Source organism: Salmo trutta, chromosome 20 (genome assembly GCF_901001165.1).
Source record: "Salmo trutta chromosome 20, fSalTru1.1, whole genome shotgun sequence".
NCBI classification, from domain to species: Eukaryota; Metazoa; Chordata; class Actinopteri; order Salmoniformes; family Salmonidae; genus Salmo; species Salmo trutta.
The window spans coordinates 22,284,042-22,356,130 of record NC_042976.1 but is presented as its reverse complement, the minus strand read 5'-3'; the positions used below and the strand labels follow the sequence as shown (position 1 = coordinate 22,356,130).

The 72,089-nt window shown below is 43.1% G+C and overlaps 3 protein-coding genes across 4 annotated transcripts; all 3 read right to left on the bottom strand.

The window, feature by feature from the left end:
- Nucleotides 1-1,813: 1,813 nt before the first annotated feature.
- LOC115155708 (neuroligin-4, X-linked) lies at nt 1,814-21,451 on the bottom strand. 2 transcript variants are annotated; one of them, XM_029702604.1, is made up of 9 exons: nt 20,977-21,451; nt 17,559-18,204; nt 17,266-17,418; nt 15,263-15,448; nt 14,845-15,125; nt 6,204-6,365; nt 5,681-6,042; nt 5,406-5,552; nt 1,814-4,450 (listed from the first exon to the last, which is right to left on the bottom strand). In XM_029702604.1, the coding sequence occupies exons 2-9, from the start codon at nt 18,043-18,045 to the stop codon at nt 3,631-3,633; spliced, it is 2,598 nt and encodes an 865-aa protein (XP_029558464.1). In that variant the 5' UTR covers nt 18,046-18,204; nt 20,977-21,451; the 3' UTR covers nt 1,814-3,630. The 2 variants fall into 2 exon arrangements, with proteins under 2 accessions (XP_029558464.1, XP_029558465.1); XM_029702605.1 differs by having other exon boundaries at nt 14,845-15,110.
- A 14,720-nt stretch (nt 21,452-36,171) lies between these two features.
- mab21l3 (mab-21-like 3) lies at nt 36,172-39,757 on the bottom strand. Its single transcript, XM_029702603.1, has 8 exons — nt 39,579-39,757; nt 39,333-39,473; nt 39,152-39,223; nt 38,854-39,045; nt 37,595-37,694; nt 37,143-37,324; nt 36,865-37,059; nt 36,172-36,704 (listed from the first exon to the last, which is right to left on the bottom strand). Exons 1-8 carry the CDS (start codon nt 39,624-39,626, stop codon nt 36,471-36,473), a joined length of 1,164 nt encoding a protein of 387 aa, XP_029558463.1. The 5' UTR covers nt 39,627-39,757; the 3' UTR covers nt 36,172-36,470.
- A 411-nt stretch (nt 39,758-40,168) lies between these two features.
- LOC115155705 (serine/arginine repetitive matrix protein 2) lies at nt 40,169-57,454 on the bottom strand. The gene is made up of 8 exons (XM_029702602.1): nt 57,319-57,454; nt 56,551-56,658; nt 55,721-55,928; nt 55,087-55,163; nt 51,650-55,003; nt 41,568-42,280; nt 41,200-41,307; nt 40,169-41,089 (listed from the first exon to the last, which is right to left on the bottom strand). Exons 2-8 carry the CDS (start codon nt 56,576-56,578, stop codon nt 41,087-41,089), a joined length of 4,491 nt encoding a protein of 1,496 aa, XP_029558462.1. The 5' UTR covers nt 56,579-56,658; nt 57,319-57,454; the 3' UTR covers nt 40,169-41,086.
- Nucleotides 57,455-72,089: the final 14,635 nt, after the last annotated feature.

The window sequence follows — 72,089 nt, the reverse complement described above, 5'->3', positions numbered from 1 at the left end:
GCAGCAGAAAGATCTCATACAGCAAAGACTCTTCCATCCGTTTACGCAGAAACTGAAAATAATTATAAAAAAGACATCTTCTAATCTAGCCTATAGTAGCATTTCAAATAAGATTCATCGTTTCAGATCCACTGTTGCAGCTTTCTTTAAATACAATACAGGATATGATATTATTAGGTTTACTTTTGTGGTTCAAAAAGCTCACAAATGCAGAATATGTGTCGGGACAGAATTCAATCGTAACGTTTTAGACTTCAGCATGATTGAATTCGGGTCTCAGGTCAACTGATCAGTTAAGTCTCTGGGTTAGAAGTCAGCGTTTCGGGTAAGGGGTCTAGGGTACGGGACTGAAATAAGGGTTCATAGACAGGTTGAGGTTAGGATGAGGGTCGAGGTTAGGATGTGGATCAGGGTTAGAGATCAGGGCCAGAGGTTACAGGTCAGGGATTAAGGCGCCCGCATGCTTCCAGAACAGTTCGGAACAGTTTGTACATATATTATGATGACATTTTGCGATGTTTTTGTTTGTTTTGGACTTCTGAAAGGGTTTTTCAACTGCTCAGGAACACTTCATTTTTTCACGAGGCAAGCCGGAGTTGGTAGCCGGAGTCTGGTATTCGGAGTCTGGTATTCGGAGTCTGGTAGCCGAAGTCTGGTAGCCAGAGTCGGTAGCCGGAGTCGGTAGCCGAAGTCTGGTAGCCGGAGTCGGTAGCCGAAGTCTGGTAGCCAGAGTCGGTAGCCGGAGTCGGTAGCCAAAGTCTACACCCCCTCGTCGGAATTGTTCAATGAAGTGCCTGTTGTCATTCAACTCGAGACGACTTGTTCTGGTGCAGATCTTTTCACTTGAGAAATACTGCACCAAACATCTTAGATGTAAAATTGCGCGACTTAGATCTCCTACAAACAGTACTATTGACGCTTTTTTTTTTAAACAAAGGTATTTTAAGGGATTATGCGAGCACCCTCATTCGAACTAAGCTGCATCAAAAATGATGTATGGACCATATTGGCAGCCATTTTGGATGTTCTCATTCATAATGTTTCATTTCCTGATGCACATTACTTCGTCTCCCAGAGTTCATCACTTCCACTCCCTCCGTGTCCTACACATGCAACACGGCAGACTGGATCGTTGTCTTAGTTGGGATGCACCCCCACAACAAATCCAGGTGTCATGGGGGTCATGGGGGTGGCGGGGTGAGAGCCAGGGGTCATGGGCAGAGACCTGGGAGTCATCAGGGGCACATCGTCAGGGGAGCGCCTCAGGGTTAGGGTGTAGTCTGGTGGACAGGTCAGTCGCAGGGTGTCCAGAGTGTTGTAGATGTCCTGTGTGTCCAGCATGTCAAGAGCCTCCAGCGTGTGGTGTATGTTGTGTGTGTCGTGTATCTCCAGGGTGTTGTGTTGATGCAGGGCCTCAGCCTCCAGCTGCTTCAGAAGCCCCTGTATGTGTGGGGTACAGCGATGAGGTAGTCATTCAAAAATCATGTTAAACACTATTATTGCACACAGAGTGAGTCCATGCAACATGTTATGTGACTTGTTCAGCAAATCTTCAGTCTTGAACTTCTTTTGGCTTGCCATAACAAAGGGGTTAAATAGTTATTGACTCAAGACATTTCAGCTTTTCATTTTTAATTATTTTGTAAACATTTCTAAAAACATAATTCCACTTTGACATGATGGGGTATTGTGTGTAGGCCAGTAACACAACATCTCAATTTAATCTATTTTAAATTCTGTCTGTAACACCAAAAAAATGGAAACAGTCAAGGGGTGTGAATTCTTTCTGAAGGCACTGTATATGAGAAGCATATAAATGGTAAAATACAGATATATTTTATTTAACAAAATGCAGCAGAAAGTTCTCATACAGCAAAGACTCTTCCATCCGTTTACGCAGAAACTGAAAATAATTATAAAAAAGACATCTTCTAATCTAGCCTATACTAGCATTTCAAATAAGATTCATTGTTTCAGATCCACTGTTTCAGCTTTATACAATACAGTATATGATATTATTTAGTTTACTTTTGTGGTTCAAAAAGCTCAAAAATGCAGAATATGTGTCGGGACAGAATTCAATCGTGACGTTTTAGACTTCAGCATGATTGAATTCGGGTCTCAGGTCAACTGATCAGTTAAGTCTCTGGGTTAGAAGTCAGCGTTTCGGGTAAGGGGTCTAAGGTATGGGACTGAAAGAAGGGTTCATAGACAGGTTGAGGTTAAGATGAGGGTCGAGGTTAGGATGTGGATCAGGGTTAGAGGTCAGGGTCAGGGGTTAAGGCGTCCACATGCTTCTGAAACAGTTCAGAACAGTTTGTGCATATATTATGACAACATTTTGCGAAGTTTTTGTTTGTTTTGGACTTTGGCAAGGGTTTTTTCAATTGTTCAGACACACAAAAAAAATTCGCGAGGCAAGCCGAAGTCTACGCCCCCTCGTCGGAGTTCTTCAAGGAAGTGCCTGTTGTCATTCAACTCGAAACAACTCGTTCTGATGCAGATTTTTTCACTTGAGAAATACTGCACCAAACATCTTAGTTAGATGTAAAATTGCGCGACTTAGGTCTCCTTGGAAAAAAAACCTTCAAAATTAATGAAAGATTTCTTGACTATTTTGGGGAAGTGGCTACGGCATCTCAAAATGGACAAACAGTACTATTGCCACTTATTTTTCATTTTTCAAACAAAGGTCTTTTAAGGGATTATGCGAGCACCCTCATTCGAACTAAAGCATGCTGACGCCTTTAGCTTAAGGACAAAGGTAAGGGACCATGACAGAGAGAGGGTCAAGAACAGACCCAGTTCCATGTCCAAGTACAAGCCTCGGCTCAGAGAAGAGGGTGGGCATAGATATAATCAGGGTTAGGATTAGGGTCAGGGTTAAGATGTCAGAAGTAAGCGTCAAATGACATCTTGTTCTGAGGACCTATACATTTATAATCAACTCAAATTAAAGCCTTAAATAACATATTTTGATGCGATAAAACAGTAAAATCTTTAAATCTTACAATCTTTTCTCCATAATGTTTACAAGTTATTTACATATTTGAACAGACTGCTGGTTGGTAGATGTGACCTTTGGACTGTTGAACTTGTTATTGTTGAACCCTTCAGAGGCCTTTGACCTAAAGGCCAGGAATAGAGTCTGAATCTTTCCCCGTCTGCCTGTTGTTCACTCTGTCTGTCGGTTCCTATCATTCAGACCACATCTATGGCCAGGCTGAGCACAGAGCTGCAGGGAACATTGATCCTCTGAAGGATTTCATTGCAATTGAAAAATTCTACATTCAAATTTCACTGGTTTTTCAAGTTTTTCCCAGAGTGGTTCAGTCAGTAGTCTGATCTGATCTGCACATCACAGAAGCCCCACTCCAGGGCAAGTCACATGGCAACACAGACCATTTTTGATGCAGCTTATAGACAAGCAATGTTTCCATGATGTATGGACCATATTGGCAGCCATTTTGGATGTTCCCATTTATAATGTTCCATTTACTGATGCACATTACTTCCCCTCCCAGAGTTCATCACTTCCACTCCCTCAGTGTTCTACACATGCAACACGGCAGACTGGATTGTCATCTTAGTTGGACTGGAGAAACTGTCCTGCTCCATCTCTGTCTGTGGTTATACGCGTGTGGTGGAGTGTGTGTGTGTGTTGGGGTGTGTGTGCGTGTGCGTATGGGGCAAGTGTGTGTTACTGTAAGGACTAAAGCCCTGCATGGGCTGCATCCCCACAACAGATCCAGGTGTCATGGGGGTCATTGGGGTGGTGGGGTGAGAGCCAGGGGTCATGGGCAGAGACCTGGGAGTCATCAGGGGCACATCGTCAGGGGAGCGTCTCAGGGTTAGGGTGTAGTCTGGTGGACAGGTCAGTCGCAGGGTGTCCAGAGTGTTGTAGATGTCCTGTGTGTCCAGCGTGTCAAGAGTCTCCAGCGTGTGGTGTATGTTGTGTGTGTCGTGTATCTCCAGGGTGTTGTGTTGATGCAGGGCCTCAGCCTCCAGCTGCTTCAGAAGCCCCTCCCCCTGCAGCTGGTGTGTGATATCAGCATTGATGATTTCATGGCGTGGAGGTGGGCGTGGCGGCCTGCGATGTTCCATCTTGCGCTTGTCTTTCTTGTAAAGCAGAGCAGCGAAGGCCAGGATGTTGAGGAAGAGGAGTGAGGCTCCCACTGCGATGGTAACGCTCAGCTCAGTGGAGTAGTCCTCCAAGACGGGGTGGGGGACCTGCAGCTCCTCCCCCTGCAGTGCCGGAGCCTGGGGCGTGGACGGGGGGTTGGGGTGGCGTGTGCTGCCCAAGCCCAGGCCTTTAGACAACCGCTTGGTGTAGGAGTGAGGAGTTGTGTCCTGGGGAGGGCTGTGGGTTGCAGAGGACACGTACTGCAGCAACTCGTTGATGTTGTGGAGGTGGGGAACCAGCTGCAGCCAGAACGCTGTCTTGGTGGCTCTGGAGGTGGAGAAAAGTTTTTGGGTTTGGTTTTGCAGCAGAATCATCATCCATAAAAAGAAAAACTATATTTCACAAGGAATCTGACAAAATATACACAATAACATAAGATAACATCATACATTATAAATTATAGTTATTATACATTAAACAGATAGAAGGGGAAAGTGGCAAGTGCTGCTAGCATGAAGTGCTAACATTGCAAAGTGGTTCATTATACATTATTTAACAAGATATGGCAGCAGCAAGAAAGGCAGGCAGGGGAACATCTACCTGTAGTGGTCTGTGATGATCTGATCTACCTGTAGTGGTCTGTAATGGTCTGTGATGATCTGATCTACCTGTAGTGGTCTGTGATTATCTGATGTACCTGTAGTGGTCTATAATGGTCTGTGATGATCTGATCTACCTGTAGTGGTCTGTAATGGTCTGTGATAATCTGATCTACCTGTAGTGGTCTATAATGGTCTGTGATGATCTGATCTACCTGTAGTGGTCTGTAATGGTCTGTGATAATCTGATCTACCTGTAGTGGTCTGTAATGGTCTGTGATAATTTGATCTACCTGTAGTGGTCTGTAATGGTCTGTGATAATCTGATCTACCTGTAGTGGTCTGTAATGGTCTGTGATAATCTGATCTACCTGTAGTGGTCTGTAATGGTCTGTGATAATTTGATCTACCTGTAGTGGTCTATAATGGTCTGTGATGATCTGATCTACCTGTAGTGGTCTGTAATGGTCTGTGATAATCTGATCTACCTGTAGTGGTCTGTAATGGTCTGTGATAATCTGATCTACCTGTAGTGGTCTGTAATGGTCTGTGATAATTTCATCTACCTGTAGTGGTCTGTAATGGTCTGTGATAATTGTATCTACCTGTAGCGGTCTATAATGGTCTGTGATTATTGTATCTACCTGTAGTGGTCTGTAATGGTCTGTGATTGTTGTATCTACCTGTAGTGGTCTCTGACACGTGGCTTCAGGCCGATGTGCAGGTAAAGCTGTTCTTTGGGGGTATACTTGGCCCAGGCCACCTCCTCAAAGCGGTTGGGTTTGGTGTGGATGAACTTGGTGTCCTGGGGCACTGGCTGGTTAGGATCTCTGAGACAGAGAAGAAAAAAACAGTCAGGAAAAGTTATCTTAAAGGTTAATCATGGTTACTTTACCATTCATTAGGGGAAAGTAAGAGATGTTTCTTAGCGAAAGAGTTATACAAGACAATATCTCACCCTGTCTTGGCGAAGTTGGTCCAGTATGTCATGACCACGGCGCTGAGCATCACGTCATTTTTAGAGAAGTTACAGTTGAAGAGGTCTGTGGGTCCAATCAGCGGCAGACCGAACACATACGGCACCTCATCTCCGTGGGCGGAGTCAGCCCAGGTGGGCGACACGTCACTCTGACAGTGGTGGTAGAAGGAGTAGAAGTATGTTGGCGATCCATACTGGGCGTGGAGGTCTGCTGTGGCCACCGCCGGCGCCACCCACTGGTGATCAGTGAACAGAGCGACTAGCGTCTTCCGCCGGGTTTCAGAGTTCTCCCGGTCGGCCCAGTCTGTGTACATGAACTTAATGCTCTCTCTCAATGTGTCCTACCGCAAGGATAAAAAAATACCTTGTCAATAAAGCACATGGGAGCATAGATGGATTGCAGTATGCAGAGTCTATTTTTACTTTTTGCTGAACATATTCTTTGCCCTCCAGCAACTGAATAGAAGCACTGGATGTGGATAGACATTTTCCTGCAGCCTACCTTCCCCTCTGGGTAGCCGTAGAGACTGTCCACGAAGTCTGACACAGCAAAGTCAAAATCGTCGCCGGAGACGCCATCCTCACCATTGACCATCCCGTCAACGAACTTAAGCCCCTCCCCCTGGTTCACACCCAGCATGATGTCATAGTTGAGGAACTCCCCCTGTGTGTGAAGAACAGGGTTGTCAATAACAATATTATGCAATATTATGCGCAACAGAACATTGTACTGTCTACACTCGGTTTGTTGTTTATATTAAAACATTTTCATTAAATCGATTTTAATCCGAACTAAGTTTTGTTGCTAAGGATTCGACGACGTGGTTAGCCTTTACGGCTGGGACTGCAAGTTTCTGTTCCTTTTTTTGCGTGGATTCCGCAAGTGCTAGCTGGCTGTACTACAGACACCTGTCGTCGTCATGGGAAAGACTCATTGTTATCTTTTCGTAAAACAACTGGTTGCAGTAAAGAGCCAATCTGGATACTAAGGAGATCCTGAGGGAAATTGACGAGTACCAACAGCTTTACGCTATGGAGGAACAACATACTCCTTCATGGAAAGATCCGACCACCTCACAAAATAACTTTAACCAGAAAAAAAGAAAAAGAAATTCATCTACAGACACGGACGATTTACTTACCATTGAGGTAGAGTCTAGTGCTCTGGCTGGAATCCATGCAACACTGGAAAAGTTGTGTGAGGAGGGAGCAGGGCTGAGGGGGAGTTTGGAGTTCAGCCAGATGAAATTCTCACACTCCAAAGAGAAAACAAGACACTCACAGCCAAGGTAAAAATCCACGATTCCAACATGGATTGTCTACTTAGGGAAAACCGGGTGATGAAGGAGTCGCAAGTAGACATACAAAGTCGTAGCATGCATGAGAATCAATTTTTTTCTGGGATTCCTGAGGACGCATCCAATAATCCAGAGGGCGTGATCAGAAAATGTATGCAATCCGCCTTGAAACTTCCTACAGAGACTGTAAACAAGATGGCTTTCCACCGAGTACACAGACTTGGAGCTCGGAGAGACAAGACCAAGAGTCCCCGACCGATCGTCGCAAAATTTGAACACTACCAACAAAAGGAGCTGATCAAAAGCAGGGGAAGGGAGCTTAAAGGGACCAAATTCAATCTCAATGACCAATTTCCAAGGGAGATAAACGAACGTCGTAAGAGACTGTACCCGGTACGAAGACAACAAAGGGAGGATGGTAGGCGTGCCTTTATCATTGTGGACAAAGTCTTTATAGATGGACAGCTATTCCGAGACAGCTCCATAACACCGTGGCTGTACTAAATTCTACAGGGTCTTCAGGTTACGAAAAAAAAGAAGGTAAGGAAACTGTAAAAATATCAGAACATTATGAAGTGGATATGAACACACACATACTCAATTACATGCTTGCTTACACATACGGACTTATACATACACACACACACCTGATCTCGCTCTCTTCTCACTCTCTTTCTCTCTTTTCTCTTCTCTTCTCTCCCTCTATTGTCGAGAACTGTTTTATAATTTAATGTATTTATTGTTTGTCTATCTTTTTATGTATTTGTCTGCATGTTTATATATGTTTATAACAAGCAAGGGGAAGATATCAGAATAGGGGCATTGGGGAATAATAACATATTGTATGGAATACATTTGTACTGTAGTGAAGCCATCTCTAGAGTAACGCAAGGTCTCTTTCATGATCATGTGAAACGTCAATTGCTATGGAAATGCTGGGATGTGTTTTTCAATGATGTTAAAGGTAGTTATGATGCAAATATGATGGTGATATGATATGGATTACAATTATCATCATGAATATTAAGGCTATACGCACTACATGTTACACCCATAGACAACCATGAAATTGGCAGTTATTATTTATTTGGGCATCACACATTATAGTCTTACTCTTATACAGACATCGTACACACTCTCACTATATCACATCCAATATCATACACATCAACCTACTCAGATTTTCTACACACATAATATCTTGTCACAATTTTCTAACATCTGTGGCATTGGCTCACAGGCAAACAGGCAAGGGAATAAAACAAATATTGCTAGAACCTATTTCTTGAATTCTAAATATCAGACATTTGAAAGCTCTAGTTTTGACCTTTATAATACCTCTGATGGCAGTAACTTTACAAGCACTAATTATGGTCAATTTCGACTGAGAATAGTATCTAGATATGGTAAGGGGTGAAATAAGTATAGCCAGTTATAACTGTAATGGTTTAGCAGATTATAAAAAAAGAAGATCAGTCTTTACATGGCTAAAAGAAAAGGAATATACAGTGGGGCAAAAAAGTATTTAGTCAGCCACCAATTGTGCAAGTTCTCCCACTTAAAAAGATGAGAGAGGCCTGTAATTTTCATCATAGGTACACTTCAACTATGACAGACAAAATGAAAAATCACATTGTAGGATTTTTAATGAATTTATTTGCAAATTATGGTGGAAAATAAGTATTTGGTCAATAACAAAAGTTTATCTCAATACTTTGTTTTATACCCTTTGTTGGCAATGACACAGGTCAAACGTTTTCTGTAAGTCTTCACAAGGTTTTCACACACTGTTGCTGGTATTTTGGCCCATTCCTCCATGCAGATCTCCTCTAGAGCAGTGATGTTTTGGGGCTGTCGCTGGGCAACACGGACTTTCAACTCCCTCCAAAGATTTTCTATGGGGTTGAGATCTGGAGACTGGCTAGGTCACTCCAGGACCTTGAAATGCTTCTTACGAAGCCACTCCTTCGTTGCCCGGGCGGTGTGTTTGGGATCATTGTCATGCTGAAAGACCCAGCCACGTTTCATCTTCAATGCCCTTGCTGATGGAAGGAGGTTTTCACTCAAAATCTCACGATACATGGCCCCATTCATTCTTTCCTTTACATGGATCAGTCGTCCTGGTCCCTTTGCAGAAAAACAGCCCCAAAGCATGATGTTTCCACCCCCATGCTTCACAGTAGGTATGGTGTTCTTTGGATGCAACTCAGCATTCTTTGTCCTCCAAACACGACGAGTTGAGTTTTTACCAAAAAGTTATATTTTGGTTTCATCTGACCATATGACATTCTCCCAATCCTCTTCTGGATCATCCAAATGCTCTCTAGCAAACTTCAGACGGGCCTGGACATGTACTGGCTTAAGCAGGGGGACACGTCTGGCACTGCAGGATTTGAGTCCCTGGCGGCGTAGTGTGTTACTGATGGTAGGCTTTGTTACTTTGGTCCCAGCTCTCTGCAGGTCATTCACTAGGTCCCCCCGTGTGCTTCTGGGATTTTTGCTCACCGTTCTTGTGATCATTTTGACCCCACGGGGTGAGATCTTGCGTGGAGCCCCAGATCGAGGGAGATTATCAGTGGTCTTGTATGTCTTCCATTTCCTAATAATTGCTCCCACAGTTGATTTCTTCAAACCAAGCTGCTTACCTTTTGCAGATTCAGTCTTCCCAGTCTGGTGCAGGTCTACAATTTTGTTTCTGGTGTCCTTTGACAGCTCTTTGGTCTTGGCCATAGTGAAGTTTGGAGTGTGACTGTTTGAGGTTGTGGACAGGTGTCTTTTATACTGATAACAAGTTCAAACAGGTGCCATTAATACAGGTAACGAGTGGAGGACAGAGGAGCCTCTTAAAGAAGAAGTTACAGGTCTGTGAGAGCCAGAAATCTTGCTTGTTTGTAGGTGACCAAATACTTATTTTCCACCATAATTTGCAAATAAGTTCATTAAAAATCCTGCAATGTGATTTTCTGGATTTTTTTTCTCATTTTGTCTGTCATAGTTGACGTGTACCTATGATGAAAATTACAGGCCTCTCTCATCTTTTTAAGTGGGAGAACTTGCACAATTGGTGGCTGACTAAATACTTTTTTGCCCCACTGTAACATATACTGTTTACAGGAAACTCACTCTACATCCTTAGATGAAGTTGCATGGAAAAAGGAATGGGGTGGTGAAATAATTTTCTGTCATGGACAAAGGAACTCAAAAGGTGTGATGATATTAATTAACAAAAATTTCGATCTGAATGTGCAAATAGTCAGGAATGATTCGCAAGTGGACGAAAGTGGACAAAAAAAGAGATTTGGCTCATTAATCTATATGGTCCAAATCAGGATGATCCACACTTCTTCGAAAACATTTATACCAATTTATTGAACATACAGGTAACAAATGATCTAATCATTATGATAGGAGACTATAACACAGTGTTAAGTACCTCAATGGACCGTAAAGGTAATCACTCTACAAACTATCATCACCGTGCCTTTAAGGAAATCACAAATATTATGGACACATTAGAAATAGTGGATATTTGGAGACTAAAAATCCCAGACCTAGTGAGCTATACATGGAGGAGACTTAATCAAGCTAGTCGTCTTGACTACTTTCTTGTCTCTTTCTCTCTTGCATCAAAGGTTAAAAAAAATGTAATAGGAGACAGAATGCAATCGGATCATCATCTAATTGGCATTCACATAACTTTTATAGGTTTTCCACGTGGATGGGGATATTGGAAATGTAATCAAAGTTTACTGGAGAACAACTTATTTTTAACAAAGACAAAATCATTTATAACCAAATTTTTCCAGTATAATATAGGTTCAGCAAATCCCCTTATTGTTTGGGATACCTTTAAATGTACCTTCAGGGGTCATTCAATTTAATATTCATCAATAATAAAAAAGCAGTTTCTGGCTAAAGAGACAAGACTAACAAGGGAAATCCATGAACTAATAGTACAGGTAGATAGCAATAAAAACGATACTACAGAGATAGAAAATAAGTTAGAGGAAAAACTAAAATAACTTGAGGAACTTATTCAAGAACGATCTAATGTAATCTATTACAAAAATAAAGCAAACTGGATGGAATATGGAGAAAATTGGACAAAATTCTTCCTGAATCTCCAATAGAGGAACACTAACAAAAATAATTTGCAGAAACTCTTTACTGAAGACTTAGGCATCTATGATTCTCCGAATTATATTTTAAAAGAGGAAGCTAATTATTTTAGGCAGATGTTCTCTTTTCAGTCTCATCTTTTCCCACTGAATGAAGATTATGGTAAGGAATTCTTTCCAAATAATATAAGAAATGGAAAATTAACAAATGTACAGAAAGATCAGTGTGAAGGCCAAATTACAGAGAAATAACTTTTTGAGGCTATTAATTCCTTTTAGTCTGGAAAATCCCCAGGGCTTGATGACATACCGGTAGAGGTATATCAAGTATTTTTTGATATACTAAAAGCTCCATTGTTTGATTGTTTTAACTACTCCTATAGAAATGGTAGTCTGTCAGGTACTCAGCAGAAAGGTCTGATTTTTCTATTATTAAAACAAGACCCAGATGGCAGATATAAAGACCCAGTCTATCTAAAAAACTGGAGGCCCCTTACACTTCAATGTTGTAATGCAAAAATACTAGCAAAATGCATAGCACTCAGAATTAAAAACAGTTTTACCAGGTATTGTTCATCCTGATCAGACAGGTTTTTTACATGGACGATACATTGGAGATAATATATGACAACTACTAGAAATAATAGAACATCATGAAACATATAAGAAGCCAGGAATAGTATTTATAGTGGATTTTGAAAAAGCATTTGATAAAGTAGGACTGTATTTTATTTATAAATGCCTAGATTTTTTCAATTTCAGTAATTCTCTTATAAAATGGGTTAAAATAATGTATAGCAACCCCAGGTGTAAAATAGTAAATAACGGCTACTTCTCAGAGAGTTTTGAATTGTCAAGAGGAGTTAAACAAGGGTGTCCGCTGTCACCATGTCTATTCGTTATGGCCATCGAAATGCTAGCTATTAAAAGCAGATCCAATAACAACATTAGAGGATTAGAAATCCAAGACTTAAAAACAAAGGTGTCCATGTAAGCTGATGACTCAAGTTTTATATTAAGTCCGCAAGCTAGATCCCTGCAATGTCTCATTGAAGATCAAGATCACTTTTCTGTACTCTCTGGACTAAAACCTAATTATGACAAGTGTATAATATTACGTAGTGGACCCTTAAAAAATACAACTTTTACATTACCCTGCAGTTTACCTTTAAAATGGCCTGATGGTGAAGTAGACATACTCGGTATTCATATCACAAAATATATAAATAAACTCTCCAAAATGAATTTCAATAGAAAACTTGTAAAAATAGACAAGCTCCTGCAACCATGGAGAGGTAAATACCTGTCTATTTATGGAAGAATTTCCCTGATGAACTCCTTAGTCATATCTCAGTTTACTCACTTACTTATGGCGCTGCCTACTCCTGATGATTCATTTTTCAAATCAAAGATTTTGCTTTATCTGGGATGCTAAACCAGATAAAATAAAACGTGCCTATCTATATAATGAATATGAATTGGGTGGGTTGAGATTATAAAATATAAAAGCACTAAACCTCTCTCTAAAAGCTTCACTCAAAAGTTCATTAATTCAAAAGTTTTATTTGAACCCTAAATGGTTCTCAAGTAGATTACTAAGAAAAGCTCATCCATTGTTTAAAAATTGCCTTTTTGCCTTTGTGCAGATTGCCATGTCTTATTTTCGATTAATTGAAAATTATACTTTTTTCAAAGTATCTCTCTTTTTCAAACAAGCATTGCAGAGCTGGCTACAATTTCAATTTCACCCCCCTGAAAAGATAGAACAAATATTACAACAAATATTATGGCTGAACTCAAATGTGCTGGTTGATAAAATAACTGTATTTATGAGAAAGATGTTTGAAAAGGGTATTTGTTCTTAAATGAAATTGTAAATTGGAATTGTACAGTTATGTCCTTCATGGAGTTATCAGAATTGTACGGAAAGGTCTGCTCAATCCAAGAGTACAGCCAATTGATTACAGCATTGCCCCAAAAATGGAGGAGGCGGGTGGCTGCGGGAGGAGGTAGGGAACTGGTCTGTCTGCCCAATATAAAGGATCAAAACTGGCAAAAGAATAAAAATAGCAAAAATAGGAAAGTATACCAGTTTCATTTGAGGACCAGGATGTTGACAACTGTGCAATACAGATTGCAAAATAGTTGGGAAGAGATTTTTGATGTACCGATTATATATATATAAAACAACACAAGATTCAAGACTTTGTGCTTTTCAGCTAAAATTATTGTATAGAATTCTTGCCACCAACAAAATGTTGAATATTATATTTCGGGCATAAAATCATCGAAGCTCTGCAGATTTTGTTGTGAGGATACAGAATCAATAGACCATTTATTTTGGTATTGCCCTCAGGTAGCCTGTTTATGGGCTCAGGTTCAGGAATAGGTGAAAATGCATAGCATTGATCTAAAATTGACCCTAGAAATAGTACTGTTAGGAGATCTGGAGAGACCAGGTCAGTCAATTACTAATATACTAATACTCTTAGTAAAAGTATTTATCTTCAACTCGCAATCTGTGGATTGTATTCGATTAGATAGATTGAAATTGTCGTTAAACATCACAGCATAGTTGAAAGATATGTGTTGTGTAGAAACCTGAAGTGGGTGGCCAGCAGAGATAGATGGGATGGGCTGAGGGAAGCTGAAGGTTGGTATGTGGAATTGGAGACAAGTGGGAGGGGAGTTGCTGTGTGAGAGATAGAATGATGGTCAAAGATGAAAGTTAAAAGGCTGATGCTGTGCAGGTGTGTGTACACATGCATATACACACACTCTCATTCAAATAAACACATACAAGAACACACACATAAATGTAATAGTGCCAGACATGCACACAAACATATACAGTTGGCATTGCTGTTATGATTTTAGTTGCCCTTGATGTCCTTTGTTTTAATTATATATATATATTTTTTGCATTGTTGTTTGCTGTTTTCTTCAGTTTTTTCCTTTTTTCTCTTTAGTTCATTCTCTTGGTTGTTGGTGCATTGGGGGGTTCTTGGGGGTGGGAAATGGAATTCATTGTATTTTTTATTTTTCTTCCTGGGGGGGACTGTGGGAGGGGTCTCGAATGGTTGAGGGACAGCTATTGGGGACTTTTTTGGCCTAGTGGTAGATCGGACAATGTGCCCTTGAGCAGGGCATTGACCCTGGATGCTTCTGTGTGTCGCTCTGAATGGGAATCTGTTGGATGACTGGTATGATGTAGTTGTTGAGTGGCTTCACTGCAAGTATATTGTATGTCTTCGAATATTCAATAAATAAATAAAAAATATATATATATATATTATGTATCCTTAACCCTCATCTCAGAACCCAAAATGAAATCTTGCCAAAACAAATAAACCATATAACTTGTAATACATGTATAATCTACACTGTAATATACAAAACATTAAAAACACCTTCTCTTTACAAGACATAGACTGACCAGGTGAATCCAGGTGACAGCTATGATCCCTTATTAATGTCACGTGTTAAATCCACTTCAATCAGTGTAGATGTGTATGAGTGCTGTTCAAAGGGAGAATGGGCAAGACAAAAGATTTAAGTGCCTTTGAACATGGTATGGTAGTAGGTGCCAGGCGGTTTGTGTCAAGAACTGCAACTCTGCTCAACAGTTTCCTGTGTGTATCAAGATGCAACTCAGTATTAGGAAGGTGTTCTTAATGTTTGGTATACACAGTGTATATAAACCATAGAGTGTTTTATGTTTTCTCACCTGCTCCATGAGTATCTGGGGGTCATCAGGGATGACATCACCGTCGATGACAGGTCCGAAGGCGGTGTGGTATTTAGCTGGGGTGATGTTCTGTTCCAGCAGCTCCTGGTAGGTCTTCCCCTGCAGGCAGGCAATCAGCTCTGATGAGTCCTCCAGGCTGCAGCCCACTTTGTCCCCCAGCAGCCTTGCATACTTCCCTGGCTGGTAGTTGACCGCCCAGCTGGACAGGGCTGTCCCACTCTGGATGATCGCCTTCTGGAACAGATCTGATAAACAGCATGCTGACAGAGGTTAGAGGTCAGAGGTTATAGGTCAGGCATTGGAGGTGACTCTTTGAGAAGTGTGACCAGGCTGACAGAAGTTAAGAGGTCAAGGGTAAGGGTTCAGAGGTTGGGTTCAGGGGTTAGAGGTTACTTACCCTCAGAGTAGTGGGACAGAGTTAGCAGGCTGACACAGGAGGCTCCAGCCCCGGAGCCAAACACAGTGACTCTGTCTGGGTCTCCGCTGAATGCAGCAATGTTCTCCTTCACCCAGCGCAGAGCCTGGATCTGGTCCAACAGACCATAGTTGCCTTTAGCTGCCTGGTCACCCGTACTGAGGAAACCTGAAGAAATAACACATAAAAAATACACACAAATATAAAAGGAAAGTCTAGTAAATATCAAGAGTAAAATTATATTTAAAAATAACACATCAAACAGAAATATCTTATTTAAAAATACTTTTCATCAAAGATATGAACAGCAGGATGTAAATATGGGCTAGGAACTAAAGGGAAACACTACTTCAAAAGGAAACACTAGGTTTGATTCCTTACAATTCTGGGACTACATGTAGTCGGCTCACTGGGGATTGGCTACTACGGCAGATACTTATAAATCTCTCATTAATGATTTTAATAAATCAATAATAACAATTATTACAGTATGCTGTTACAACCTAAGCCTAACGCTAACCCAGTATGTGGCTGCAGTTGTTAAGCCTTACTGTAGACAATATTCATTGTCTTAACACAAGAAAAATCTTGGTGAGATTGACAGACATGTTTTGCAGTGTAGCCAAACCCTGAGGACTCAGTGACTAATGATGTCATGTGACCGTGGCTCACCACCAGTCAGACCTGGGGTAGACCTGGGACACCAGAACATCTGCGTGTCACTGAACACATGCACAGACGCAGACGCAAAATGAGTGTGTCACTAATTCACACACCACACTAGGGACATGAGTGTGTCACTAACAGACATATAAAGGATGAGCTGAAGCGTGTGGGTGTCACTGAGGGCTGTGCCACAAGATACATGTGACCTTAAATGATCATGTCAGATCACTTCAACCCTTCTCTCCCCCCTTCCTCTTCCTCTTCCCTTTTCCTCCTCCTCCCCTCCCCCTCTTTTCCTCCTCCTCCACTCCCCTCTATTCCTCCTCCTCCCCTCCCCCTCTTTTCCTCCTCCTCCACTCCCCTCTATTCCTCCTCCTCCCCTCCCCCTCTTTTCCTCCTCCTCCACTCCCCTCTATTCCTCCTCCTCCCCTCCCCCTCTTTTCCTCCTCCACTCCTCTTTTCCTCCTCCTCCACTCCTCTTTTCCTCCTCCTCCCCTCCCCCTCTTTTCCTCCTCCTCCCCTCCCCCTCTTTTCCTCCTCCACTCCCCTCTTTTCCTCCTCCTCCACTCCTCTTTTCCTCCTCCTCCCCTCCCCCTCTTTTCCTCCTCCTCCACTCCTCTTTTCCTCCTCCTTCCCTCCCCCTCTTTTCCTCCTCCTCCACTCCTCTTTTCCTCCTCCTCCCCTCCCCCTCTTTTCCTCCTCCTCCACTCCTCTTTTCCTCCTCCTTCCCTCCCCCTCTTTTCCTCCTCCACTCCCCTCTTTTCCTCTTCCTCCTATCCCCTTTTCCTGCAACACTCCCCTCTTTTCCTCCTCCTCCCCTCCCCTCTTTTCCTCCTCCTCCACTCCCTCACTCCCTCTTTCAGTTTATACTTTCCTCCCCCCTCCTCTCTCACCCTTCCCTCACCCTCTCTCCCATTCCCTTCACCTCCTTGCCTCTCACCCTGCCTCTCTCCTCTCATCCTTCTCTCATAAGCTTAATTGAACTCCACCTACTGTGAGCCATAAACACAGATCTGATGGCTCCCCTCTAACCAGGCGTATACACACACACACACACACACACACACACACACACACACACACACACACACACACACACACACACACACACACACACACACACACACACACACACACAAGAGATGAATCTGGCTGTGTACAGGCTGCTAGCTTCCCAGTGGCAACACAGAAATGTGACATTTCAACCAGTGAGAGAGTAACAGAAAGGTGATTAGGCGGAATTTAACGATGATGTTGATGACAACGACGTGATGATGGTGATGATGATGACGACAATGATGATGATGAAGGTGACTAACCCAGTACTCCCAGTCTGTAGTTGATTGTGATGACGATGACGTTTCCATAGCTAGCCAGGACACTGCCGTCCATCATGCTGCCGCTCCCCTCTGAGTAGGAACCTCCGTGGACGTACACCATCACTGGCCGCAGACTGCCCTCATCATGGATGTCTGGGAACACACACACAAGCCATATTTTCAGGGCGCTAAACAGCTCTTGCAGATAGCAAAGAAATATGTGGGTGCATGCATAATATAAGTTGAGGTAGATGCAGTGCATGTGTGTGTGTGTGTTTGTGCATACTACATACCTTCCTCAGTAGGGACGTATATATTGAGGTAGAGGCAGTCTTCACTCTGCTGTGCCAGGTATGCGCTGGCTATGTCCAGGTTGGCAGAGTACCAGAGAGGTAACATCTCTGTCAGCAGGCTGTGTTCCTCTACAGGCTGGGGGCAAACAGGGGAGAACTGGGTGGCGTTTCTCACCCCCGGCCAGGACAGGGGGGGCTCAGGGGGCTGGAAGCGTCTCTCCCCGGTGGGGGGGCGGGCGTAGGGGACCCCCAGGTACTGGACCACAGGGCCCAGCAGGTCAGAGGGCATGGGGGTCAACTGACCCCTCAGTCTGCCCTGGGACGTGGTGATGACTGACTGGCTAGCAGCAGGGGGGAGGGACAGGATAAGGGAGAGGAGAGGGGGGAGGATGCCCCTCAGTTTGGACAGGGACAGGAGCATGGAGAGGACACACAGTAGAGAGGAGGGGAGAAAGAGGAGAGGGGTGGGGGGAGATGGGGGAGACATGTGGGAGGGACGGTGGGAGCGTTGGTGTTCGGATTAGATCAGGACTCCGACTCTGAGTCTAGCACACACTCAAACAGCGATGGTCTCAGAATATGTCTTTCTCCTCCCTGGGTCAGCCACTCACCTCCCAGTTCTCTCCGCACAGTCACACTGCTCTGCCTGGAGGGAGGGAGAGAGACAGAGACAGACAAAGATGGAAAGACAGACCTTGAATTATATATACAGTTGAAGTCGGAAGTCTACATACACCTTAGCCAAATACATTTAAACTCAGTTTTTCACAATTTCTCACATTTAATCCTATAAAAAATTCCTTGTTTTAGGTCAGTTAGGATCACCACTTTATTTTAAGAATGTGAAATGTCAGAATAATAGTAGAGAGAATGATTTATTTCAGCTTTTATTTCTTTCTTCACATTCCCAGTGGGTCAGATGTTTACATAAACTCAATTAGTATTTGGTAGCATTGCCTTTAAATTGTTTAACTTGGGTCAAATGTTTGGGTAGCCTTCCACAAGCTTCCCACAATACGTGGGGTGAATTTTAGCCCATTCCTCCTGACAGAGCTGGTGTAACTGAGTCAGGTTTGTAGGCCTCCTTGCTCATTTCTGCCCACAAATTTTCTATAGGATAGAAGTCAGGGCTTTGTGAAGGCCACTCCAATACCTTGACTTTGTTGTCCTTAAGCCATTTTGCCATAACTTTGGAAGTATGCTTCGGGTCATTGTCCATTTGGAAGACCCATTTGCGACCAATCTTTAACTTCCTGACTGAGGTCTTGAGATGTTGCTTCAATATATCCACATAATTTTCCATCCTCATGATGCCATCTATTTTGTGAAGTGCACCACTCCCTCCTGCAGCAAAGCACCCCCACAACATGATGCTGCCACCCCCGTGCTTCACTGTTGGGATGGTGTTCTTCGGCTTGCAAGCCTCCCCCTTTTTCCTCCAAACATAAAGATGGTCACTATGGCCAAACAGTTCTATTTTTGTTTCATCAGACAAGAGGACATTTCTCCAAAAAGTACGATCTTTGTCCCCATTTGCAGTTGCAAATCGTAGTCTGGCTTTTTTATGGCAGTTTTGGAGCAGTGGCTTCTTCCTTGCTGAGCGGCCTTTCAGGTTATGTCGATATAGGACTCGTTTTACTGTGGATATAGATACCTTTGTACCTGTTTCCTCCAGCATCTTCACAGGGTCCTTTGCTGTTGTTCTGGGATTGATTTGCACTTTTTGCACCAAAGTACGTTCATCTCTAGGAGACGGAACGCGTCTCCTTCCTGAGGGGTATGACAGCTGCGCGGTCCCATGGTGTTTATACTTGCGTACTATTGTTTGTACAGATGAACGTGGTTCCTTCAGGCATTTGGAAATTGCTCCCAAGGATGAACCAGACTTGTGAAGGTCTACAATGTTTTTTCTGAGGTCTTGGCTTATTTCTTTAGATTTTTCCATGATGTCAAGCAAAGAGGCACTGAGTTTGAAGGTAGGCCTTGAAATACATCCACAGGTACACCTCCAATTTACTCAAATGAAGTCAATTAGCCTATCAGAAGCTTCTAAAGCCATGACATCATTTTCTGGAATTTTCCAAGCTGTTCAAAGGCACAGTCAACTTAGTGTATGTAAACTTCTGACCCACTGGATTTGTGATGCAGTGAATTATAAGTGAAATAATCTGTCTGTAAACAATTGTTGGAAAAATGACTTGTGTCATGCACAAAGTAGATGTCCTAACCCAATTGCCAAAACTATAGTTTGTTAACAAGACATTTGTGGAGTGGTTGAAAAACTAGTTTTAATGACTCCAACCTAAGTGTATGTAAACTTCCGACTTCAACTGTACATTGAGACTCCTCTTAGCATGTGGGCTGAACTGGGCAAATTCTTTCTTCTACTGCCAGTTGAAAAAAAATGCATGCAAGTTTTGACACAGCCCATCGTGCAAATAAAGGCAGACTGTTAAGTATAGATATGAAGACCTAATTAGAAAAACATCACTGGCCAGAGAGAACAAGCTGTACAACCTTTCAGGGTGCAGAATGATAGAAACTGACATGCTCTCCTCTCATGCCCCAACTACAGAGTAAGTGAGAGTAATCTTGGTAGCATTTTACATTGGACTTCAGGCTACAGCACAGAATAAACTGGTAATAACATGGCAATAGCATGGTGTAATTATGTTATTGTTTCAGAGGAATAATCTTTTCTGCCTACATTCAAAATCAACATGCCAACAATCTTAGAGCTGGCAGCATAGTATGTGACAACAACCTGTCATGAATTAAGGTGGGAAAAACAGATATAAAATACCCCAATGTTACTCGTTAGCTACTTCCTCATTGTTATTATTGGTTTCTAAATCTCAGCCCTTGCTATTAAATTCACCCCCCCCCCCCCACGTGCATTAAACATTTTAGGACAAGTCATTTTTCTTATTGTATTGGTCTTTCCATTCATGACAATACATGTCATTTGAATTGAATTGATTTTAGGGGGGGTAATATTTGTGTACCACATATAACATCTAAATGTATCTCTTAGCTGTGACTGGTAGGCCTACTGCAGCTGCAACGTCCTATGTCTGGGCCTGTATCAGCTGCATATGGCTGAATATTTTAATCAGAGCCCATTCCTCTCCATTCGCTGCAGTGACACCCCCCAGGTGCTACAGTGGCCATGACACAGGTTGTGCAGCTTAGATCATGACGCTTTGAATCCGGACATATCTAAAGAAAGCAACCTTATCCATCTGCTATCCAGCTATATTATCTATCTACAGCTTTTAGTGAAATACATTTTATAGCGGGTTTTAGTCACAACATTTTCACTGTGATACGCAACATCCGATGAATAGTAATGAGTGTTGTAGCCTACAGGACACCAAACACACACACACAGAAGAACAGGGTGATAAATGAGACTCACCGACACACACGTCATAGCTCCATTGGTCTGTTCATGTGGCTGCTGCGGTAAAAATGTCCGCTGGCAGAGCATTTCATCCTTCACCGGAAAGAAAAGAGAAGAAGGAGAGAGAGGACAGAAGAGCGGTGAGAGAAATCCCGGGACCGTGTGTCACTGGACTGCAGAGCCTCGTGCGCCAGCGACGTGCCTGGGGTAAATTCCGCCGTGAGCTCCCGGGAATAGCCTATGTATTTATTGTCCGAACCCTGCAACAACTGAATACGGTACTAGACGTGGTTATTGTTAATGAATAACAAAAACACGATGTTCACATCTCCCTCTCCCTTCCCCTCTCTGTCTTTCTTTCTCTGTCTCTCCCTCTCAAAAGATGCTAATGGAAAGTGTTGAATTGAGCCTGCAGCCAATAGATTCCTGCACCCTCATCAGCTTGGGCACACACACACACACACACACACACACACACACACACACACACACACACACACACACACACACACACACACACACACACACACACACACAAACACACACACACACACACACACACACACACACACAGGACAGGCTATCAGTAATCACAGCACAGCTCATCTTAGCTTCTGGATCGAAGTTGGGAGAACTGTGTCTCAGGCAAGATGGAACATAAATGGGATGGGATAACTTCATAATACCTTTCTTCTATTTGATACAAAAAAGATAAAGCAGCCTTTGCCAAAACCACACATTTTCTCGATAGCAGCACCATGATAAAATACATACTGTATGAATGTTGTTTTTTAAATCACACAAACAGCTTCATGACAAACAACCTTCAAAAAAACAATCAAATTACTGAGTCACAAGATAACATCACATTAGTGTGTTCTGTCTCCACCAATGTCTGTGTTCTTTCCTGGGGCCATTCCAGCTGGACTGTGTGACACATGACTCACCCAATTACCTCAAATCCTTAGCCCTCAATGTCAGCTCAGTTTAACCCTAACTGTAACCACTGATGCCACACAACAAAGACGATTCGCCCTTTGCCACCCCAAAGTGGATATGTGAAATGGCCCATGGAGGTATTTTCGGGTCCAAAAAGTTGGACCTGGACCCGAGGACAAACAGAACCGGACCAGAATGGACCTGATAATTTAAGAAAAAGGGGGACCCAGACCTGAACGGACCCGAGAACGATCAGACCCAGACACGACGACATCCAGACCGATTGGACCTGAGTGACAAAAAAATGTGTGTCAGCCAAGTTGCTCTTCTTGTTAACAAATAGGTCCTAGATCCCTGCTGTTTGTTGTTTTCAATCTTCCCTTTGACCTGCCCTGTCTGGAACTGCGAGTAGTAACAGCATAACCTATGTTGCTATCTACCATAACAAAGACCAAAGCCAGCGGGAGTACCATTGAGGACAGTGGTGTCTGTCACGGATTCCCCCAGTGCTGCTGCTCATTCCGTGCACCATGTCCGGAGGTCTACATCACCGGCTCTAGGCGTCACTGAACTGTTTCATTACGCACACCTGGATCCCATTTCCCCTAATTAGTAATTGTATATATGTGCCCTCTGTTCACCATTGTCTTGTGGGTTATTGTTCCTATGTCCGTTGGTCTTGTGCAAACCTGTGCTTTGTTGTTTCAGCTTTGGTGCTGCGTGTATTGTGTACTCGTTATTACAGGTCTCGTCCCATCTATTGGTGTGCACATGTTATTACGGCTCTTGTCCCGTGTATTGTTATTACGGGTCTCGTCCCGTGTATTTATTAGAGGTTGAACCTTGCCCTTTTGTTTGGGTTACATCCCTGTGTTTTTGTATACGTGTTTGTTTTGGGCTTTGTCCCCGTGCCTTTTCATGGCATGTTGTATTTTTGGGTGAAGTATTAAAACCTATTACGTATTCCTGCACCTGGCTCCAATCATTTATACAACGTGACAGAATAACCGACCCTAAATGGAGAAAGCGGGAACAGCCCATTCGACGCCGCCGCAACTTCGGCAGATGCAACTGGCCCGTCCGACGCCGCCGCAACTTCGGCAACTTCGGCAGCTGCAACTGGCCCGCCCGACGCAACTTCGGCAGCTGCAACTGGCCCGTTCGACGCCGCCGCAACTTCGGCAGCTGCAACTGGCCCGTCCGACACCGACATAACTTCGGCAGCTGCAACTGGTCCATCTGACAACGACACAACTTCGGCAGCTGCAACTGGCCCTGACCAACCCGTACCGCGTCCTTGTGGTCGTCCTCAAGGTCGTCCCGTGTATTGTTGTTCACTTGTTATTACGGGTCTCATCCCGTGTATTTATTAGAGGTTTAACCTCGCCCTTTTGTTTGGGTTACATCCCTGTGTTTTCATATACGTGTTTGTTTGGGGCATTGTCCAGTGCCTTTTCATGGCATGTTGTATTTTTGGGAGGAGTATTAAAACCCCCTATTACGTATTCCTGCGCCTGTCTCCAATCATTTATACAACGTGACAGTGTCTATCACAGGTGAAGGATCTTTTAAACAAACAAAAATAGTTATACAAGCAGTTGTTACAACAACAAGAAAATAGCTTCAAGTGTTTTGTCCAAATACAGGTGGATTCAACTAATAAAAGAACGGGCAACCTGACCAGAGAGGTCCTGAACCTGATGAACAGTTTGCAGTTTTCCCAGGGTCAGCTCGAGTTGAAACAGGAGAACGGCAAGATGACAGCAATCATAACAATGACGGATAAATCAGACTCGAGGGACAATCAAGGTGGAACAACATGGTTGTGGATGGAATTGCAGAATCTCCACGAGACCTGGACAGAGTCTAAAGACAAAGTGAGGGAAATGATCTCTGAGAAATTGAAGATGGACCACAGGAAGATTGAGATGGAACTCGCCCACAGGACTGGAAAACCCACCACCGGCCCAGGTGACAGGTCCAGGCCGATAGTGGTCAAGTTCCTGAGGTTCAAGGACAAGGTAGCTGTTGTGGAAAGAGCCAAGAACTTGAGAGGACCGTATATCTTTCACATGTGCTCCCTCTCTGGCCTCTAGGTCACCAGGATGCTCGTTATGGTGCACACCTGTCACCATCGTTACGCGCACCTGCGCATCGTCAGACTCACCTGGACTCCATCACTTCCCTGATTACCTTTCCTATATATGTCACTCCCTTTGGTTCCTTCCCCAGGCGTCATTGTTTCTGTTTCATTTCTGTGTGCTGTTAGTGTTTCTTGTTTTGTATTATGTTCCATTTATTTTATTAAAACACTCACTCCCTGAACTTGGTTCCCGACTCTCAGCGCACATTGTTACAGAATGATGCCTCACCTAAGTGAAGCATCAGGGATTGTTTTTCTGTTTCGGTGGGAATGACGTCGGTCCGGGAGCCGCTACAGGCTCGCATGCCTCAGCCGGTCTGTCAGGTTCCTGCGCCCCAGCTGGCGACAGGTTCCCGCGCATCAGCCGGGGTGACTGGTCCACTCCTGATCCCCTGGATCGTCCCTTTGGTTGGTGTCCTGCGGCTGGAGCTGAACGCACCAGGGAGGGGGGAGCGTCACATATGTATGCTCTCTCCGGTGCTCTAGGTCGCCATGCTCCCGCTTCTCAGCCGGACTGACAGGTTCCGCTCCTGATCCCCGGGATCGTCATTTTGGTCAGCGTCCTGCGGTTGGAGCCGCGCATCGGGGAGGGGTACTGTCAGGTGTGCTCCCTCGCCGGCTTCTAGGTCACCAGGCTGCTCGTTATGGCGCACACCTGTCACCATCGTTACGCGCACCTGCGCTTCGTCAGACTCACCTGGAGTCCATCACTTCCCTGATTACCTTCCCTATATATGTCACTCCCTTTGGTTCCGTCCCCAGGCATCGTTTCTGTTTCATGTCTGTGTGCTGTTAGTGTTTCTTGTTTTGTATTATGTTCCATTTATTTTATTAAAACACTCACTCCCTGAACTTGCTTCCCGACTTGCTTCAGCGCACATTGTTACAATATCTTTATCAACGAGGACTATCCTGAAGCTGTGTGCCAGAAGAGGAAAGAACTCATCCCAGCCATGAAAGCTGCCAGAGTGCGTGGGGACATTGCTTACATCCACTATGACAGAAGCTTGGAAGGGATGAGAGAGCCAAGCCTATGGGTTCGTAGCTTCAACCCCACAGCACACACATACACACACCAATTGATTAATGGACTGCTGAATATATTTTTTTGTATCTTGCTTTGTCTGCTCTTTCCATATTATGACTAGCTCTGATAAGCTACCCAGGAAAGGGCTGAAAATACCCCATATTAATACATGTAGCCTTCGATATAAGGTTCATGAAATCAATAACTTGCTAACATCAAATAACATTCATATATTAGCAATTTCTGAGACTCTGATAATTCATTTGATGATACAGCAGTAGCAATACAAGGATATAAGATTCATAGAAAAGATAGAAATGCTTATGGGGGAGGTGTTGCTGTATATATTCAGAGCCATATCCCTGTAATGCTTAGAGAAGATCTTATGTCAAGTGTTATTGAAGTGTTTTGGTTGTAGGTTAACTTGGCACATCTAAAGCCTTTTCTTTTGGGGTGTTGCTATAGGCCACCAAGTGCTAACAGTCAGTATTTAAATAATATGTGTGAAATGCTTGATAGTGTATGTGATGTAAACAGAGAGGTCTACTTTCTTGGGGACCTGTATATTGACTGGTTTTCATCAAGCTGTCTGCTTCAAAAGGAAGCTTCTTACTGTAACCAGAGCCTGTAATCTGGTTCAGGTTATTAATAAATGTACCAGGGTGTTTACAAACACTACAGGAACAAGTACATCCACATGTATCGATCAAATTTTTAATAATAGCTGTATCCGTACCCATTGGATGCAGTGATCAAAATATAGTGGCTATATCCTGGAAATCCAAAGTTCCAAAAGCTGGGCCTAAAATAGTGTATAACAGATAATACAAAAGATTTTGCTGTGACTCATATGTGGATGATGTTAAAAGTATTTGTTGGTCTGATGTGATTAATAAGGAGCATCCAGACGCTGCACTTGATTAATTTATGAAATTGCTTCTTCCAATTATTGATAAACATGCACCTGTTAAGAAACTGACTGTTAGAACTGTTAAGGCTCCATGGATTGATGAGGAGTTGAAAAAATGTATGTTTGAAAGAGATGGGACAAAAGGAGTGGCTAATAAGTATGGCTACGCATCTGACTTACTGCAAATGTAGAAATGATGTGTCTAAACTCAACAAAAAGGAGAAGAAACTGTATTATAAAGCCAAGAGCACTGATATAAAGACTTTGGAGTACTTTAAATGAAATTATGGGCAGAAAGACAAATTCAACTCCATCTTTCATCGAATCAGATGGCTTATTCATCACAAAACCATTTGATGTTGACAATTATTTTAATGATTACTTCATTTGCAAAGTGGGCAAAATAAGGCAGGAAATGCCAACAATGAACAGTGAGCCATCATATTCATGCATAAAAAAAACAAATAATGAAAGAAAACCATTACAAGTTTGAATTTTGTAAAGTTAGTGTGAGAGAGGTGGATTTTTTTGTTAACGATCAATAATGACTAACCTCCTGGCATTGATAACTTAGATGGAAAGCTACTGAGGATGGTAGCTGACTCTATAGCCACTCCTATCTGTCATATCTCTAATCTGAGCCTAGAGGAAAGTCTTTGTCCTCAGGCCTGGAGGGAAGCTAATGTAATTCCACTACCCAAGAGTGGTAAGGCGGCCTTTACTGGTTCTAACAGCAGACCTATTAGCTTGCTGTCAGCTCTTAGCAAACAGTTGGAAAAAATTGTGTTTGACCAAATACAATGCTATTTCTCTGTAAACAAATTAACAACAGACTTTCAGCATGCTTATAGAGAAGGGCACTCAACATGTACTGCATTGACACAAATAACTGATGATTGGTTGAAAGAAATTGATAAGATTGTGGGAGCTGTACTGTTAGATTTCACTGCAGCCTTTGATATTATTGACCATAACGTGTTGTTGAAAAAACATATGTGTTATGGCTTTTCAACCTCTGCCATATTGTGGATTTAGAGCCATCTATCTAATACAACTCAAAGGGTTTTCTTTAATGGAAGCTTCTCTAATGTCAAACGTAAAGTATGGTGTACCGCAGGGCAACTTTCTAGGACCTCTACTCTTTTCTATTTTTACCAATGACCTGCCACTGGGATTAAACAAAGCATGTGTGTCCATATATGGTGATGACTCAACCATATACGCACCAGAAACCACAGCTAATCAAGTTGCAGTCTATTTTGGAATGGGTGGCCAGTAAGAAACTGGTTCTAAACATCTCTAAAACTAAGAGCACTGTATTTGGTACAAATCATTCCCTAAATTCTAGACCTGATTTATCAATGACCCCAGCTCAGTTAATCCCTACCATTGTGTCACTGAGTTATCATAATGCTTTAGCAAATGTACATTATACCAGGGGCAGTGGTAGACACAATGTAAGTCACCTAATTGATATCCCTCTAACTGCCCTAAATGCCTCTGCTGATCCTAGAGCTATTGTATGCAGCAATCATGTGTCTATGAACCAGATGTATGCTGTTAGCACTGAGGCAGTGTGTAGGAAGTTGTAGCTCACCCTGCAATAACATAAATAACATGAGAATATCTACTTCTGCTAAGCTTCCCAGTAAAGAATGAAAACAAGCAAGCATCCCAGAAAAGTGCTCAAAATAGCCCACGTTAACATATGTAGCTTAAGAAACAAGGTTCATGAAATGAATAACTTGGTTGTAACAGATGACATTCATATTCTGAATATGTCTGAAACTCACGTAGACAACACCTTTGATGATACAGTGGTAGCAATACAAGGTTATAACATTTACAGAAAAGATAGAAATGCCAGTGGTGGAGGTGTTGCTGTTTATATTCAGAACCACATTCCTGTAAAAATGTGAGAGGATCTCATGTTAAATACTATTGAAGTAATATGCCTACAGGTTCATCTGCATCACCTAAAGCCCATTCTTGTGGGAAGCTGCTATAGACCACCAAGTGCTAACAGTCAGTATCTGGATAACATGTGTGAAATGCTTGATAGTGTATGTGATATCAACAGAGAGTCAACCTACCAGGGTAGTTACAAACAGCACAGGAATGAAATCATCAACATGTATTGATCACATCTTTACTAAGAAATGTGCTTGAAAGCAGTATCCAGATCCATCGGATGTAGTGATCACAATATAGTAGCCATATCTAGGAAAACCAAAGTTCCAAAGTCTGGGCCTAATATAGTATATAAGAGGTCATACAATAAGTTTTGTAGGGATTCCTATGTTGTTGATGTAAATAAAATGTGTTGGTCTGTGGTGTGTAATGAGGAGCGAACAGATGTTGAACTTGACACATTTATGAAATTGCTTATCCCAGTTACTAATAAGCATGCACCCTTTAAGAAAATGACTTTAAAAACAGTTCAATCCCTGTGGACTGATGAGGAATTGAAAACTTGTATGGTTAAGAGGTATGAGGCAAAAGGAATGGCAAATAAGTCTGGCTGCACAACCGATTGGCAAACGTACTGCAAATAGAGAAATCATGTGATTAAACTGAAGAAAAATATGAAGAAACTACACTATGAAACAAAGATATATGACATAAATATTGATTGTAAAAAGCTTTGGAGCACCTTCAATGAAATTCTGGGAAAAAAAGCAAACTCAGCTCCATCATTCATTGAATCAGATGGCTCATTCATTACAAAACCGACTGATATTGCCAAATACTTTAATGATTTTTTCATTGGCAAGATTAGCAAACTTAGGCATGACATGCCAGCAAAAAACACTGACACTACACATCCAAGTATATCTGACCAAATTATGAAAGACAAGAATAGTAATTTTGAATTCCGTAAAGTGGTGAAAAAAATGATTGTTGTCTATCAACAATGACAAGCCAACGGTGTCTGACAACTTGGATGGAAAATTACTGAGGATAATAGCAGATGATATTGCCACTCCTGTTTCCCATATCTTCAATTTAAGCCTACTAGAATGTGTGTTACCTCAGGCCTGGAGGGAAGCAAAAGTCATCCCGCTACCTAAGAATAGCCCCCTTTACTGGCTCAAATAGCCAACCAATCAGCCTGTTACCAACCCTAAGTAAAGTTTTGGAAAACATTGGGTTTGACCAGATACAATGCTATTTTACAATAAACAAGTTGACATTTCAGCATGCTTATAGGGAAGGACATGCAACAAGCACAGAACTTACACAAATTACTGATGATTGGCTGAGAGAAATGTATGATAAAAATATTGTGGCGGCTGTTTTGTTACACCCCCTGCTATATTGTGGATAAAGAGTTACCTGTCTAACTGAACACAGTTCAGTGTTCTTTAATGGAAGCTTTTCCAAAATAATCCAGGTAGAATCAGGTATTCCCCAGGGCAGCTGTCTAGGCCCCTTACTTTTTTCAATCTTTACTAACGACACGCCACTGGCTTTGAATAAAGAAATGTATGTGTCTATGTATGTGGATGACTCAACACTATACACGTCAGCTACTACAGCAACTGAAATGAATGTAACACTTAACAAAGAGCTGCAGTTAGATTCAGAATGGGTGGCAAGGAATAAATTAGTCCTAAATATTTCAAAAACTAAAAGCATTGTATTTGGGACAAATCATTCACTAAACCCTAAACCTCAACTAAATATTGTAATAAATAATGTGGAAATTGAGCAAGTTGAGGTGACTAAACTACTTGGAGTAACCCTGGATTGTAAATTGTCATGGTCAAAACATATTGATACAACAGTAGCTAAGATGTGGAGAAGTATGTCCATAATAAAGCGCTGCTCTACCTTCTTAACAGCACTATCAATAAGGCAGGTCCTACAGGCTCTAGTTTTGTTGCACTTGGACTACTGTTCAGTCGTGTGGTCAGATGCAACAAAGAGGGACTTAGGAAAATTGCAATTGGCTCAGAACAGGACTGCACGGCTGGCCCTTGGATGTACACAGAGAGCAAACAATGATATGCATGTAAATCTCTGCTGGCTCAAAATAGAGGAGAGATTGACTTCATCACTTCTTGTATTTGTGAGAGGTATTGACATGTTGAAAGCACTGAGCTGTCTGTTTAAACGACTAGCACACAGCTCAGCACCCATACATACCCCACAAGGAATGCCACCAGAGGTCTCTTCACAGACCCCAAGTCCAGAATAGACTATGGGAGGTGTACAGTACTACATAGAGCCATGACTACTAAAAATAGACCTTATGGAACAGTGGGGACTGTGAAGCAACACAAACATAGGCACAGACACATGCATCCACACACATGATAACATACCCATGTACAGTTGAAGTCGGAAGTTTACATACACTGAGGTTGGAGTCATTAAAACTCATTTTTCAACCACTCTACAAATTTCTTGCTAACAAACTATAATTTTGTCAAGTCAGTTATGACATCTACTTTGTGCATGACACAAGTAATTTTCCAACAATTGTTTACAGACAGATTATTTCACTTATAATTCACTGTATCCCAATTCCAGTGGGTCAGAAATTTACATACACTAAGTTGACTGTGCCTTTAAACAGCTTGGAAAATTCCAGAAAATGATTTGATGGCTTTAGAAGCTTCTGATAGGCTAATTGACATCATTTGAGTCAATTGGAGGTGTACCTGTGGATGTATTTCAAGGCCTTCCTTCAAACTCAGTGCCTCTTTGCTTGACATCATGGGAAAATCAAAAGAAATAAGCCAAGACCTCAGAAAACAATTGGAGACCTCCACAAGTCTGGTTCATCCTTGGGAGCAATTTCCAAATGCCTGAAGGTACCACATTCATCTGTACAAACAATAGCACGCAAGTATAAACACCATGGGACCATGCAGCCATCATACCGCTCAGGAAGGAGACCCGTTCTGTCTCCTAGAGATGAACATACTTTGGTGCGAAAAGTGCAAATCAATCGCAGAACAACAGAAAAGGACCTTGTGAAGATGCTGGAGGAAACTGGTACAAAAGTATCTATTTCCACAGTAAAACGAGTCCGATATCGACATAACCTGAAAGGCCGCTCAGCAAGGAAGAAGCCACTGCTCCAAAGCCGGCATAAAAAAAAGCCAGACTACGGTTTGCAAATGCGCATGGGGACAAAGATCGTACTTCTTGGAGAAATGTCCTCTGGTCTTATGAAACAAAAATAGAACTGTTTGGCCATAGTGACCATCGTTATGTTTGGAGGAAAAAGGGGGAGGCTTGCAAGCCAAAGAACACCATCCCAACCGTGAAGCACGGGGATGGCAGCATCATGTTGTGGGGGTGCTTTGCTGCAGGAGGGACTGGTGCACTTCACAGAATAGATGGCATCAGAGAAGAAAATTATGTGGCTATATTGTAGCAACATCACAAGACATCAGTCAGGAAGTTAAAGCTTTGTCACAAATGGGTCTTCCAAATGGACAATGACCCGAAGCACACTTCCAAAGTTGTGGCAAAATGGCTTAAGGACAACAAAGTCAAGGTATTGGAAAGCCCAATCCTATAGAAATTTTGTGGGCAGAACTGAAAAAGCGTGTGCAAGCAAGGAGGCCTACAGACCTGACTCAGTTACACCAGCTCTGTCAGGAGGAATGGGCTAAAATTCACCCAACTTATTGTGAGAAGCTTGTGGTAGGCTACCTGAAACATTGACCAAAGTTAAACAATTTAAAGGCAATGCTACCAAATACTAATTGAGTGTATGTAAACTTCTGACCCACTAGGAATGTGATGAAAGAAATAAAAGCTGAAATAATAAATCATTCTCTGCTATTATTCTGACATTTCACATTCTTAAAATAAAGTGGTGATTCTAACTGACCTAAGACAGGGAATCTTTACTAGGATTAAATGTCAGGAATTGAGAAACTGAGTTTAAATGTATTTGGCTAAGGTGTATGTAAACTTCAACTTCAACTGTACACATGGATTTTGTGGTAGTAGAGTATGGGCCTGAGAGCACACAGTGTGTTGTAAATTCTGTAATGAATGTATTGTAATGTTTTTAAAATCGCATAACTGCCTTAATTTTGTCGTACCCCAGGAAGCTAATGCACTTCCGGTCCGGAGCGAGCAGTCGCACTTCGCTTCGCTCCACAGGTAATATTACACTTCTTTACATTACAACGGTTTGGTTTGTTTGATCTGAGCAATTTTTCTTAGCTATCAAAGATAATTGTGTAGTTTAGAGTAATTAGAGTAATTACCGAGGCTAGCTATTTTTTCGTCCTCCTAACATAGTCAACACTGCTAGCTGCTAGCTGCTAGCTAGTCAACACTGCTAGCTAGCCAACCGTTACCGACTAGCAGCGCTGTAGATACTAATACATTACAACGGAACGATTTGACTAGTGCAGTGTTAGCTAGCTAGCTACATAGCTGTATTTGTCATTGCTTGATAATTGTGTAGTTTAGTAATTATCGAGGTTAGCTAGGTTAGCTAGCCAGCTATTTCCGTCCCCCGCGACGCCATTGTTCCATACCTAGCCAACTATTACCGACGAGCAGCATTGTAGAAACTAAATACATTACAAAGGAACGTCTTGATTAGTGTTATGTTATGTTAGCTAGCTACAAAGTTGCTTTTGTATAATAGCCAACCTCTACCGACTAGCAGCACTGTAGAAACTATTACATTACAACGGAACGACTTGATTAGTGTAGTGTTGTGTTAGTTAGCTAGCATTTTCGTCATTTTAGTCAATAAGATTTTCGCAACGTAAGCTTAACTTTCTGAACATTCGAGACGTGTAGTCCACTTGTCATTCCAATCTCCTTTGCATTAGCGTAGCCTCTTCTGTAGCTTGTCAACTATGTGTCTGTCTATCCCTGTTCTCTCCCCTCTGCACAGGCCATACAAACGCTTCACACTGCGTGGCCGCTGCCACTCTAACCTGGTGGTCCCAGTGCGCACGACCCACGTGGAGTTCCAGGTCTCCGGCAGCCTCTGGAACTGCCGGTCTGCAGCCAACAAGGCTGAGTTCATCTCAGCCTATGCTACCCTCCAGTCCCTAGACTTCCTGGCGCCGACGGAAACATGGATTACCACAGATAACACTGCTACTCCTTCTGCTCTCTCCTCGTCTGCCTACGTGTTCTCGCATACCCCTAGAGCATCGAGCCAGCGGGGTGGTGGCACTGGAATCCTCATCTCTCCCAAGTGGACATTCTCTCTTTCTCCCCTGACCCATCTGTCTATCTCCTCATTTGAATTCCATGCTGTCACAGTTACCAGCCCTTTCAAGCTTAACATCCTTATCATTTATCCAGGTTCCCTTGGAGAGTTCATCAATGAGCTTGATGCCTTGATAAGTTCCTTCCCTGAGGATGGCTCACCTCTCACAGTTCTGGGTGACTTTAACCTCCCCATGTCTACCTTTGACTCATTCCTCTCTGCCTCCTTCTTTCCACTCCTCTCCTCTTTTGACCTCACCCTCCCCCCCTACTCACAAGGCAGGCAATACGCTTGACCTCATCTTTACTAGATGCTGTTCTTCCACTAATCTCATTGCAACTCCCCTCCAAGTCTCCGATCACTACCTTGTATCCTTTTCCCTCTCGCTCTCATCCAACACTTCTCACTCTGCCCCTACTCGGATGGTATTGCGCCGTCCCAACCTTCGCTCTCTCTCTCCCGCTACTCTCTCCTCTTCCATCCTATCATCTCTTCCCTCTGCTCAAACCTTCTCCAACCTATCTCCTGATTTTGCCTCCTCAACCCTCCTCTCCTCCCTTTCTGCATCCTTTGATTTTCTCTGTCCCCTATCCTCCAGGCCGGCTCGGTCCTCCACTCCTGCGCCGTGGCTCGACGACTCACTGTGAGCTCACAGAACAGGGCTCCGGGCAGCCGAGCGGAAATGGAGGAAAACTCGCCTCCCTGCGGACCTGGCATCCTTTCACGCCCTCCTCTCTACATTTTCCTCTTCTGTCTCTGCTGCTAAAGCCACTTTCTACCACTCTAAATTCCAAGCATCTGCCTCTAACCCTAGGAAGCTCTTTGCTACCTTGTCCTCCCTCCTGAATCCTCCTCCCCCTCCCCCCTCCTCTCTCTCTGCGGATGACTTCGTCAACAATTTTGAAAAGAAGGCTGATGACATCCGATCCTCGTTTGCTAAGCCAAACGACACCGCTGGTTCTGCTCACACTGCCCTACCCTGTGCTTTGACCTCTTTCTCCCCTCTCTCTCCAGATGAAATCTCGAGTCTCGTGACGGCCGGCCGCCCAACAACCTGCCCACTCGACCCTATCCCCTCCTCTCTTCTCCAGACCATTTCCGGAAACCTTCTCCCCTACCTCACCTCGCTCATCAACTCATCCTTGACCGCTGGCTACGTCCCTTCCGTCTTCAAGAGAGTGAGAGTTGCACCCCTTCTGAAAAAACCTACACTCGATCCCTCCGATATCAACAACTACAGACCAGTATCCCTTCTTTCTTTTCCCTCCAAAACTCTTGAACGTGCCGTCCTTGGCCAGCTCTCCTGCTATCTCTCTCAGAATGACCTTCTTGATCCTAATCAGTCAGGTTTCAAGACTGGGCATTCAACTGAGACTGCTCTTCTCTGTGTCACGGAGGCTCTCCGCACTGCTAAAGCTAACTCTCTCTCCTCTGCTCTCATCCTTCTAGACCTATCTGCTGCCTTTGATACTGTGAACCATCAGATCCTCCTCTCCACCCTCTCCGAGCTCGGCTAAGAGTTGGAAAGACTGACTGCATCACTTCTTTTTATAAGAAATATTGTGATGAAAACCCCAAATTGTTTGCATAGTCAACTTACACACACACACAGCTCTCACACACACACTTACCCCACCAGACATGCCATCAGGGGTCTTTCCATAGTCCCCAAATCCAGAACAACTTCAAGAAAGCGTACAGTATTATATAGGGCTATTATTGCATGGAACTCTGTTCCATCTGATATTGCTCAAATGAACAGCAAACCTGGTTTAAAAAAAAGATAAAGGATCGGCACAACACCTCCTCCGTATTTGACCAAGATAGTTTGTGTGTATGTATTGATATGTAAGCTAAGTGTGCCTTTAAAAAAAGAGCCATTCATGTCTATGAATGTTCTGTATTATGTAATGTTTCACGTTTTATGTGGACCCCAAGAAGAGTAGCTGCTGCTTTTGCAATAGCTAATGGGGATCCTAATAAAATACAAAATATGTTGGCTAAGCCTTCTATAAGTCAATAAATTCCTTATGAACGTAAAATAAATATGCTGTAGGCTATTCAGAGCCGTGGTTGGGTCCATTCGGGTCTATCAGCTGTAGTTACATAGACCCGAAAACCGATGACAATCAAACAGGACCCGATCTGGACCCACTCGAGTCCCGGTTATTCGGGTTCGGGTGGACCCATGAAGACCTCTACTCTGCAGTCATTCATCACATCAACTGGCGGCTACAGACATTTATTTTCCTTCACGTGTTCCATCCATCCTCTCAGGAAAACGAAACAAACTGGGTATGCATACATCAGCCCAATACGGTTCAGTGCATGAGGGTAAGTTTATAAATCCACAAATCCCTAAAACGGGTGCCTAGGAGGACCGTGCCGCCCTTGCCATTCAGTCAGATACTGTATGTCTTCCAATATAAAGCCTGCATCGGGTGTCTGCTGTGAGTAGGGATGCAAAACTACCGGTAAGTTACCAGAATGTTGTAATTTTGTTAATTAACAGTTAATCTATGGCAACTTTGATAAGTTATCTAAAAAATATTCATATAGTATGAATTTTTTATGTCTGTGCCCATATTGTCCCCCCCCCAAAAAAATATATATATATTACATGTGATAAGGCCACACATAGGGCCAGCAATAATTAGACACCTGTGATAATCTGAAGTAACCAAAAAAGGCCACTAGATGTAATGTGATAAACCCCCCCCAAAAAACATAAAAGTGACCAAAATGCTGGTAGTTTACTGGGAAATGTAAAAAGTTACCAGTAATAAACCCTCCCTTTGCAACCCTACCTGTGAAGCAATGTGAGGACTAGCTCTCTCCTGTGGTCTTTTTAGTAACCCTTGTCTCATCTGCAGGAAACACAAACACACAGGTAGTGGAGCGATGCTGCCCTCTGCTGGATCATAAACGTAGAGGCCGTTCTAAATGTGTTTTATGGAAACCACAATTTCAACAGAAGCAACAATGTATGCAATATTAGAAAACTACTTTATTTAAGTACAGAATAAAAAAAACTTTTGACTTGTTCAATAAGGATGTTCATTACCTGATGCAAAATGTTTTGCTATGCTGTGAATCAGAATCATCTTTATTCACCAAAGACATTTGCATGTATGTATTTGACTCAGTAAAAAGCTACTGCTACAAATGTTTTGGTAGGCTGTGCCATACTGAACACAACCTTGTATTCATTTTATGTTTGCGACATTAGGATAGACAAGAATAATAGCAATAAAAACATGTTAGAATTGGTGTTAATAATCAGTGTTTAGTGGACATAGAGGCTGGGGTTGGCTATAAAGTCATTGATCTTCTGGGCTGTGTGGTCTAACTCTGTGGTGTTGCTGTACTTCAGCAGGTTGTAGGAGCGGACAAAGTAGTGTCTCAGGTAGCGCTGGCTCACACACTTCAACAGCTTCCTGGCTACACGCAGCACACACTCCTTTGCACAGCGCCAGTCACGCCCACATGGAAACTTCTCACAGCACCAGAACAACAGAGTCTGCAGAGAGAGCGAGAAGGATAAACGCAGAGAGAGACGACTATGTACACCAGAAATATATAACTTTTAACATCTGAAAGGGTGAGAGTTGATTGGTTAACTGAGGCTGTATGATGAGGGGGCAGTCCTTTGGCAGGGACATTGCGTTGTGATTGGGTACCTGCAGGTGGAAGGCTGTGATGACAGGCTTGGTGCCGGGACACCAGGTGTCCTCCTTCAGCTGCCTGACCACACGGTAACACTTCCTACGGCAACCACCGTCCTCATCAACGGCCACTAGCAACGCCTGCTCCGCCCGTGAGAACGACAACAGCCAGTGGTAATTAGACGTTGCCATGAGGTTAAACCCAAACGACTGGAGAGACGGAGAGATAAAGAGAAAGTAAGTTAGGGTGTAGAAGGGTATAAGGGTAAGAAAGCATGTTTCCCAGCTGAGACCTTGATGCAGCGAGCTCTCTCTGTGGTTGGCCAGCGGTGCAGAAGGCGGGGCCAGCGGGCCTTCTTCGGCCAATAGTTGATCAGCTCCACAGTGGGAACAAGTTCTGCCTCCATTACACCCTCCGCCGTCTCTATGGCAACACGCACTACCGAACCCACAGACTCCAAGATGCTGACCTTACCTGCGTTCGCTCACACTCACACACACACACACACACACACACACACACGATCAGGTTAGAATGTGTGCACTTTTTCTACGAGGGAAGCCTTTGGCCTGGTCAGTTTATAGATTTTACTCTGGCCCAACACCTATCAACACTGTGGCCAGTGTGTGTGTGTGTGTGTGTATGTTGCTTGTAGAGGTATTCAATGTGACGGAAAGCTTTTCCAGTGTGTGGGAGGTCTGAACAGCCTAATACACGGACTGTCCTGCCCCGCCACACACTCACCACTGAAGCTGCAGGTCAGTATGGCGGTCTCTAGTTGTTCTCTGAAGAGACTGACCACCTTGGCCGGTACAATGTCTCCCTCAACACACACTTTGGCATCCTGTAAAACAGTGGTCACCAACCTTTGGAGTAAAGATCACGTTCGCAGTCAAAAACATGACTTTAAACAAGCCTATACAACATCAACCTAATAAAAACAGTTTTGTAAGAATGAGGTTTGTGCAGTAGGCCGAACACGTCACAGCATGTTGGCTATATGCTTGGCCTGCCAGTTGTTTTCTTCTCAGACCATATTATGTTTCAAAACTCAACCTTTGATAACAAAATAGATCAGTTGGTGTATAACTTGCGAGGAACAACTGAGCATACATTTTTATAATTTGCTTTTTTATTTGATTGGACTGATGATACCTGCGTCTGATGGTCAGACTCAGCAGAGGGAGGGAGAGAGCAGGGTCTGCCTCTTAAGGTCCCTGCTCTCTCCTTTCCTCCAGTGAGACTGACAGGAGAGGGGAGCACAGTCTTCCACCTGATGGGGAAACTTGAGTCGCACCGCTTATGCACAAATTAATGTTGTTTCTATGACCATAAAAATACAAATAATTCTCAATATTAAAATAGACATGACAAGCTGCTAATAATAAAAATGCAGGCCTATCGATACACTTGGATACTCATTCATTGCAGCTGCAGTGCGAGTGGAAGTAGGGAGAAGCCAATTTTATGTTTTGTAAGTGTTGAATAAAAACAAATGTTGACAGTGCTGAATAAAAACTTAAACATTAACTCACTCAAACAGCAACTCTTTGATGTATTCTTCAACAGTCTCTCTGGTCATGGGTTTTAAAAGTTACGAAATCTCACATAGGCTAGTATCAAACTTTGCGGTGGGGTCGGGGAAGCTGTCGGCACTAATTTCAGCTGTTCGATTGGCCAGCGCAGTAGCCGCACTTGATTTAGCCACAGCTCTCCTGGTCATTCAGGTAGGCGGAGTTTAACAAATTAAATGGTTCAAAATGGGAACACTTTGCCTACCCAGTACGCAGGGCTTCTGAATCAAGTGCACCTACCACCAATTGCGCAAGACAAATAATTGTATATAAATAGGAGTGCAAGTTGTCGTTGGCTTTTCTACAGAAATGTTTGAAGATCAACTAGTGACCACTGCTGTAAAAGACACACACCAAATATTGTGTTATTTAAGAATATTTAGGACATTTAACTGGCTAACTATTTTCACTGCTCTATGATATCCCCACCTGCCAGTCCTGGGCAGGGCTTGTGAAGCTCTCCAGCTCCAGCCATTGGTGGAGTTTCTCTGGCTCGCGGACAGGAGTGGGGAGAATGGAGCCAGTCAGAGAATAGTATCTCCACTGACGAGCCACATGCTCATGATATCCAATCAACCCCCTCACCGGAACACTGACCAAAACCAGGCTGGAAGTCAGGACCTACACACACACAACCACACACACACACACACACACACACACACACAATCATCAGATCCCTCACAGACACACAGAATATGAACACACCAAGCACAGTGGGCCTTACCTGGATGGCTGGGTTGAAGGAACATCTGCCTCTCAGGAGGGCTGCCCATTTAGACACCATGGCAGGCTGGTCCTGTACACACACACACACACACACACACTGAGATGGGATCCCATAATTCTGTAGATTGACAGAAATACCGAATGCCCATCTGTGTAAAATATTAAAGTCGTTGTGTTACCTTGATGTTCTCGTTGTTGACTCCAGCATGGGCGATGGACTGGAAGCGTCCGTCTTTCTTGCTGACCTCAGTGGTCAGATCTCTGAGCACAGTCAGAACCTCCTCAACACGCCTGCCGACTGTACGGTGCCGCAGGTCCACCTCACACACACACACACACACAACCACAATTACACACATACACGATAATCAACACACAGGATAACCACAACACCCACACACTACGTAGCAGCATATGAGCCTCACTTGATTCAGTAGGTAGTGGTCCAGCCCTTCCTCAGAAAAGTCTGGCATTTTCTCCCTTTCCACTTTTCAACTGAAACCAGTTCAGCTCTGATCTCTCCACCAGAACTCACCAGACAGACTAACGATTGCATGACCCCTTTTCCTAGCACTATGGTCCGGCTGTCAAAAACATTCCACCATCGATCTCCCATCATTGATTTTCGATGCTAAAGAGCTTCGATGAGCCTTTGGGCCACCATGGTCCAAACAACATGATCATAGCTGGCACAGCTCTGAACGTGCAGTCTGAAAAGCCCAAATAAGTGAAAGTAATAATCAACAGTGGGATCTTTATTACCCAGCAAAGTGCCAGGCAGCAGGAGCTCCAGTGCCTCAGGACCCAGTAGCAGTAGAACTCTGGCTGAGGTCAATAGGGTCCTGTCCATGTGGAATGAATGGGAGAGGGCTTAAAAACTTAGTCACATGGCTCATAGTTCGTTATATATCTGTAAGAGGTCAGAGAGAAGTCTCACCTGGTGTTCACCAGAATGAAATAATATACGTCAGTACTTCTGACCATAAGAGCTCCTACATAAAGAACACAAGAAAGGTAATTTTCTGGTTTCCTTTAATAATCATCAATACATTATGTACAAAGCCAGCCAAATAATACCCTACTGACCAAGGAAATCCTAAAATGTATTTTAAGTCATTAAAATAGCTAAAGATTACATCAGGTATTTAACAGAAAAACACCATAGAGAAATACTAGAAGTGACAAAACATTAAGAGTGGATCCTCCAAAGCCCTGATCAGTTTGTCTTCTCAATGGAATAACCTGGTCAGTCTGCCCATCACTACAAAAACAGCTGACCATCATATTACTGACATCTGTGCGTGCGCGCACCAAGGGCAGTCCTAGCAGTTCACTCACAGGTTAAAATGTCACTAAAGGAACCGTGAGCTGGTAATTTAATCACTGAACACAAAAACTAAACAAAAAGTTTAACATTAGAAAGGGTCGACAAAACTTTGAAAGTGTGTTCCTTCTTTCATTTATCTTCAGTCATTGTCCAGACAGCTGTCTGACCAACGTGTAGAAGCTAGGAGTAACCACACTGTACACTCCAATCTGTCCAATGGGTCGTCACTAGCTTCCATAGCCACAAAGTCATAATTATGGCTAAACCCCACCCATTTGTACAATTTCTTCTTCAAATTTGATTTGAAACATACTCCTAACCTTAACCTTATGCCTAATCCTAAATGAAGACCAAAAAGCTAATTTATGTAGACAATTTTTACTTTGTAGCTTTGGAATCTGACCGTGGCTTTGGAAGCATGTGGAAACCCAGACAACTAGAGCACTGATGGGAGGGGCTGGGGGAGGGAATGATTGTCCAGGGAAAAGGGGCTGGCAGGATCTGACGCTGTTCCTTCTCTGTAACCACAACAACCCGCACTTCTGTCCGCCTGGTGATGTTTCCATGGGGAGCCTTTCGCCTCATGTGATCCGCCCCAAATAAAAGTTACTGCGGAATAAAGAGAAAAGTCTAAGTTACAATGTCATCACTCTGCTCATCATGCATCTAATGTGTGTGAATGTTGGGTGAATGTTAGGATGAAGGTTGGGAGTTCTTACACTGAGGAAGCTCTTGCCGCGTGGTTTCCTGTCCTCATCTTCGTCATCAGACACGTGTGGCTTCGCTATGGCCATCTCCTCTTTACTCGCCGCTATCATCTTACATTTCTAAACACATATACACACAGATTGATTTTAAAAACAAACACAAATCATTGTGATGTGAACAGTCAGAGTAGTACAAGAGAACCACCCAAAAAAAGTATAGTCTTCTGTTTCTAACCTCAAATACATAACTACATAAACCTAGGAGTCTGAACTAAAGTTGAATGCTTGCTGTAATCCATATGGGGAGTCTACATACACAATGCATTAAGTAGATCTTTGTTATAACATACATTGCAAGTGAAGCCTCTTGTAAGTCTTACCTCAGTGAGCTCCTTGATGCTGTAGATGTTGGCCTGCTGAGTCACCTTCCTCTTCACCTCCTCTATGTGGTCCAGGTTGAGGGGGGGAAGGGTTGTTTGGGGAACCTGGCTAGGAGGGGGCTTGTTGGTGATGGTGGGGAGGGGGGCCATCTGGGGCTTGTTGGTGATAGTGGGGAGGGGGGCCATCTGAGGCATGTTTGACATCTGGGCCATGTTGGTGAGAGCTGCAGTCATGGTGGCAGCTGTCATACTGGCCATGGCAGCACTCATGGCCATATTTGACATATTGCCCATATTGGGCATATTCATATTAGGCATACTCATGTTCATGTTGGGCATGTTCATGTTGGGCATGTTCATGTTGGGCATGTGCATGTTGGGCATGTTCATGTTGGGCATGTTCATGTTGGGCATGTTCATGTTGGGCATGTTCATGTTGGGCATGTGCATGTTGGGCATGTTGGGCATGTGAATGTTGGACATGTTGGGCATGTGAATGTTGGACATGTGCATGTTCATGTTGGGCATGCCCATGCCGGGCATGTTGAGAGGCAACGGCAGGGGAAGAGGCAGATTCAGGGGAGTTGGGGCTGGGTTGGGCAGGGGCAGCTGGAGGATGGCCTTGGGTCTCAGACTCTCTGGGATGGGCACACCTGCTTTAGCACACATGGCTGCTGCATTGGCCTTTGCTATCTCCAGGAGCTGGTCTTTGTCTGTGAATAGAAGAGAGAGGAGGGAACAGACATCTGTCAACAGCGGAATTTCAGACTACCTTCTCAGACCTAATCTGTTCTAAGGTGCCTAGAACAGCCACCATTAAACTGAGGGTACTAAACAATAATAGTACATTGGATATTATACCCAGGGTTGGGTAGTAACGAATTACATGCAACTGGGATTACGTAATCCGATAACAAAAATGAAGTAATTGATCAACTCTGATTAATTTTGAAAAGCATATACGACTGATTACTTTTGGGATTATGTTCTAATATCAAGAGGAAAATTTTATTAAAACTCGTCGCTTTCATTTAGCACACCATCAAGACTTCTCACATGCTCTCAGAGATTCTATTGATCGCCCATCAAGGGTGGACAGCTGCTTTTGTGATTGAATTAATAGATAAGGCTTCCAAAACATTTACAACTGGCCCACTGGTCAAGCACACTCATCTGGACCTGTTTCCCAAACTCGGTCCTGGAGCTCCCCCTGGGGGCACGTTTTGGTTTTTGCTCTAGCACTACACAGCTGATTCAAATGACCAACTCATCATCAATCTTTGATTATTTGAATCAGCTGTGTAGTACTAGGGCAAAAACCAAAATGTGCACCCTGGGGAGACCCCAGAACAGAGTTTGGGAAATCCTGATCTGGACAAGAGTTCCTGATTGCGGCTTTGAAACAGTGCAGTTTCACTCTCTCCCTCTCCTTTGTGAAATGCTTTCGGATTGCAGAATATTTCAAAATGTACGCCTAATCGCAGGGAAAACAGTATCGAAAGCAACCACCGTTGTTACTGAAGAGAAAAGGATACCAGCTTTCTAGTCTGAATTGTATTCAATATTGAACAAAGGGCACTCACGTCAGCCATTCAAGGTGGGTGCATAAACCTATACATAAAATGTACTGTTATACAGTGCCTTCAGAAAGGATATACAACTCAACTTTTTCCACATTTTGTTGCGTTACAAAGTGGGATTAAAATGGATTTAATTGTCAATTTGTGTCAACAATCTACACCAAAAATTTTAACATTTGTAAAAAAACATTTATAAAAAATAAAACACTTTCTTGATTAGGTAAGTATTCAACCCCCTGTGTCAATACATTTTAGAATCACCTTTTGCAGAGATTAAAGCTGTGAGTCTTTCCGGGTAAGTCTAAGAGTTTTGCACACCCGGGTTGTAAAAAAATGTGTGAGATGTTATTGGCCTACAGTCTGTGTCCATATTTCATTTACTATTCCATTTAACCCATATGAACATCTTTGCAAGGCATTGGAAAACCTCCGTGGTCTTTGTGGTTGAATCTTTGTTTGAAATTCACCGCTCAACTCAGGGACCTTACAGATAATTAATTGTGTGAGTGGGGTAAAAAGATGAGGTAGTCAATCAAAAATCATGTTACACTATTGCACACAGAGGGAGTCCATGCAACTAGAGAACCACATTTTCCCTCCTGAACGTATTTAGGTTGAATACTTATTGACTCAAGACATTTCAGCTTGTATTATTTTTTTAAGTAAAAAATTCTAAAAACATAATTCCACTTTGACATTAGGGGGGTATTGTGTGTAGGGCAGTGACTAAAAATCTAAATTGAATCCATTTTAAATTTAGGCTGTAACAACAAAATGTAGAAATAGTCAAGGAGTGTACATTTCTTAAGGCACTGCATATTATCATTTTTTTTCACCTTTATTTAACCAGGTAGGCCAGTTGAGAACAAGTTCTCATTTACAACTGCGACCTGGCCAAGATAAAGCAAAGCAGTGCGACACAAACACAGAGTTACACATAAACAAACGTAGTCAATAACACAAAAGAAAAATCTGTATACAGTGTGTGCAAATGTAGAAGATTAGGAAGGTAAGGCAATAAATAGGCCATAGAGGCAAAAATAATTACAAGTTAACATTAACACTGGAGTGATAGATGTGCAGATGCTGATGTGCAAGTAGAAATACTGGGGTGCAAAAGAGCAAGAAGATAAATAATATGTGAATGAGGTAGTTGGGTGTGCTATTTACAGATGGGTTGTGTACAGTGATAGGTAAGCTGCTCTGACAGCTGATGCTTAAAGTTAGAGAGGGAGATATAAGACTCCAGCTTCAGTGATTTTTGCAATTCGTTCCAGTCATTGGCAGCAGAGAACTGGAAGGAAAGGCGGCCAAAGGAAGTGTTGGCTTTGGGGATGACCAGTGAAATATACCTGCTGCAGTGCATGCTACGGGTGGGTGTTGCTATGGTGACCAGTGAGCTGAGATAAGGCAGGGCTTTACCTAGCAAAGACTTATAGATGACCTGGAGCCAGTGGGTTTGGCGACGAATATGTAGCGAGGGCCAGCCAACGAGAGCAGCATACAGGTCGCAGTGGTGGGTAGTATATTGGGCTTTGGTGACAAAACAGATGGCACTGTGATCGACTGCATCCAATTTGCTGAGTAGAGTGTTGGAGGGTATTTTGTAAATGACATCGCCGAAGTCAAGGATCGGTAGGATAGTTTTACGAAGGCATGTTTGGCAGATTAGCCGATTCTCGACTTAATTTTGAATTGTAGATGCTTAATGTGAGTTTGGAAGAAGAGTTTACACTCTAACCAGACACCAAGGTATTTGTAGTTGTCCACATATTCTAAGTCGGAACCGTCCAGAGTAGTGATGCTAGACGGGCGGGCGGGTGTGGGCAACAGTCGGTTGAAGAGCATGCATTTAGTTTTACTAGCATTTAAAAGCAGTTGGAGGCCACGGAAGGAGTGTTGTGTTGCATTGAAGGGACAGATGTATACAGAATGTTGTCGTCTGCGTAGCGGTGGATCAGAAAATCACCAGCAGCAAGAGCGACATTGATATATACAGAGAAAAGAGTGCGCCCGAGAATTGAACCCTGTGGCACCCCCATAGAGAGTGCCAGAGGTCCGGACAACAGGCCCTCCGATTTGACAGACTGAACTCTGTCTGAGAGGTAGTTTGTGAAACAGGCAAGGCAGTCATTTGAGAAACCAAGGATATTGAGTCTACCGATAAGAATGCGGTGATTGACGAAAGCCTTGGCCAGGTCGATGAAGACGGCTGCACAGTACTGTCTTTCATCGATGGCGGTTATGATATATTTTAGGACCTTGAGCGTGGCTGAGGTACACCCATGACCAGCTCTGAAACCAGATTGCATAGCGGAGAAGGTACGGTGGGATTCGAAATGGTCGGTGATCTGTTTGTTAACTTGGCTTTCGAAGATTTTAGAAAGGCAGGGCAGGATGGATGTAGGTCTATAACAGTTTGGGTCTAGAGAGTCTACCCCTTTCAAGAGGGGGATGACCGCGGCACCTTTCCAATCTTTGGGGATCTCAGACGATACGAAAGAGGTTGAACAGACTAATAATAGGGGTTGAAACAATTTTGGCGGATCATTTTAGAAAGAGAGGGTCCAGATTATCTAGCCAAGCTGATTTGTAGGGATCCAGATTTTGCAGCTCTTTCAGAACATTAGCTGTCTGGATTTGGGTTAAGGAGAAGCAAGGGGGGCTTGGGAAAGTTGCTGCAGGGGTTGCAGAGCTGTTGGCCGGGGTAGGGGTAGCCAGGTGGAAAGCATGGCCAGCCGTAGAAAAATGCTTATTGAAATGATCGATTATCGTAGATTTATCGGTTGTGACAGTGTTTCCTAGCCTCAGTGCAGTGGGCAGCTGGGAGGAGGTGCTCTTATTCTCCATGGACTTTACAGTGTCCAAATTTTTGGGGAATTAGTGCTACAGGATGCAAATTTCTGTTTGAAAAAGCTAGCCTTAGCTTTCCTAACTGACTGTGTGGTTCCTGACTTCCCTGAAAAGTTGCATATCGCGGGGGCTATTCGATGCTAATGCAGAACGCCACAGGATGTGTTTGTGCTGGTCAAGGGCAGTCAAGTTTGGGGTGAAGCAAGGGCTATATCGGTTCTTAGTTCTACATTTTTTTAATGGGGCATGCTCATTTAAGATGGTGAGGAAAGCACTTAACCTCTTCACTATAGGGGGGCAGTATTTTCACGGCCGGATGAAAAACATACCCAAATTAAACGGCCTACTACTCGGGCCCAGGAACTAGAATATGCATATTATTAGTAGATTTGGATAGAAAACACTGAAGTTTCTAAAACTGTTTGAATGATGTCTGTGAATATAACAGAACTCATATGGCAGGCAAAAACCTGAGAAAAATCCAAACAGGAAGTTTGACCTCAGATGGCTGTAGTCATTTCAAATGAAGTTCTATCTAAACTACAGTGTCTGTGATGTCATATTGCACTTCCTAAGGCTTCCACTAGATGCCAACAGTCATTAGAACCTCGTTTGAGGCTTCTACAATGCAATTTGATTGAATAACACACAGAAGAGTATGTGGTCAACCTGGGGTCATTGCCTTACCTCGCGCGCGCTCATGAAGGATTAGCCATTTTTCTTTTGTAATGAATCTGCTATTGTCCGGTTGGAATATTATCGCAATTCTACAATTACAACACCCTAAAGATTGATTGTGAACATGGTTTGACATGTTACTACAAACGCTGAGGGAACTTTATAACTTTTCGTCGACGATGGAAAGATGCATTTTGGAATGGGGATCTGGACGCGCCATCAAATCGGATTTATTTCGACATAAATTATGGACTTTATTGAACAAATGAAAATTTCTTGTGGAAGTGGGAGACCTTCCGAGTGCATTCAGCCGAAGATCAGCAAAGGTAAGATAATATTTTTAACATATTTCAGCATTTTGGGGATGCCGTGGCTGGACTGCTAACTGAATAGCATGGTGCTCAGTACTCAGAATATTGAACAATGTGCTTTCTACGTAAAGTTATTTTGAAATCTGACACAGCGGGTGCATAAAAGAGTACTGTATCTATAATTCTTAAAATAATTGTTATGTATTTTGTCAACATTTATGATGAGTATTTTTGTAAATTCACCGGGAATTTTGGGGTGAATACATTTTCTGAACGTCACGCGCCAATGTAAAAGGTTTTTAAAAAATATATAAATATGAACTTGATGGAACAAAAAATGCATGTGTTGTCTAACAATGTCCTAGGAGTGTCATCATCTGATGAATATCGTCAAAGGTTAGTGCATAATTTTAGATGGTTTTGTGCTTTTGGACGGCTAACCTTGCTTTGAAAATGGCTGTGTTGTTTTTTGCTGTGGTTGTATCCTAACAATCTAATGTTTGCTATCGCTGTAAAGCCTTTTTGAAATCGGACAACGTGGTTGGATTCAGGAGAGGTTTATCTTTCAAATGGTGTAAAATAGTCGTATGTTTGAGAAAATTGAATTGTTGTATTTTAGTTTTTGTATTTTGCGCCATGCGATCCCATTGGCTGTTGGCTAGGGGTTCCGCTGGCGGAACGGATGTAAGAAGTTACCTTGTTATGGATAGGGGGCAGTATTTTCACGGCCGGATAAAAAACGTACCCGATTTAATCTGGTTATTACTCCTGCCCAGAAACTAGAATATGCATATAATTAGTAGCTTTGGATAGAAAACACTCCACAGTTTCTAAAACTGTTTGAATGGTGTCTGAGTATAACAGAACTCAAATGGCAGGCCAAAACCTGAGAAGATTCTGTACAGGAAGTCCCCTGTCTGACCATTTCTTGGCCTTCTTTGTCATCTCTATCCAAAATGGAGGATCTCTGCTGTAACGTGACACTTTCTAAGGCTCCCATGGGCTCCCAGAAGGCGCCAGAACATTGAATGATGACTTTGCAGTCTCTGGCTGAAAAACAGTAGCGCATTTGGTAAGTGGTCGATCTGAGAACAATGAGACGGGTGCGCGCGTGCACGAGACGACTCCATTTTCAACTTTGAACGAAAACAGGGTTTCCCGGTCGGACTGTTATCGCTATTTTATGAGAAAAATCGCATAAAAAATTATTTTAAACAGCGTTTGACATGCTTCGAAGTACAGTAATGGAATATTTTGAAATGTTTTGGCACGATACGCGCCGGGCGCGTCACCCTTCGTTACCCTTCGGATAGTGTCTTGAACGCATGAACAAAACACCGCTATTTGGATATAACTATTTATTATTTGGAACCAAACCAACATTTGTTGTTGAAGTAGAAGTCCTGGGAGTGCATTCTGACGAAGAACAGCAAAGGTAATCCAATTTTTCTTATAGTAAATCTGAGTTTGGTGAGTACCAAACTTGGTGGGTGTCAAATTAGCTAGCCCGTGATGGCGAGCTATCTACTCAGAATATTGCAAAATGTGCTTTCACCGAAAAGCTATTTTAAAATCAGACACCGCGATTGCATAAAGGAGTTCTGTATCTATAATTCTTAAAATAATTGTTTTTATGTGAACGTTTATCGTGAGTAATTTAGTAAATTTACCGGAAGTGTTCGGTGGGAATGCTAGTTCTGAACGTCACATGCTAATGTAAAAAGCTGGTTTTTGATATAAATATGAACTTGATTGAACAAAACATGCATGTATTGTATAACATAATGTCCTAGGAGTGTCATCTGATGAAGATCATCAAAGGTTAGTGCTGCATTTAGCTGTGGTTTTGGTTTTTGTGACATTATATGCTAGCTTGAAAAATGGGTGTCTGATTTCTGGCTGGGTACTCTGCTGACATAATCTAATGTTTTGCTTTCGTTGTAAAGCCTTTTTGAAATCGGACAGTGTGGTTAGATAAAGGAGAGTCTTGTCTTTAAAATGGTGTAAAATAGTCATATGTTTGAAAAATTGAAGTTTTTGGATTTGAGGAATTTGTATTTCGCGCCACGCCCCATCATTGGATATTGGAGCGGTGTTCCGCTAGCGGAACGAGCAACCAGGCATCCTCTACTGACGGGATGAGGTCGATATCTTTCCAGGATACCCAGGCCAGGTCGATTAGAAAGGTCTGCTCGCTGAAGTGTTTTAGGGAGCATTTGACAATGATGAGGGGTGGTCGTTTGACCGCGGACCCATTACGGACGCAGGCAACGTGGCAGTGATCGCTGAGATCCTGGTTGAAGACGAAAGAAATGTATTTAGAAGGCAAGTTGGTCAGGATGATATCTAAAAGGGTGCCCATGGTTATGGATTTAGCGTTTAGGGTTCCTTGATAATTTGTGTGAGATTGAGGGCATCTAGCTTAGTTTGAAGGACGGCCGGGGTGTTAAGCATATCCCAGTTTAGGTCACCTAACAGTACGAACTCTGAAGATAGATGGGGGGCAATCAATTCACATATGGTGTCCAGGGCACAGCTGGGGGCTGAGGGGGGTCTATAACAAGCGGCAACAGTGAGAGACTTGTTTCTGGAAAGGTGGATTTTTAAAAGTAGAAGCTCGAAATGTTTGGGCACAGACCTGGATAGTAAAACAGAACTCTGCAGGCTATCTCTGCAGTAGATTGCCACTCCGCCCCTTTGGCAGTTCTATCTTGTCGGAAAATGTTGTAGTTGGGTATAGAAATTTCTGGATTTTTGGTGGCCTTCCTAAGCCAAGATTCAGGCACGGCTAGTACATCAGGGTTGGCGGAGTGTGCTAAAGCAGTGAATAAAACAAACTTAGGGAGGAGGCTTCTGATGTTAACATGCATGAAACCAAGGCTTTTACGGTTACAGAAGTCAACAAATGAGAGCGCCTGGGGAATGGGAGTGGTGCTGGGGGGCTGCAGGGCCTGGGTTAACCTGTACATCACCAGAGGAACAGAGGAGGAGTAGGATAAGGGTACAGCTAAAGGCTATAAGAACTGGTCGTCTAGTGCGTTCGGAACAGAGAGTAAAAGGAGCAGATTTTTGGGCGTGGAAGAATAGATTCAAGGCATAATGTACAGACAAGGGTATGGTAGGATGTGAATACAGTGGAGGTAAACCTAGGCATTGAGTGACGAGAGGTTGTGTCTCGAGGCACCAGTTAAGCCAGGTGAGGTCACCGCATGTGTGGAGGGTGGACAAAAGGGCTATGTAAGGCATATTGGGCAGGGCTGGGGGCTCTACAGTGAAATAAGACAATCACTTACCATAACAGCAATAGACAAGGCATATTGACATTAGGGAGAGGCATGTGTAGCCGAGTGATCATAGGCTCCAATGAGTAGCAATAGGTAAGTCAGGGAGTCGATTCAGTAGTGGCTACTACGTTAATATATCAACAACATGGCTAGCTATCAGTAATAATGGGCTATATTTAGTTAGGAATCTAGCTAATCACTTCATCAGTTGTGGAATTAGCCCCAAATGAATTAACTTATGTGATATTACTGCCCCAAAAGATATAGACAAATTAATGTATATTTAAAAAATATATATATAATACATTTTTTTAATTATAATTGCCTAGTTGTCAAACCACACATTCATGACAATCACTGATTTAGGCAAGACTTTGAGACGATTGAAACTGAAACGTTTTACACGGAGTACTGTGACTATGCTCTTGCACATAAAATAGAACATGTGAATTCTAGGTTTTTTAAGCTATGCTGCCACACTAGTTCCAATTTGGAAATAATCATGTTACTAAATAAAAAAAATGCTAGATTAGATAAAAATGTAAAGTTAAAATATGTCTGGGTGTTTAGGGCCCTATTAAAGCCGCGTTGCGGTAAACGCGGACGGAATCCAGACATTAAAATGGAATTCAACAATATAAAATATGTATTGAACTTATTAGAAAATGTATTTATTTGCCCAAGTTAATCATAAGACATTAACAAATTATTATCCTGAAACAGTCTGAAACGGCCCGTCTGTGTGTGTTGTGCGGTGCGTGCATGTGTAGTCTACACTGTGTAGCCGTTTGCGATAATGCTAATGACAACAGTCTACTGGTAAATTGAAAGCCGTTCCCAAAAACCTTCTCAATTAAATGTTAACAACAAAGTAGCCAATGCCTACCTGGCAGAATATGATATTTAGCATAAAATGAGTTACCATTTATTTAGCCAAATCTGCAATCACATGAGCGCTGGCGCACTTGCATTAAAGGGCTACTACACCCACAATTAAACTTTTTTTTTTAAATATTAAAAAATAAATGAAAATCTGACCTCAAAAGTGGTTTAAGCATTGTTGTGGACTTAGAACATACAATTTCGCAAAAACATTTTTTTACAAAACAAACCAGAGAAAAACAAAAACGAAGAACACTGAATTTTGGAAAAAACAGAACAAAATCAGGCAAAAAAATAAAACAAATTTTATAGGGCGCTAAGTGTTAGAAGTTAAAGTAATCCAAAAGTAATCAATGTAAATCGATTGTTACTATTTTGAGTAATCCAAAGGATTACTTTACTGATTACTTTATTTTTCATGCAACTAATCACTAACCGATTACATGTTTCAAGTAATCCACCCAACCCTGATTATACCATAGGTGTAGTCTTACCCAGCTCAGTGAGACGAGGAGGGGTCTTGCTGGCACTGCGGCGGCCTCGAGATGTGGAACGGCGCTTGCGGAGGATGAGGATTGGCGAGTGGCTTGGTTCCCGTTTCCATCGGTCTCGTCGGTCAAATGAGCGATTCCGCATGACGGGTCGACGCCGCCGTGACCCAGAGCGGGACCTTCTCCTCCGGCCTGGAGAGCGAGACTTGGAGCGTTTGCTCCTGTCTGCGGACTTGGACCTCTTCCTTCTGGCCGGGGAGCGGGACTTCGAGCGCTTGGTCCTGGTTCTGGACTTGGAACGTGACTTCCTGCGCCGTACCGGTGACTTAGACCGTGATCTCCTGCGCCGGGCCGGACTTCTGGACTTAGACCACTTCTTCCGTCTGGTAGGCGAGGAGACAGACTTCCTTTTCCTGGCTGGGGACTTGGAACGTCTCCTTCTGGAGGCAGACTTGGACTGAGAGGGAGAGATGGACTTGGACCGGGAGCACCTCCATGAGGGAGAGGTGGACATCTTCCTACCGGCAGGTGATCGGGACTTCCTAGTAGGAGACGCTGACGTTGAGGACTGCCGTTGTTTTGAAAATGTCTTCTTAATGGGAGATTTAGGTGAGGACCTGGAGCGGCGATCAGCAGGAACCGTCTCTGGTGAAACAGACCTGGAGGTAGCATGCTCATCTGGCTCTTCTTCAGAGGAGCTTGTTGGGCTTCTTGCCCCCTTTGGCTCTTCTTCTGCGGAGTCATGGTCTTCAGATGGAATCTCAGAGGCGCTCTCTTCAGCATGCCCAGCCACTGGCTTGCCCTGTGTGGTAGATCTGGAGGCAGCAGCCAAAGCGAGGGGCTTCCAGGGCTCTGCTGCAGCTACAGCTTCCCCAACAGGCTTAGTAGACGCTTCATTATTCACAGTAGTGCCTGCAGTATGCTTGTCAACCATTTTTGGAGACTTTAGGTCCTTGGCAGTAGACCTGGATCTTGAGCGTTCTGGGGATACGCTCTCAGATTGCCTGCCGCTTGAGACAGACTTGGATTTGTCACTGATGGGTGATTTTGACATTGAACGCTTGTTTATTTTCTGGGATTTGGATTTAGGAGTATGAGACTTGGACTGGTTACGCGGCGATAGTGATCGTGATGTTGATGGTTTACTGCGTCCTGGGGATCTGGACTTTGTCCTGCTCCGCTTCGGTGATCTAGAACATATTTTCTTAACTGGTGACCTGGATATCCTGCGGCTCCGGGAGCGGGACTTGTTGTCCTTGCCCCGTGGGGATTTGGACCGTGAACCTTTCCTGTTCCTCTTCAGGATCACGACAGAGCGGGAACGAGTCCGCCTGCCTCTCCTGACTGGAGACCGGGACTGTCGTGTCCTTGGGGGGGACTTCTTTCTGCGAGACGGGGAGCTGCTCTGGGAATGCCGTCCTCTCCTCATGGACCGGGAGCGATGGAGCCGTCTAGATCTGGAGCGTGAACGGCGAGTCTGCCTCACAGGCGAGCGGGACCACGGACGCCTACCTCGACGGGGGGGGGGGGTTCTGGTCCTCGACCTTCTGACACAGCCATGTGACCTGGACTCAGACCGCCGCCCTCGTCTGGGAGATGGAGACAGTTTGCGTCCTCTCCTAGGGGATTTAGACAGAGACTTGCGTCCTCTTCTAGGGGACAAAGGAGAGGACTTGCGCCCTCTCCTGGGGGACAGAGAAGGGGACAACTTACGCCCTCTCCTAGGGGACAGAGAAGGGGACAACTTACGCCCTCTCCTAGGGGACAGAGAAGGGGACAACTTGCGCCCTCGTCTAGGGGACAGAGGAGACAACTTGCGCCCTCGTCTAGGGGACAGAGGAGACAACTTGCGCCCTCGTCTAGGGGACAGAGGAGACAACTTGCGCCCTCGTCTAGGGGACAGAGGAGACAACTTGCGCCCTCGTCTAGGGGACAGAGGAGACAACTTGCGCCCTCGTCTAGGGGACAGAGGAGACAACTTGCGCCCTCGTCTTGGGGACAGAGGAGACAACTTGCGCCCTCGTCTAGGGGACAGAGGAGACAACTTGCGCCCTCGTCTAGGGGACAGAGGAGACAACTTGCGCCCTCGTCTAGGGGACAGAGGAGACAACTTCCGCCCTCGTCTAGGGGACACAGAAGGAGACTTGCGTCCTCTCCAAGGGGACAGAGGAGATGACTTGCGTCCTCTCCTGGGGGACAGAGGAGACATACGTCGTCTCTTAGGGGACAGCGAAGGAGACTTGAGTCCCCTCTTGGGGGACTTGCGTCCTCTCCTGGGGGACAGAGAAGGGGACTTGCGTCCTCTCCTGGGGGACAGAGAAGGAGACTTGCGTCCTCTCCTGGGGGACAGAGAAGGAGACTTGCGTCCTCTCCTGGGGGACAGAGAAGGAGACTTGCGTCCTCTCCTGGGGGACAGAGTAGGAGACTTGCGTCCTCTCCTGGGGGACAGAGAAGGAGACTTGCGTCCTCTCCTGGGGGACAGAGAAGGAGACTTGCGTCCTCTCCTGGGGGACAGAGAAGGAGACTTGCGTCCTCTCCTGGGGGACAGAGAAGGAGACTTGCGTCCTCTCCTGGGGGACAGAGAAGGAGACTTGCGTCCACTCCTGGGGGACAGAGAAGGGGATTTGCGTCTTGTCCTTTTGGGGGACTTGGACTGCTTCCTCTTGGGAGTCATGCTTTTTGAGCCAGATCGAGACCTGCCCCTGCCAGACACAGGCTGACCAGACAATTGCGCGGGGCTTCGCGAACGACTGTGACTTGATCTGGACCGCTTAGGACTTGGCGAACGACTAAGACTCGATCTAGCCATCTTAGTGTCTGTCAGCGACCCTGACCTTGACCTGGAGGTAGCCTGGTTCTTCACCTTTGACCTCTGCTCTGGGTTGGTTTCCTCCTTCTGGCCATCCTGCTTGGGGATGATGTCAGGAAGCTCCTGGGTGTGGCTGAAGCTCCCGTCGCTCCGTGGATCTTCTGGCTTTATGACAGAGATGGTTTGGTTCTCCCTGTTAGCAGGGGGAACCTTCTCTTCTGCCTTTCCTCCTGCATCCGCAGACTCATCTGAGGGTTGACATATCACTTTCAGAGATTCCTCTTTTTGGGCCGAAGTTATGCATAGGGAGGGAACTCTCTCCTCTTGCCTGGCCTTAGACTGCATGGGAACAGCCTGCACTACCATGCCAGCTGGCTTCCCCTCAGACTCAGAATCTGTTCCTGACATAGATTCGCTCTCCGATAGGGAGTGTGAAGAAGAGTTCTTCTCCTGCTTTTCTTCCCCTTTTCTCCTCCTTTTTCTCTTCTTTTTCCCAGCATGTCTTTTGTGTTTTCTGGCTTTAGCATCACCTTCTACCTCAGGTATAGCTGTGTGGACAGGTACACAAGCATCAGTAAAAAAAAATCACTTGGCATCGGTTTGTTTCCTACACCCGGCCCAAACTCCTTACCTGTGATCAAGTCCTTTGCTGCCTCCTCTTTTGTGTCTACTCCTGTATCAGAGGCCACTGGGCCAGAACTCCTCAAGCTAAAAACAGAAAATATATTGATTATAGCAGCAAATATAATGAATACTATAATCACAATTGTCCCAATGGTATAGAGCCAAACAAACAAGAGCCTGTTGGATGAACATTTCTGCTGCTTTACCTCCTATATTCCAGTGTGGAAACCATCTAAAGGTGACCAGACAACACCCTGTTCTGCCTAGCACTTGGCTGCATTCAGTACATAAAAACGTAATAGAACGTTCAATTGAACAGAAACGATGCTGTACTGAAGTCAGTTAAAAAACAGGGAGGGGTTGGGTTGTAGCTTCAAAATGCACCTCTTCCCTTTAAATACATAAATCATTGCTCCAAGCCACATCCAGGCACACCCACCAAACGGAGCACAGAGTCTGTTCAAGAACACACAAGGTTTTGGGGAAATGTGTTGTTCAGTACAAGCCGTTCCGCAACGTAGCAAACGTTCAAGCAAACTGAACGCAGCCCTGGTCGGATTGTAATGGGCGAAATCTAGCAGTGTTATGGTTCTCATGGGATGAGTCAAACCATGTTCTGGTTCTAATGGGAGGAGCCTCACCCTGCTCTGGTTCTGATTGGCGGCTTTTCTACGTCGGACTCTGGGGCCGACTCTGAGCTTGTCTCTCGCTCTCCCTTGCCACGTTTCTTCTTCTTCTTCTTGCTCTTGTGTTTTTTGTGCTTCTTGTTCTTCTTCTGCGGCGTCTCACTTCCTTCCTTTGCAGATGTTTCCTCCAGAGTGTGTTCTTGCTCTGCAGCCTCGTCCCCGCCTGCACAGATTAACCAATTACATTACTCATTTAAAGATTAGCCAACCACATTCTTTGGTCACAGATTAACCAATCACATTTCTTTGTTATGCTAGATTCAGAATATGGGGAGTTCACATGGACGTGTGAAATCAATTCCTAATGAAAGGATGGCCAGGAAGAGGCATGGCAACCTCTGGTGTGTGTGTAAATGGCATTGGCATATCATGATCTAGCCAATCCAGCATCATAGATAGTTTATGTTTTAGGTTGAGCAGATGGACTATTGAAAGCATGGTAAAGAAACCTTCAACAAACCTTTACTTGCGCATACTTCCTTAATTCTCAATTTGGAAGTATGCTAATTGTTAAGAATACTCAGAAAAATATTGAATCCACAGAAAGAGGGTATCTTAATATCTTTCTGAATATTTCCTTGTTTTTCAGAGTTCCACCAGCAACCACAAACATAATTTTATAATACACTGGTACCTTCCAAATGATAATTAAGGAAGTATCGCCAAGTAAAGGTCAGTTGAAAATGTATCAGTCCATGAATTTCCCAAATTTAGGTATAACCATCTATGTGAGAATAACTATCCCTCACATTACAGGGATATTTCTGCAAATCATGATCACAAACCTGGCTTGGTGTCAACTGCACACTCCATTTTATCAGCTTTGTTGGGGTGATTGATGGCCTAAAAACCGCTGGCCCCTGGCAGTCCACCGTTCTCTTGGCCCTCTGTCACTATTTGGAAAAACAGAGCAGTTATTCCAGGGCACTCAACAGGTTGTTTCAGAATGTCAAGACAATACAGATTAATTACATGAAATACTAACGTTACCGTTAAAAAAAACTGCTATGAGTGTCCACAGGGTTACACTAAGTATAGGTACACAACAAAAATAAAAACACTCTCTGCAGCAGCATTACATAACCAATGACCCACTTACAGAGGCAGGCAACCGTTTTGTAATCGCCTATCTCAACTGGCAATAACACTTGATAGTTAACCAGGCAGGTCACTAGCTACGATTTAGCTTAGCTAACTACATAGCAACCAAAGTAGGTAAGTATCGTCAGCTCGCTAATGCCACCTAGTTAACTTCATATAGCTAGCGTAGCTCGCTAATGCTTTCTAGTTATCAACGAGGGTCCAACAACAAGTTGGATAGCTTTAGCTTAACTACTTTTAATAATTGTGTGAAAATTAAAATGCAATCTGGCTAGCCACTTCAGGTTAGCTAACAAAGACACGCCGTAATCAGCACCCGGCCTCACTCGACAAACGTTAGCCACCTTGCTAGCCGTCTGTAGATTATTTGTCTTGACTCATCTAAAAAATATATATATATCTGTAGACAACCGATAGTTGTTGTATAACACACATTTACACCGTTTTCTTACCTAGCTATGTCTCCAATGCCTTGAATTTAAATTATTAGGTACTCCAGGAAAGCCTGTTGTATGGCAGTCGCCATCTTCCTAGGACGCCATGACAGTTTGGGGGACCCCGTAATCCCAGAATGCCCTGCTGGGCGGCAAATTGCGAGCGGAAATTATCTCCATGACAACTCAGAGGTGACAAGTCCTCTGCGTTTAACATAAAAATCTTTTTTTTTTTTTAAATAAACACACCTACTACTTAATCTTCTTTCTGTTTTTATATCAGAGGCATAGAAAACAGGGGCCATAGAAATGTAAACTTGACCTAAACACTTTATCTTGAGACAGGTAGTAAGATTTTTTTTCTCTACAAGCCCAAGGGTTAGTGCTATCACATATCCTTGGGCTTGGGACGTTCCTACCCTAAACGCTAACCCTAGACTTAACCCATACCCGAACCTTAACCCTTATGTAACCATTTTACATTTCAACTTAAATGGGGTAGGGTTCCAAGGATCTCTGATAGCAAGGACCCAGCTTGTAGTCCTAAAAAACAGAAATTAGTTACCTCTGGTTCATTCAGCCATTCATATTAGAAAATGAATGGAAAAATAATAGATAAACGCTGAGTATAAACTCTGAGGTTAATTTAGGTTGAGGAGATCTTATACTGTTTGTTCTATGAGATAATATCAGTCAGTTAACCTGAACTTTATGAAAAATTAAGCCTTTATGTGCTTTTTTAAATTACATAAATGCTTCAAATTTCACAAAAAGTGATGTTAGCTGATGAGATTTTCTCATAGAACAAAACGTATAAGATCTCCTAAGCCCTTGTTTACCACAGACCTTATTTTCTGCGTTTATCCAAAAACCCTACAAAAACATCCATTACTTTCCCCATATAGGCTTTGTCCAACGAACCAGTTAGTGCCTACAAAACAAAAAAATGACATAACTATTGCTCTCTATTGCATTGGAGCAGGGGGCAGAGTAAAAATACATGCAGCAGGTTGTGCGATACAGTCCCCGTCAAAAACAAAATATTTGGTTAGTAGAGCAGAGACCCTACTGAGTATTCCACCCCCCTTTGGCTGGGAATAAAAGTAAGGTTTTTTCTTGACTGCAACATTGATTGGAGGCAATGTAAGGGGTGTGGTAAAAAGCCAGCAGCAGGTGGTACAACACAGACCCCCTAAAAACGAAACGTACAGTGTCTTCAGAAAGAATTCACACCCCTTGACTTTTTCCACATTTTGTTGTGCTATAGCGTGAATTTAAAATAGATTAAATCGAGTTTTGTTGTCACTGGCCTACACACAATACTGCATAATGTCAAAGTGGAGTCAGGTTTTTAGAATGTTTTACAAATTGATTAAAAAAAGCACAGCTGAAATGTTTTTTTTTATTAAACTAGGCAAGTCAGTTAAGAACAAATTCTTATTTACAATGACAGCCTACCCCGGCCAACACTGGGCCAATTGGGACTCCCAAACACAGCCAGATATGATGCAGGTTGGATTTGAACCAGGGACTGCAGCACTGCGCCACTCAGTCAGTCAATAAATGTTTAACCCCTTTGTTATGGTAAGCCTAAATTCAGGAGTTCAGGAGTAAAAATTCCCACAATGAGTTGCATTGACTCAAACATGATTTTTGAAGGACTATCTCATCTCTGTACCTCACACATATAAGTATCTGTAAGGTCCCTGAGTCGAGCAGTGAATTTCAAACACAGATTCAATCACAAAGACCAATGCCTCGCAAAGAAGGGCACCTTTTGGTAGATGGGTAAACATTTAAAAAGCAGACATTGAATATCCGTTTGAGCATGGTGAAGTTATTAATACACTTTGAAAGGTGTATAAATACACCTAATACACCCAGTCACCAAAGATAAAGGTGTCCTTCCTAACTGTGAAACTGCTCAGAGATTTCACCATGAGGCCAGTGGTGAGTAAAACAATTACAGAGTAAATGGCTGTGATAGGAGAAAACTGAGGACAGATCAACAACATTGTAGTTACTCCACAATACTAACCTAATTGGCAGAGTGAAAAGAAGGAAGCCTGTACACAATAAGAAATATTCCAAAACATACAGTTGAAGTCGGAAGTTTACATACACCTTAGCCAAATACATTAAACTCCGTTTTTCACAATTCCTGACATTTAATCCTAGTAAAAATTCCCTGTCTTAGGTCAGTTAGGATCACCACTTTATTTTAAGAATATGAAATGTCAGAATAATAGTAGATAGAATGATTTATTTCAGCTTTTATTTCTTTTATCACATTCCCAGTGGGTCAGAAGTTTACATACACTCAATTAGTATTTGGTAGCATTGCCTTTAAATTGTTTAACTTAAGAAGGCTAGGGTAGTTTTTTCTCAATTTCCGCCTGACTGACGTGCCCAAAGTAAACTGCCTGTTGCTCAGGCCCTGAAGCCAACACATGCATAGAATTGCTACCACTTGAAAGAAAACACTTTGAAGTTTGTAGAAATGTTAAAATAATGGAGGAGACTATAACACAATAGATATGGTAGGAGAAAATCCAAAGAAAAACCAACCAGAATTTTTGTTCGAGAGAGCCCATGCTCTTTCAATGGAAAGTATAGGGAAATAATGAAATCTAGCTCTCAGGATGCAATTCCTATGCTTTCCACAGGGTGTCAGCAGTTTATGTTCAAGGTTTCAGGCTTGTTTCTTCTAAAACGACAAAGAAATATGAGTTTTAGTACTGGGACACACTGTTGGAAGTTCGTGTTTGGGCGTGCGATGAAGATCGACGCATTTGCTAATATCGGTTTCCTATTGAACATACTTCTTTCCGTATGAAATATTATCGTTTGATTACATTTTAGGGGTCAATAGAAGGAGTCTGAGGAGTCAATAGAAATGTATTTTGACTTGTTTTAATTAAGTTTAGCGGTAGATTTCCGGATTCCTTTCTCTTCATCTTGAACGAGTGGATTACTCAAATCGATGCTGCCAACTAAACTGACTTTTTGGGATATAAGGAAGGATTTTATCTAACAAAACGTCACTTCATGTTATAGCTGGGACCTTGTGGATGACAAATCAGAGGAAGATTTTCAAAAAGTAAGTCAATATTTAATCGCTATTTGTGAATTTATGAAACCTGTGCCGGTGGAAGAATATTTTGATGTGGGGCACCGTCCTCAAACAATCGCATGGCATGCTTTCGCTGTAATGGCTACTGTAAATCGGACAGTGCAGTTAGATTAATTCATCTAATAATTCAATAGTGAATTCATCTCCCAGTGTCTTGTGGAAAGCAAACGGAACCAGGTTTTCGTCTAGGATTTTGTCTGTGCTTAGCTCCATTCCTTTCCTTTTTTATCCTGAAAAACTCCCCAGTCCTTAACAAATACAAGCATGCCCATAACATGATGCAGCCACGACCATGCTTGAAAAAAGGAGAGTGGCACTCAGTAATGTTTAGATCTTTAGATCTGGTTTAGATCTTATCTGTCAGAAAGATATCATTGTCTCTGTGAATGGTTTGTCCTCTGACAAATCAACTGTCAATTTCGGTGTTCCTCAAGGTTCCGTTTTAGGACCACTATTGTTTTCACTATATATTTTACCTCTTGGGGATGTCATTCGAAAACATAATGTTAACTTTCACTGCTATGCAGATGACACACAGCTATACATTTCAATGAAACATGGTGAAGCCCCAAAATTGCCCTCGCTAGAAACCTGTGTTCCAGACATAAGGAAGTGGATGGCTGCAAACTTTCTACTTTTAAACTAGGACAAAACAGAGATGCTTGTTCTAGGTCCCAAGAAACAAAGAGATCTTCTGTTGAATCTGACAATTAATCTTGATGGTTGTACAGTCGTCTCAAATAAAACTGTGAAGGACCTCGGTGTTACTCTGGACCCTGATCTCTCTTTTGACGAACATATCAAGACTGTTTCAAGGACAGCTTTTTTCCATCTACGTAACATTGCAAAAATCAGAAACTCTCTGTCCAAAAATGATGCAGAAAAATTAATCCATGCTTTTGTTACTTCTAGGTTAGACTACTGCAATACTCTACTTTTCGGCTACCCGGATAAATACCCTACTTTCCGGCTACTTAAATAAACTTCAGTTAGTGCTAAATACGGCTGCTAGAATCCTGACTAGAACCAAAAAATGTGATCATATTACTCCAGTGCTAGCCACCCTACACTGGCTTCCTGTTAAGGCAAGGGCTGATTTCAAGGTTTTACTGCTAACCTACAAAGCATTAAATGGGCTTGCTCCTACCTATCGTTCTGATTTGGTCCTGCCGTACATACCTACACGTATGCTATGGTCACAAGACGCAGGCATCCTAATTGTCCCTAGAATTTCTAAGCCAACAGCTGGAGGCAGGGCTTTTTCCTATAGAGCTCCATTTTTATGGAATGGTCTGCCTACCCATGTGAGAGACGCAGACTCGGTCTCAACCTTTAAGTCTTTACTGAAGACTCATCTCTTCAGTGGGTCCTATGATTGAGTGTAGTCTGGCCCAGGAGTGTGAAGGTGAACGGAAAGGCTCTGGAGCAACGAACTGCCCTTGCTGTCTCTGCCTGGCCGGTTCCCCTCTCTTCACTGGGTTTCTCTGCCTCTAACCCTATTACAGGGGTCACTGGCTTACTGGTGTTCTTCCATGCCGTCCCTAGGAGGGGTGCGTCACTTGAGTGGGTTGAGTCACTGACGTGGTCTTCCTGTCTGGGTTGGCGCCCCCCCCCCCCCTTCGGTTGTGCCGTGGAGGAGATCTTTGTGGGCTATACTCGGCCTTGTCTCAGGATGGTAAGTTGGTGGTTGAAGCTTTCCCTCTAGTGGTGTGGGGGCTGTGCTTTGGCAAAGTGGGTGGGGTTATATCCTGCTTGTTTGGCCCTGTCCGGGGGTATCATCGGATGGGGCCACAGTGTCTCTTGACCCCTCCTGTCTCAGCCTCCAGTATTTATGCTGCAGTAGTTTATGTGTTGGGGGTCTAGGGTCAGTCTGTTATATCTGGAGTATTTCTCCTGTCTTATCCGGTGTCCTGTGTGAATTTAAGTATGCTCTCTATAGTTCTCTCTTTCTCTCTTTCTTTATTTATTTATTTCTCTCTCTCGGAGGACCTAAGCCCTAGGACCATGCCTCAGGACGACCTGGCATGATGACTCCTTGTTGTCTCCAGTCCACCTGGCCGTGCTGCTGCTCCAGTTTCAACTGTTCTGCCTGCGGCTAGGGACCCCTGACATGTTCACTGTGGTTACTATTATTTGACCATGCTGGTCATTTATGAACATTTGAACATCTTGGCCATGTTCTGTTATAATTTCCACCCGGCGCAGCCAGAAGAGGACTGGCCACCCCTCATAGCCTGGTTCCTCTCTAGGTTTCTTCCTTGGTTTTGGCCTTTGTAGGGAGTTTTTCCTAGCCACCATGCTTCTACACCTGCATTGCTTGCTGTTTGGGGTTTTAGGCTGGGTTTCTGTACAGCACTTTGATATATCAACTGATGTAATAAGGGCTATATAAATACATTTGATTTGATTTAATTTGTATTCAGGACAAAAAGCTAATTGCTTTGCCAGATCTTTTGCAGTATTACTTTAGTGCCTTGTTGCGAACAGGATGTACAGTTGAAGTCGGAAGTTTACATACACTTAGGTTGGAGTCATTAAATCTAATTTTTCAACAACTCCACAAATTTCTTGTTAACAAACTAAAGTTTTGGCAAGTTGATTAGGACATCTACTTTGTGCATGACAAGTAATTTTTCCAACAATTGTTTACATACAGATTATTTCACTTATAATTCATATCACAATTCCAGTGGGTCAGACGTTTACATACACTAAGTTGACTGTGCCTTTAAACCACTTGGAAAATTCCAGAAAATGATGTCATGGCTTTAGAAGCTTCTGATTTGAGTCAATTGGAGGTGTACCTGTGGATGCATTTCAAGGCCTACTCAGTGCCTCTTTGCTTGACGTCATGGGAAAATCAAAAGAAATCAGCCAAGACCTCAGAAAAAAATTGTATACCTCCACAAGTCTGGTTCATCCTTGTAAGCAATTTCCAAATGCCTGAAGGTACCACGTTCATCTGTACAAACAATAGTACGCAAGTATAAACACCATGGGACCACGCAGCCATCATACCGCTCAGGAAGGAGACGTGTTCTGTCTCCTAGAGATGAATGTACTTTGGTGCGAAAAGTGCAAATGAATCCCAGAACAACAGCAAAGGACCTTGTGAAGATTCTGGAGGAAACAGGTACAAAGTATCTAAATCCACAGTAATACGAGTCTTATATCGACATAACCTGTAAGGCCGCTCAGCAAGGAAGAAGCCACTGCTGAAAAATCGCCATAAAAAAGCCAGATTACAGTTTGCAACTGCACATAGGGACAAATATCTTACTTTTTGGAGAAATGTCCTCTTGTCTGATGAAACAAAAATATAACCGTTTGGCCATAATGACCATCGTTATGTTTGGAAGATAAAGGGGGAGGCTTGCAAGCCGAAGAACACCATCCCAACCGTGATGCACTGGGGTGGCAGCATCATGTTGTGGCGGTGCTTTGCAGCAGGAGGGACTGGTGCACTTCACAAAATAGATGGCTTCATGAGGAAGGAAAATTACATGGATATATTGAAGCAACATCTCAAGACATCAGTCAGGAAGTTAAAGCTTGGTCGCAAATGGGTCTTCCAAATGGACAATGGACCCAAGCATACTTCCAAAGTTGTGGCCAAATGGCTTAAGGACAACAAAGTCAAAGTATTGGAGTGGCCATCACAAAGCCCTGACCTCAATCCTATGGAAAATATGTGGGCAGAACTGAAAAAGCGTGTGCGAGCAAGGAGGCCTACAAACCTGACTCAGTTACAGCAGCTCTGTCAGGAGGAATGGGCATGTCAGGAATTGTGAAAAACTGAGTTTAAATGTATTTGGCTAAGGTGTATGTAAACTTCCGACTTCAACTGTAAGACTCTTTGTATTCCTCGAAGCGAGCATCAGGCTTTTAGCTCATTTGGGAGTTCTGATTCACTAGGCATCTCACAGCTGGGTTTCCATTTGTAATTCATTATCGTCTGCAAGCCCTGCCACATACGACGAGTATTGGAACCGGTGTAATAGGATTCCACCTTCCTTCTATATTGTCCTTTTGCATGTTTGATGTCTCGTCGGAGGTCGTAGCAGGCTTACTTGTATGAGTCCTTGTCCGTGTCCTGTTCCTTTTAAGTGGTAGCTCTAGCCTTTAGCCAAGTACAGATATTGCCTATAATCCATGTTTTTTGGTTTGGATGCATTCGTGTAGTCACTGTGGGGATGACGTCATCTATGCACTTATTGATGAAGCCCGTGACTGATGTGGTAAATTCCTCAATGCTATCAGATGAATCCTGGAACATGTCCAAGTCTGTACGAGCAAAACAATCTTGTAGTCTCTCGTCTGCTTCATCGGACCACTTCTGTATTGAGGGTGTCGCTGGTACTTCTTGTTTGACCTTTTATTTGTAAACAGGAAGAGGGAGAATAGATCCGTGGTCAGATTTGCCGAAGGGAGGATGAGGGAGGGCCTTGAATGCATTTCTGTGTGTAGAATTAAAGTGTTCTAGAGTTTTAGCGCCCATAGCGGCGTAGGAGACGTGTTGGTAAAAGTGAGGTTGAACGGTTTTAAGTCTCCCCGCGTTAAAGTCTCCGCACACCAGAAACGCTGCCTGAGTGGTTTGTTTGTTTATGGCCCCATTCAGTTCGTTGACAGCCGTGATAATTACAGATGATAACTCTCTTGGTAGATAAAAGGATCTGCAGCTTACCATGAGGTGTTCTATATCAGGTGAGCAAAAGCTAGAGATTTCCAACTCACTGGAAGCAGCGCACCAGTTGTTGTTCATGAAGTTGCACACTCCTCCCCCTTGGACTTGCCCGGGGCCGCCTTCGTCCGATTGTGCCGCTGCATGGAGAAACCACTGAGTTCTACATACTATAGACAGAATCATCCAGCCACGTCCTCTGCAAGGCATATAATATTGCAGCTTTTCAACAAGCTCATCCATCTATTCTCAAGTGACTGGACATTTTCCAAAATGCACAGAGAATCTGATTGTTATTCTGCTTCAGCAGGCAAAGTGCCATTTTGTTGATTCTTCTGCTGCCAGTCTTTCAGGACACCGATTGCCCATGTAGTATTGTTCGTTGTGTTATTTTCATATCTTCAATCCTCTATCTCATCAACTTCCTGGTCATTGACAGTTTAATGTTCCTTGGTTGAAAGTCGATCATCATCCTCGCAAAATAAATCAAAAGATATATCAAAATCCTCCACTGTACCAGCTACTGTTAGCTATATTTTTCTTTCCAATAAACAGTTTCTGTCAGACTGCTCAAGGAAGCAGGAGTGTTGAAGTCAGGCGCAGGAGACAAGTCCGTGAACACTCATCTTTAATAAATAATCCACACTTGCCAAAAACAAGTAGGGCAGGGCAAGGTAAAACAAATACCCATTAACAGCCTGAACACAGCATAGGGACGCAGCCCAAAACACACTGCCACAAAACCCACAGGCAGAAGGAAAAAACACCTGTTCCCCAGACGTACAACCTGACGAAAATAATCACGCACAAACACAGACATACCTTGCTAGACTAAATACCCCCCCTACTAATAACTAAACCAAAACAGGTGCGTGCCTACCTAGACCTAACCAACAGAAAGTGAAACAAAGGATCAATGGCAGCTAGTAGCCCGTCATCCGTCGGTGTCGTGACAGTTTCTTTGATGTGTTCTTTTGAATTCATCATAGAATTCTATAGCCATTGAATTCTACTGTGCCAATATACCATGCATTATAGTGAAATAATGCACGCTCTAGAATGCCCTTCAAGCCAGTCAGAAACGAGTATTCAACAATGCCATGGTATAATAGGTTGTATGTTTCAAAGGCAGCAATGAGTTTCAGGGCATGTTTGTTTTTAACATATCTTAATGATTGCACAAAAATATGAAGCTCTCTTTCAAAAATCAATAATAAGTGGGTAGTATTCAAAAATCCACATTTGTGAATAAAGAATTTGGCTAACACAAATAAATTGGCATGGGCTCGGTTTCCGATAGCGATGGAACTTAAGTTTACAAGTGTTTTAACAATGCATCTCTTCTACAATGGCCGAAAGATGTAACGTTTCCCAAAACACCACGCAGAGCTAAGTGCGTCATTGAGGCATGTGTTGATACTGATAGGATTGAAAGAAAGGTAAGGCTGCTCTCGGATCAGCTTTCTCCATTCAAATCTTACCTTAACAGTAGAATTATTCCACAGGACCAGCTTCTAGAAAGATATTATGACCTATGGCTGCAAATATTGAGGCGGCTTATTCTAATGCTTACCCTATAATAATGCCTAGATGGGATACAGCTTTTGTCAAATTGACATCAAATGTGTTTTTGCATTTTAGCTAACCCAAAACCTTTTTCTAACCTAAACCTAATTATTCTAACCTGGTACGTTAATTCTCCTAACCTGCTGCGTAAATTCTCCTAATCCTGCTACGAAAAGTCAATTTTGACAAAAGCTCTTCTTGAAAAAAACATTGGAATACCAAGCGCTTATTTATGATAATTTCCACAATAATGTTGCAACAGACTGAGGATACCCTGTCTGTCCTTTTGAGTTTTGATGCAGAGTGTTTGCTGGATATTTGTAAGGGTATATACACTGAGTATACCAAATATTAGGAATACCTTCCTAATATTTAGTTGCAGCCCACCTTTTTGCCCTCAGAACAGCCTCAATTCATTGGGGCATGGACTCTACAAGGTGTCAAAGCATTTCACAGGGATGCTGGCCCGTTTTGACTCCAATGCTTCCCACAGTTGTGTCAAGTTGGCTGGATGCCCTTTTGGCGGTGGACCATTCTTGATACATACGAGAAACTGTTGAGCATGAAAAACTTCGCAGTATTGCAGTTCTTAACACAAATCAGTGCGCCTGGCACCTACTACCATACCCCGTTCAAAGGCACTTAAATCTTTTGTCTTTCCCATTCGCCCTCTGAATGAAACTAATACACAATCCATGTCTCAAGGCTTAAAAATCATTCATTAACCTGTCTTCTCCCCTTCATCTACACTGATTGAAGTGGATTTTAACAAGTGACACCAATAAGGGTTCATAGCTTTCACCTGGTCAGTCTGTCATGGAAAGAGCAGGTGTTCTTAATGTTTTGTACACTCAGTGTATTTTCACACTCAATATTTTCCTGTGTGCATCAAGAACGGTCCACCACCTAAAGGACATCCAACCAACTTAACACAACCGTGGGAAGTATTGGAGTCAACATGGGCCAGCATCACTGTGGAACTCTTTCGTCACCTTGTAAAGTCCATGCCCCTACAAATTGAGGCTGTTCCGAGGGCAAAAGGATGGGGTGCAACTCAATATTAGGAAGGTGTTCCTAATGTTTGGTATACTCAGTGTAGGGTGAGATGGTGGTGCAATTTCTTATTTTCCCCAATTTCCCTTTTCCCTTTTTTGTGAACAAATTTGCAATGCACTTTCCGAACTGTGAAAGGCAGCAATACGCAACAAAGCGTCTAGTCTGCTGGAGAATTACATGAAGATGAAGATGATAATGTACTTGTTTGAGTGCCAAGGCTAAGCAACCAACTGTAGCCAAAAGTAGAGGAGTGAAGTCTGGGGAGCTGCATCTGCGACAGCCGAAAGTCGGACACTAAAGTGGTTTTCCAACACCAAGGTTCAGATCAACATGACAGTATTGCCATTGTTTATGAAAGTTTTTCTTTATAATGTCGAAACAAACATGTCTCCAACCCCATACCACACACTGAAATCATATGTGTGTTTACATTCAGGGCCGGATTAATGCAGAGGCTTACCAGGGCTGAAGCCACTGGGCCCAGGCCTGTGGGAGGCCCAAGAGGAAGCAAAAAATGTATAAATACAAGGAAATATATACAGTATATATTATGTATATATTATATATGTTATATATTTTTACTGTAGCTGCCAACCACAGGAGGATTCAGGAGCCCACAATGAGTGTAGACAGCCTACTGCCTCTCTGCTAGTCATCAGATGGGGGGAGGAGAGGAGGTAGGATGTATGTTTTTTTAATTCATTATTATTTATTTTTTATCCAACAACAGGAGCCCGCTTTCAATGTTCAAAATACACCAGAGAGTAATATTTGGCCACAGAGGATCCATTGTTTCTAAAACATTACTGTGGATTAAATTTTATCACAAGCACATACAGGTAACTGTCAAAATAAAGGAACACCAATTTAGTGTCTTAAAATGGTGTTTGGCCACCACGAGCTGCCAGAACAGCTTCAATGCGCCTCGGCCAAGATTCTACAAGTGGACCTAAACCATGCCAGGAAAATGCACCCACCCCATAACATAATATTTATATTCCTCATTTACTCAAGTGTTTCCTTTTATTTTGGCTGTTAAAAGGCCATTATTTTCCGGAACCAGGGCCTATGATTTATTAATCTGTACCTGTGTACATTATACAATCAACTGAGAGATCGAGAGAAAGAGCCTAAAATATCACATTCATTTTTATATATCCATTGTATGCATGAATCACGGCAAAGTTGGTTGCTGTTTCAGTCATGTCTTTGGTCACATTCGCGTGGGTCAAACAAAAACAGCTCAATGATTGGTTGACAATAGAGCCTCCCACAATGCAGGCGATGGATGCAGGATTTAGCTGGTGAAAAGCAACTGCAGAAACTTGCAGTCAACTGCAGTCAAAACTTCATGACCCTTGATCACATGATTTATGTAAGGTTTATGCAGTCATTGGCTGTGTTCAAGAGGATCAAAACGGTAATGTATCATGAGTAAGTTGTGACTGACTGACTACAAATAATCAGAGGTCAAAGTAAGGCGGTACGGTCCGGGAAAAGATGAGCCTCTCACAATAATTAAAACAAAATGTCAAGAAAACTGTAAACTATTACACCACTTTCTATCATTACCGCATGTCAGAAGCATGAAAAATTAGCGAATGGACTTGAAAACGGGTGGTACAGCCTACGCTCAAAAATGCGATGTGGTTCAACACTGACATTTTGACAAGGCAGAGATGAGTGGCAGATATGAGTGGCCGACACAGAGACGCAAGCAAACTGCAGTGGACGCATGAATTCTGCCCTAATGACAATCGCCAAATGTCATTACACTTTTTGGTGTCTTGCGTAACAGATGTCACTTTCCATTCACCAAGGTTGGAGGCTGGAAATATGTTGCGAGCGGATGAATGTGCGCGGGTAGCCTATTAAAGGAGCCCTCTGAAGTGATTGTTTAACAAGCTGATGAAAACATAGCTATTTTTGTTCATGCAACAATAAAAGGTAATCTGCTACTGTAAAAAGTGCTTTATAAATACATTTGATTGATTGAATACAGTTAAATGACAAGGCCTACAGAGATCCTATTGAATGAATAGGGATTCTATTTGTAATTCTATGATTAGGCCCATAAATAATGTTGGTGCACACTTAAGTGCATGCAGATATAGGAGGTCCCTACTGGGAAGAGTTGAATTCTACTTTCACCCCTGTAAATAATAATAATGAGTAGTTATTATGATGCAAGGTTCTTTGTAGATCAGTCAGTCGGCAGACACCTGCACTATCGGCAGCAGTAGTTAATATACATGTAGTACATGTAGGCGCAAGTCGAACAATTTTATTCCCCCATAATGCAATACACTCTGAAAGGCGACTTGACAAAGTGATCTGCTCGAACGCACTCAATGTTGCAACTTCCAGCAGCTTCGCCATACTCGTTTTTCCCCGCACATATCTATTGTCACGTTCAATAACTCAGTGGTTGTTCTATATGTTTGAGATGACAAGGGCGTTGTAACGCTGCGGGTGTACTGCTCCTGGAGAAGATAGTGTGTTATGTGATGTTTAAGCATACACCGGACAGTGTGTTGGAAGCAGCGTTAGGGTTGTATAATGAGATGTGGAGGACTAGGGTGATGATACACACACAGCCCCAGGACAGCAACACAATTAGACCCAACCACATCATTAGAAAACAAAAAGAGAATTACTTGACATATTGGAAAGAATTAACAAATAAACTGAGCAAACTATAATGCTATTTGGCCCTAAACAGAGAGTACACAGTGGCAGAATACCTGACCACCGTCATTGACCCAAATTAAGGAAAGCTTTGACTATGTACAGACTCAGTGAGCATAGCCTTGCTATTGAGAAAGGTTGCTGTAGGCAGACCTGGCTGTCAAGAGAAGACAGGCTATGTACACACTGCCCACAAAATGAGGTGTAAACTGAGCTGCAATTCCTAACCTCCTGCCAAATGTTTGACCATATTAGAAACACATATTTCCCTCAGATTACACAGATCCACAAAGAATTCTAAACAAATCCAATTTTGATAAACTCCCATATCTTTTGGGTGAAATACCACAGTGTGCAATCACAGCAGCAAGATGTGTGACCTGTTGCCACAAGAAAAGGGCAACCAGTGAAGAACAAACACCATTGTAAATACAACCCATATTTATGTTTATTCATTTTCCCTTTAGTACTTTAACTATTTGCACATCGTTACAACACTGTATATGGACATAATATGACATTTGAAATGTCTTTATTCTTTTGGAACTTGTGTGAATGTAATATTTACTGTTAACTTTTTATTGTTTATTTCACCTTTTTTTTAGCAATGTAACATATGTTTTCCATGCCAATAAACGCCCTTGAATTGAATTGATACCTTCTGGGTGGAAACGTGCGGTTGTGTTGCCATTTGTAAAACCAGGTAATGATCCTGCTATGGTGGGCAGTTATAGTGTAACGGGTGTCATGTGTGGAGGACCAAGACGCAACAGGGAAGTGTATACTCATCTTCTTTTTAATATTGAAGAAGGTGAAACAAGTATACAATTACAAAAACGACACTAACAGTTCTGTCAGGTGAAGAACACAAAACAGAATACAACTACCCACAAAACCCCAACGGAAAACAGGCTGCCTAAGTATGACTCCCAATCAGCGACAACGATGTACAGCTGTCCCTCATTGAGAGCCATACCAGGCCAAAACAAAGAAATACAAAAACATAGAAAAAAGGACATAGAATGCCCAAAACCCCAAAACACACAGAAAAACACCCCCTGCCACGCCCTGACCAAACTACAAAATAACCCCTTTTACTGGTCAGGACGTGACATATAGGCCTATAGCGCTGACATCGAAAATGTGTAAATTGATGGAAAAGATTATAGTGAGTAGGATGATGTATCTCTTGGAAGTCAGGTGTTTGATGAGCGTTGCACAGAGTGGGTTCAGGAGAGGGAGGTCTGCCATGGATGCCCTGGTGACAGTTAGTACAGGGATCGCCAAGGCCCTGAAAATAAAAGAGGTAATGAGTATGGTATTTTTCTTCTACATTGAGAAAGCTTACGATACCATGTGGAGGGAAGGGTTGTTGATCAAGTTGAGTGCATTGGGCACTAAGGGTCGTCTGTATAACTGGATCATGGAAATCCTGTTTGATCTAGTCATACTGGTGAGGGTGGGGTCAGAATTGTCAATGGGGTTTGAAGTGGACAACGTTACTCCTCGGGGAAGTGTGGTTAATCTGGTTTTGTTCTCCCTGATGATAGATTCCATATTTAAGGATGTGGGACAGGGAGTGGGTGTGGCCTTGAATGCGATGATGGGGATATTTAGGAGAGAGGTGGGAAGGGAAATATGCAATGAGGAAGATGCAAGAAGCTG

Coding starts and splice junctions, on each gene's coding strand:
- LOC115155708 (XM_029702604.1), bottom strand. CDS start 18,045: ATGTCTCCCCCATCTCCCCCCACCCCTCTCCTCTTTCTCCCCTCCTCT. Junction 17,419..17,558: donor ATACGTCCCTACTGAGGAAG/GTATGTAGTATG, acceptor GTGTGTTCCCAG/ACATCCATGATGAGGGCAGT. Junction 6,366..14,844: donor CCCAGATACTCATGGAGCAG/GTGAGAAAACAT, acceptor CTTCACACACAG/GGGGAGTTCCTCAACTATGA.
- mab21l3 (XM_029702603.1), bottom strand. CDS start 39,626: ATGCCAGACTTTTCTGAGGAAGGGCTGGACCACTACCTACTGAATCAA. Junction 39,046..39,151: donor CCTTCAACCCAGCCATCCAG/GTAAGGCCCACT, acceptor GTGTGTGTGTAG/GTCCTGACTTCCAGCCTGGT. Junction 36,705..36,864: donor TCACAGCCTTCCACCTGCAG/GTACCCAATCAC, acceptor CTCTCTCTGCAG/ACTCTGTTGTTCTGGTGCTG.
- LOC115155705 (XM_029702602.1), bottom strand. CDS start 56,578: ATGGAGTGTGCAGTTGACACCAAGCCAG. Junction 55,929..56,550: donor TGCAGTTGACACCAAGCCAG/GTTTGTGATCAT, acceptor TAATCTGTGCAG/GCGGGGACGAGGCTGCAGAG. Junction 42,281..51,649: donor TCCTCGTCTCACTGAGCTGG/GTAAGACTACAC, acceptor TTCTATTCACAG/ACAAAGACCAGCTCCTGGAG.